The sequence below is a fragment of the Patagioenas fasciata genome, chromosome 3 (genome assembly GCF_037038585.1).
Source record: "Patagioenas fasciata isolate bPatFas1 chromosome 3, bPatFas1.hap1, whole genome shotgun sequence".
NCBI classification, from domain to species: domain Eukaryota; kingdom Metazoa; phylum Chordata; class Aves; order Columbiformes; family Columbidae; genus Patagioenas; species Patagioenas fasciata.
Genome location: NC_092522.1, coordinates 89,003,653 through 89,075,741, shown reverse-complemented (window position 1 = coordinate 89,075,741; position 72,089 = coordinate 89,003,653). Strand labels below are relative to the sequence as shown.

Here is a 72,089-nt window from a genome sequence, read left to right as displayed (position 1 = left end):
AACCATGAAGAGGCCCTTGTCCTTACCACCTTAAATAACTTACTATCATCAGTGTACCTTGTCACCTCATTATTCACTCCGTTTTCCATATCACTTATGAACATGGTGAACAGCACAGGCCAGAACACACATTCTGCAGGATTTCACTCACAACTTCCCTCCACCTTTCATTCCTAACATCTTCTTTCCAGCTTTTAATCAGTTATTTAGTCATGTCAGGGTTTTGGTTCTCATCCCATGGCAGTTCAGTTTCTCTAGCAGGCATTGGTGAGGAAACCTTGTTGAAAGCTTTCTGGATTTTCAAGAAGGACAAAACAGCTAATCCTTCCTGATTTGTGTGCTTCAAAGAAGTAATATGAAGGCTCATATCTGTAATAACATATTAAACAAAATGTAGAGATTTTTTTAAAATCGAGATCACTTCACACACAACTCTCCTCCCAGTGATCAGCTTTGCCATGTCTGCTGTGCCTGCTTAGCTGACAGAAGACAGTGTTACTTATTCAGCCTTGGCAGAACTCTTTCTGCTAATTCAAATGGTATCAGAAGCTTGACTGTTTTTTAAACTGTGACTTTTTTTGTATAAGGCAATTGATAGCACGATTGACCCAAGGCCAAGAAGTGTGTGGTTTGGTTGTTCGAATGATACATCCTGGCAAATAATCATCTCTTCTACTGGTTATTTTGAACATAAAACTCACCCTGCATAAAAATCCTCACTGAAGTCAGCTTTGAAAATACACATTCCGTGTTAAAAACATGTACTAGGCTAAAATATTTTTGACACGTATATCCGCTCAAAAAGTTATTAAGAAATATTCAGCTTGATATTATTTGAAATGAGGGAAACACTGAAGTATGAATATCAGGAGTTTTAATCAAAATTCCATTTGGATTTCAATTTGAGATTGAAGCTATACAAAATATTTGCATCTGAAGCAAAATCCACAAATATTTGGACTTTCATCAGTTCTGCTTGGATGCAAAACTGTCAGACACTGCAGTTTTGGCAGTCAAAAATTGCTTTTCCTAAATGTTAACTACGTTTCCCACCCATTGGAAAAATTACAGAAGACCCAGGGGGGCTTCTAACTCGTATAAAGCCAAGTGCCAAAGAAAAGAACTTCTCCAGGGGTTCCTTGTTTCTCCTCAGGGGTAGTCTGTCACCTCCAAACCTATGCTTCATTTTCGCTGAGGAATAATTCCTTATGACAACTTTCCACAATTCTGCCTTGGAACAGGGAAATTCCCAGCAGCCACGGATGCTGCAGTCATACAACTTTTTTTTTAAACATCTGCTTATATTAGCAAAATATTAGCACAATACTGGGGACAATGGTCTTTCCATAAAAGGACTTTAAAATGTTTCTGCGCACCAGGTGTTGTTTTCCCCAGTGCACAGGGGAGGGAACTGACGGCAGGTGTAAAATTTCAATGTTCCTATATATTTTCCCAAAATCCTTCTGAAAAAAATGTCACACACTTATGTGATAGGTTCCAAGATGCAAAAACCTAATTCCTGATGATGAATGTTTTGAAACCTTATTGCATGACAGAGACACTGACTCATTCTCCCTTCTCAACTTTTCTGACATATAAGATCTATCAGCGAAGTCATCCTACTTTTATGTGGTTTTATTAGCTCGAGAGATCTTTTTTTATAACAATAAATTATTTCACTAATACTGTTAAGCAATTAACAAGGGAAAACCCACCTGCTTTTCCTCTTTCTGTTTTACATCTTTCTAAGAACTACTTTGTTTATACCCACTTCATGGTTTTGGATATCTAGAAAGTACATTCCACTTACAAATAAAGTTAAGAAATAAATTTGTTATTTGTAGTTGATTCCTCCAGTAAAATATTGTGTAAATGTATGTTGGTTGTGAGATTTGCTCATGTTAACTGTGTGCTGAGACAATTATTGCAAGAACTACTTTTTCTTTTCATTGACAATTCGGGCTCTGCAGGTGACTAAAATAGGAAGCATCCCTGTGTCCTGCCTGAGGAGAGGACTCCTGAAACTGCAGAGTTATTAATATTTCCAAAACGATTATTCAGGTACTTGGTGCAACTGTGTGTGCACTAACACTCCTCCTTCTTTGAAAACCTTCTCATTGGCAAAAACACACATCGGAAAGGAGGGAGCATGCAGAATCGAGCCACACCAACACCTCTATCCAAAGAAGCACTCCTGGCTACTGCATGGATGAGCTGTTTCACACCCACGTTTCCCCTGCTATGTTATTAGAAGAATAAAGTAGTGATATTGTCCAGTGGAAGAAACAACATGAAGAAATAAACATATAGATCCTTCCTATATACACAGAAGATCAAGGCAAATCCAAAGTTGTTGCACTGACTTTAGTAAGGTTACATTCTCGCCAATAAACAGATTTTTTCTTTTTTTTTTTTTTTTTTTTTTTTTTTTTTTTGCCGGGGGGGTGTGGGCAGGGGGAACTACTCAGCAATGTGAAATATTTGTGTTGAAAATCAAACCTTACTCTCACTTGTAACTGTAAGATCATCCCTTCTGCTAAAAATAAATTGACCCTGGCCTGAGCAAAGTATTGGACTGAGTTTTGAGTTAGCAATGAAATCTTATAGCCAGTAAAGATTTAAGTTTCATTGTAAACCTTTCACTCTGTTCTAACTTCATTACTCCTTGAAAACCTAATGCTGAAATATTTTTCCTTATCAGTTTATGTGTTTGTGTATGTATGTGTAAATATGTATATGTACTCACATAAAATAATAACAAGTTATATATGTAAACATAATATATATAATGTGAAGGCAAGATTGTGTGGATATTGGTATGGACTAGAAAGGACTACATTACTCATGACTGATAAAACTATGAATGCTTTGCTCAAATGAGTGCAAATACAATGTTTCAGCCAAGCAAAGTTTGTACGAGATTAAGAACATTATAATTAGATATAAAAGTCAGAGTTGTAATGGAAAGTTTCACTTCAGTCGTAACTGTAACAGTCACAACTGCTGCAATGTGTTTATTTCAGCACAGATAAGTAAATATACAGGCCTGCTTTACTGCTGAGTTATATCAAGTGAAATAATGACTCTTCACTTGATGTTAATGACCATGATATTGATAACAACACAACTTGGTGTCAGTAGAGAGAGGGGAATAGCTCAATTTTTTTTGTAAAAAAAAAAAAAAAAAGGCAAGGGTGAAAGAGACCGGCCCACATGTAATTCTTCATTGTACTAGTGCTCTTTGAGGTCTTTGACAAAGAAAAAGGATTTTAACTTTGCTGAAATTAGGGACCTCATCTCCTCTCATGTCTGTAAAAAGGTAGTGAGTACCAGCAACAGTCAAGGACTGTTTTAAGAACAGAAATAGCTAAGTTGTGTTGTTAGCGTTATTTTTCAGTGACATGCCTGAACAATCAACCCTCAGCTGATGTGCAGAACACTAAAGTTTTCAATTTCTGAACAGGCTGTTGTGCACCTCCAGCACTTAAAGCAAGATGTTCCTGAGCATCACTTCAGGGAGAGAAACAGAAAGGGCTCATGTTCGGTCCAGCCAAGTGTAGGCGGTGTCAGTCTGAGCTGGAAGGAGCAAATCTTGTACAAATGACAAGCAGTTACAGTGCACAAGGACTCCTAGGTGTCTAACATGGTGGCTGTGCATACGCAAGGAGATCCAGGGGAGGTCAGAGCCATTAGTCCTGTGATTTTACATAAGATTCGCCCCACCTAATTACAGACATCTTGCTACTTACGAGCTGGGATCCCTAGGCAACCTTTGCAATTCTGGGAGAGTTAGCTGTGCTTGTAGAAAATAATTTATCTCACCTGATTTACGTGCCTTCTTCTGGGGAAAAAAAAAAAAAAAAAGAGGAGTGGAAACCTAGAAGTTCCAATGTTCTGCCATGGGCTACAACATAGTAACTAGACCACCACTTTATGCATTGTAGGTATCTATGAAGAATATGTGCGAAGCCTGTGTACACACACAGAACCCAGTCTTTGGCAAACAGTGGCTGCTCAGGTCATGGTTCCCAGACTGCCTTCTTGGTAGAGCTTCCACTGCACAAAATGACATGACTCAGGCATGTTCCAATCATGAATGCATGATACATTCACATTTCACTCTATTTCTGCATTATTCCATCCTCATTCCAGCACTCCCTCTGCTGAATTCTGCCCCTAGAGGTATCCTAGAAGGTTCAGGAAAGGCAATGGCAGTGAAGCAGCTGAGCCTCACCTTGGTTGGTCAGAGAATCACTTTTGTGTGTCTCTTTGATCTCCAGTTTAGGCACCTTGTTAACTAGAAAGGGCAGGAAGAGAAGCAAAGGTGGTTTCTGCTCAAGAATTTTGCATGAGAAAAATGTCTCCTTCTACTCCTGACTACTTTTCCATTCGTGCTTGCCTCTTATATTGATTCTTAGTTAAACACGGGATCCTGGATGAATGTTTTTATATTTTAAATCTGAAGTTTTGCAAGCATCATGATTGTCTGTCATATCCTTATGAAAAACACAGCATGGTTCTAATTACTTTTTTCAAACATCAATATCTCAAGTCTTTAAAATATTTTTCTTTAACAATGGTAATCACCAAAATTAAAAAAAGCAGCTCTGTGTTCACTGAAGCCTTATTGTCAGAAAAGATTGAAAATCACCACCAGTTAGAAATCTGTCTTTTAGTAGTTTTTTAAAAAGTTCTTTGTTTCCTTTTTTTGCCGCTTTTTATTTGTGGGAGAAGGTATATGGAAGTAATGAACAGCATGTTAAAGAAAAAAAAAGCAACAAGGTTGACAGTTTTTTGGGCAAGTTTCAGCTCAATAGGATTTCAAGTGGTAAAGATTTAGAAACCCTCCCAAATCATATCTGAAAAGGAGACACAAAGCAGTATCTGCTGAAATGCATTCACTTTCCCAAAACCTATGTGCCTGACATTGCAAAAGATTGCAAAGTTCAGTGTTACGCAAAAATTTTCTATTTTACCTCACTAGGATAAGACACCAGCTAATAATATACCACATCAAATATACTTCTTTAATATGAAACCCCTTTAGCATAATTTGGTCTTAACACCTGGTGCATAGAAAGAGCAAACCCAAGAGCAACAAGATCTTAAGAACATGTGGACAAAATCTGTTCATGTGCTGGCATTTTAATTATGTTTGCCCTGACCCTTTTCCCATGTTCTATAAAACAGACCAACAGTACAGAGGGGGGGAACCCACCTCAGTAGCACCACCTCAGCTAAACCAGATGAGTGCCTTGCTCAGGATATTATTACCAAATAAAACCAAACCAAAAGAAAAATATTCTGGAAATGAATAAGGAAGCTGAAACTGACACTTAATAGTGTAAAGAGCTGTCACTTAGTTCCTCTTAATAGCTTCAAGGACACCTTCCTCAGAGTTTAAAGAGGGGTCACAAACAGTGCTACATGTTTTTATGGAGTCACACCATTTCTCTTCTCATCCTCCATGCAAAAGGGGAGCGGGGTGAACTGGATTACAGGGATTACAGATGCTTGTGATCGAAAACATCACTGAATCGGGGGAAGCAGCCTCCAAGGTGATGAATTCCAGCCCCCAAATTGAAACCTGAAAACAACTGGGCTGGAATTATCTTATGTGGAACCGGAATGAAAGAGCCAAGATTTGGAGTAGAGACATGAGCACTATACAAGGAACCCGGCTAGAAATGTGCCAAGGAGGGGTTGGTATCATTTTTTTAATGGAGAGATTGTACTGCACACAAAATGATGCCACACTGCAAATTCTCCAGAGAACCAGCTGAAGTTGCCAAAATGAAGGTGTTTTTTCTTAATGTTCAAGTATTCAAGTATCATAGTTAAAGCTTAATCTTATGACTGAGAGCACTGCTGTCTTCTGTTTGCAATCCATTTCCAAAAACTAATTAAAAGAAGCTGGTAACAAGTCCATCCAGGCCACACTTTTCTCTCTTGAATCCTGTCATTTAGTGGCTGAATGAAGTTATACAGATTGCATCTAGGAATATGAAAATCAGTAACCAAAGAAACAGCACAGGGAAAGCTTATTTCCTCTGATGGTAACACTTAAACTGGTCACAATGAGGGACTGAGCAGATTCACTGCTCTGAGCCTCCAAACAGCAAGACAAGGAGGAAGTAAGCTGCACCCCAGTTACCCAGGACACAACTGTCCATAATGCTCTTCAGAGCAGTAGAGAAGAAAGGGCAAATGCTGGGAGATGGTCCGGGGTACCTCTAGGCTCCTCAGGGATGATCCAAGCCTCTTCCACAAGGACAGGCTACTGCAGACCATTGTAACCACAGTTTGCTCCCAGACTTACTGCAATATCCACACTCTCTCTGCTCCCTACCCTGTGTCAGCAGGAGCAAGGCAACACCTCACGCTCTGATAGTCAGAGAAAGTGGTTACCTGCCCTTACACCTCTCTTGCACCTCGCTCAGAGAGTGAATCCACAGCTGCTCTAGTATTAACATAAAACACATAAGCCTGAGCAGAGGAAGGAAGCTGAAGTGGCAGAGACTATGACAGATGTTGTGAAATGTCAACTTATTCATAACAGAAATTCAGGCAAATCTTTTGAAAGTTTTCTTTTTTTCTTTTTTTTTTTTTTTTATGTGCAGACTTCAAAGCAATGAATTGTGGTATCTGTAACAGCTACCAAACCATGCCAGTTGAAGCCAGTGGAGCACAGTCTACAGCGATAGAATGCAAGTCATGCAATTATTCAAGTTTGCAGTCCTGGCTTTTGAAACAACATATGGTCTGCAGCAAGGAAGCCAGGATATTTTAAAAGAGCTCCTACAGGGTTTCAAACTTTGATTTTACAGAGGTGTGGGAAAAGAAGCAGACTCCATTCAGGCTCTGATATTTAAATACATGTGTTGCCGTTTTGCTTATTGAAGAAAGTTGTGTTGTGCTTTTACATATACAGAGTATATTCTGGGTTTCTAAGGAGCAGGCAGTATCATACAGGTATTTCATACACTTCATCCTTTTTGTTGACAATTAGGGAAACAGTGCAGTATGGGACCCTTAGTGAATAGCAAGTGGCTTGAAGAGCTTTAAAAAAAACAGTCTAAAATATCAACATGAGAAAATTCCTGCTGATTGTCATAATGAAGCTGTCCATCAGAGTACTCTCAGTCACTGATTATTTTACACGGAAACACTGTTGTCAGTGCAAAGTGAGGATCTATGAGATCCCACCAAGACCTATGGGCATAAATCCCTATGACTAAATGGCATCAAACACTCTTGTTGCAACATGTGCCTACCAGGTCAAAACGCGTGATGAGGATCTGTGCAATGTCTTTAACTGTTCACTCAACAGTGAAGGCTGCCGGAGACAACAGGCAAGACTAGCACAGTTGTGATACCATGAGCTTTGATTTGTATGTATCAATGTTTTATATGCACAGATATCCCTTCAGTCTACTCATTCCCTCTCAAACATGAAGGCTTCTTAGCCCAAGCTCCACCTTTTAAAAGATGTGGAATTCCAAATCAAGCTTCTGTGTCCGTGCCTATCTCCAGAACATCGTCATTCTCAGTTTTGGTAGCTATGTTTGCTTTAATGAAATCTAGTAGCTGCTCTATATATTTATCTTATGGCTAGCTACCTTCAAAAGCTCTTATCACTGCTGGATGTTGAAAAGCTAATCCTGAACATAAAGCAAGCCTTACAGAAAGCATAAAAAACTCAACACTAGGCACCACCACAACCATGGTATAAGATGTTTCTGTTTATTAGATGAATTATAACTCACTTTCTAAAGTCACTTTTTTATTGTCTGCTTTTCAAATCTATTTTTTCAGTATACACTGCCCAAGACTAAGCTCCCAGGAAGTGTGGGACACCTTTCTTAGCTTTCAACACCAGAAAGTATCCTTGTCACATCTGGTTTGAGCCTATACCTGACACAAATCAGAGCTCTGTCTAGTAACTCCTGCAACAGGTCTGGATTATTTATCTGAGCTGCAGTTGCAGCAAAGCCCTTTGACCTTAAATACAACAGAATATATTAAACCTATTCTGAAAAGTTGAGTGGGTTAGCTTCGGAGTGTCAGACTTAAGGATGTAATTTTCAGGAAGAGGAAAGAAACATCAGTCAGCTCAGAAAACTGGATTTGTTCTCATCAGCAACCAGGTGGTGATGCTTTATTGGACTACCCAAACCCACTGCCCCATGGTTGAGTAGGCTTTCACCAAGCCTCCCTACTTGCCATGCTCCATCTCCACACAGTCAGTCTCCTATACGCATCATATTGGTCACTCAACTCCAATTTAGCAGGACTCATCTTTTATGAAACTTCAGCAATCTTCTACACCTTGCCCTTAGTCTGAGTAAGTCAGGAAAAGTCATGCCGTAGGAGAGGAGCAAGCAGAGCAGTTTGCTCCACAGCCCTTCTTTTGAGAGGCTGAGAGGGCCCAACCCCTCTGCTTTCTGTTGTATCCTCACTCAAATATTCAACATTTCTTCTGGTGTCCCTGACATATCACAAGGGAAGGCTGAAGGAATTAAATACATATGGCTTCACTAGAGGATCACTGAGGAAGGCTATGATAATGCTTTCTAATATCTGAAATGTATAAAAATCTATGAGCCATAGAATTGTTTTGGTTGGAAAAGACCTTTAAGGTCATCAAGTCCAACAGTTAATCTAGCACTGCCAAGTCCACACCTAAACCATGTTGCTAAGAACCTCATATGTACATCTTTTAAACACCTCCTGGGATGGTGACTCAACCACTTCCCCAGGCAGCCTGTTCCAATGCCTGACAACCCTTTCTGTGAAGAATTTTTTCCTAATATCCAACCTAAACCTCCCCTGACACAACTTGAGGCCATTTCCTCTCAAAATAGTGGAATTATTTAGACCCACAGAGGATGTACAGCTATCAAGAATAAGATGGTAATTATTGAAGTGTGCAATGCAGGAATGTTTCATAACAAGAAGATCTACAGCTTATAAATCAACCCTACAAGACACTTATCAGCAGCAAGGTCTCAATCAACTGTAAAGCAGAACATGCCCCCATTTTGCAGCCTCAAAGACTGGCAAAGGATTAATTTATGTTTGATTTGGTTTGATGCAGTTGACAGTGGTAAGTGTAGAACCTACTTCACCAGTCATTATATGCTTAAGAGAGATTTTAAACTCCTGGGACAATGATCCTAGTTGAATAAGATAGTTGAGTGCATCCTTTTTCTAAAGGCATATATGAAACGTGTAGTGTACAGATAGATTTGCAGGACAGAAATAAGCTATTTGCTCATGCGTGTGGACAATCTGCATGTAGCAGATCCTGTGCTTATACAAACTCTCAAGTAGCAAAACCCCCCAAAACTACAGCAACAAAAAACTACTAGAACACAGTCTTTCAATACGCAAATTTGGTGTGCAGAAGCACACATGTAGTAGTGGAAATCGACCCCTCATGGCTCTTTTTGAGTTTCTTTGAAGTCAGTAGCAAAATTCCCATTGAGTTCAATAAGAACAAGAGGCAGCCCTTGATCTAGTAAAAACTCCTTATGAGGTTTTATAAGCTCTTTATACAAAACTTTATTCCAGTCGTATATGAAATAAATGTTGACCATATATCCACCCGCAAGATTTTGTGGCTGGCTGAGAATGACACCTCCACTCCGCCCAGCCAGAGACTGTCACCCAAAGCCCTGGTTGTGCAGATGCAGGAGGGATTCCAGGATATCTAAGCAAGTTTTACTTTTCAGAGAAGAGCCATTAAAGAGAGGATGATAGCTCAAGTAACTTGTATCCAGCTATTCAGGAGCAGGTTAGGTCAAGGCCACTTCTGGTCACTGATCCAGCCACCCTCATGACAATAGACACATGACAAATGTCCCTGCTAATTCTGCTCAGCCTTGTGATAGTAGATGTAGTACATCTCATCACAGAGGATTAATACCAAGACTGGAGAACCTGACACACGAGGAGGTTTTAATTGTATTAGAGTAGTTTTGTTTCACTCCTTTCTGATCAAGTCCAGAGAGTGGTGATGGGTAGCTATTCCTTCTGCTTGAGAGCGTTCAGCTGTGAGTTCCCTGGAGGATCACTCATGTTGCTTCAGCTGTTCTACATTTATATGAAGTCTCTGGGAATTTGTGAGACAATTTGGGAAAACTATTATACTTGGTACTTTGTCTGCTTTCCAACTGACTCAGAAACCATGGTCACTGGGCTTAACCAGTACTGACAGGAGTCATGTTTTAGGCAAAACCAGCTGGCTGAAAGTCTACCCAGAAAATATGGAAAATATGGTGATCAGCAAATATAAACACTAGTGGACCTAACAACAGCAGGAACCTCAAGATGGCGATTTACCCCTTTGTTATCTTTCAGTTTTGTGGGCCAATTAGGACGAACTCCAGAGATTCTAGGTAGTTCCATAAAACTGCTGCTCACAACCAGGGTAGTCTGCTCTAGAAGAAGGAACCCACTGATGCATGAATGCCAGGGTCATGAATGTGCAATAGACAAGCAAGTCAACTCAGTCTAGACTGTGCAGCCCTGTACCTCAGCCCTAGGAAAAAAAAAAAAAAAAAAAAAGGAAAAGCTCAGACTCTGATCCATATTTCATGTTCTGGGCTTGAAAACACTAGCATTATCTACCCCATGGGAACTTCACTGCATAGTGTACAGTAGGATAGAGACCAGGAAGAAATGTCTGGTTTACGGTTGATTCATATACAAAAATATGGATATTTCATGGTTTAAAATATTTAAAAGAAAATATATTTTTCTCAGATCTTTAAAAACTTTCACATTAAATTGTACCCAAATACTGAACAACCTACTACAGGAAGACAGATATTATCATGTTAGACATTGAAGTCCTTTGACTATCTGGAACAAATGCAAACTTTTTGTGGAAAAGTACACATTAGTAGGCTGGATTCATTAAATGCTAGTAATTTTAGCTCAGGTTAAAACATCTGAGCCCTTAACGGGTTCAAGGGTACAGTATTAATCAACAAAGTTTCTAATTGAATTTGGCCTTGGGAAATTCTCTTACATATTCTTGCTGGGTGATGTTATTGTTTTTGGGCAGCTTATCTACTATCTTGCTGGGAACAACCATCCACTTTAATAAAGTGCCTAAAATATTGGAATAAACACACAGCTTATATCAATAGCATCATATTTCCTCATATAGTATTTGTGTGTGGTTTAATTAGATGGAAGGATTACAGGAAAAGTTTGTGTCATAGCGATTCTTTAAAGCGAAACCATAGATCAAAGTTCATAGCTGCCAAATATACAACTTTCAAAACAAGCTCAAGTGCTGCTATTAATCATGGCTGCTGGGGGATTTGATGACAAAGATTAAACTGCTGTAAAGGATACTGCTGTGCATCAGATTCTTGCAACTGTCATCAAATAGTCTGCCAACTATTAACAGGTCAGAAGAGTTGTCCAGCATTTACCATGGGTGGCTCTGTCATTGCAGTTGGTGAGGCTGTCTGTGCCATGGTGACAACCAGTGACATCCTCCCAGACAGACTTTTGTGGGTTGTTATTTTTTACAGTGTGGATGAAGACTGAAGGTCTGCCTGTAGATCAAACAAGAGGGAAATTGTGGGACCTCAGCTCCACAGCACTGTATCCTCATGGGAACATGGCTTGCGTGGCGTACTTTCTCTCTTATTTTCCACACGAAGTACCTTCCCTGTGTTTACTGTATGTTAAGAGTGCCCACCTGTGGAGCTGAGGTGTTGTAAACTCACCTCCTAGTTTACTTCTCAGCAACCACTCTGTATAGATAAGACCTCAGAGAGTGCCTGAAGGACCAGCTTTCATCCCATTTGCAATTACGCGAACCCTCTATCCTTCCACACAGGATCATGTAATATCCCTGTGGGAAGCTATAGCGTTCGCTTACACAGAAACTTAATATGAAGGAAGTATGTAAAGCATACTTTGCAGGGTGGGAGCCAACAACCTGTGACCCACCAGTCAGTGTTCTGTGGTGGGTCACTGATGGCCATTAGATGGCATGTAGAGAGTTGTTAACCTACAGACCTCCAATATGCTGCTGTCGCTCCCCATATGTAACTGCATGCTTGAGAAGTGGCCTTGCTGAGGTTCAGCTTTGCAGAGTCTGAAACTGGTATTGGATTTTTGCACTGAGCTGTGGGTGTAACAGGTGGGAATGACAAGTCTGATGCAACAAGCAACTGGAGATTCAAATCCAAAACCACAGATTTGACTACAGTCTTCAAAGTTTATGGGAGTTACAGATCTGAATCCAAATTTCACAGCTGTGGCTAACTATAAAATAAACTTATCTATATAATGAGTTGAATCCAACCTACATTTGAGTATCTTTAATCTCTGGGAAAGTTTGTAGATACATGTGGCTGGAAATTTTTAAGCATCATCTGAAGGAAGGAAGGAAGGAAGGAAGGAAGGAAGGAAGGAAGGAAGGAAGGAAGGAAGGAAGGAAGGAAGGAAGGAAGGAAGGAAGGAAGGAAGGAAGGAAGGAAGGAAGGAAGGAAGGAAGGAAGGAAGGAAGGAAGGAAGGAAGGAAGGAAGGTTAAAGACTTAAAATGGCAGACATTCAACCTTAGATTATTTTAAATAGTTCAATGTTTAACTTACAAAGGCCCTCATTCCACCCAGCATTTCATAAGTTAAAGGTATAACAGATCACTCCTTAATGTAACAGTTCTGTCCTCTGCTGAATGCAAGGATATGGCACCAGACACACCACTTTTAGATATTTGCAATGGGATATTTTGATGTCTAAAGGTTCTTTGCTCATAAACCAGCCTTCATTTGCCAATTTTGTTTTCCAAGGATCCCCTTTTTCCACAAAAAGAAATTCCTATGGGGTAGACATTCAGTCCCCTTCCTCTTCCAAAATCTTGAGGAAATGAATATATCCTTTTCATTTATAGCAAAGTAAAATAAATTACTGCTTAGATTAATTGCTTTTATATTCATTGTAAGATCCTATTTAATTACTACCATGAGGATAACTAGATTGCGTGGGCTTGGCATGTAGCTAGTTCTCCCCAAGAACTGGTCTCTTAACATAGCTTTGGGGTCTGTTTAACACTTGTGAAGCCACATTTCTGTGTAGGATTACTAGAACTGCACAAATGGCATTTGCTTGCACGCCTTTGTGTGGCACTGACAACGCCATGCTTGCATATGGGGCAGGTAGTCTGCAGTGCACACTGTGTCACCAACGCATTTGTCATGCACCAACAGCTGTCTACTTGGGGATACATCAAAGTGTCTTTGAGGATGTCTCTACTAGTGTCCATATTGCACTTCAAAGAATAAAAAGACTATACGGGAACATTTCCCTGAATTGGAACCCATTTTTCTGGTTTTCTGGTTTCTGCCATCTTACATTTAAATATGGCATCTGGTTTTCTTCTTACTGAGAACCATATACTGAGCATAGTAACCAGGAAAGGGTGGGGAAGTGTTTTCCTTTGGGTTAGTGAAAAATATTGCCTGAGGAATGGAAACACAGCTTTGATTGTGATACAGCCTCTATTTTTATTACTTTTCTCTGTAAAAATACAATAAAAACATTGTGGGAAGTATATAGTCAATTATCTGCAGTGGAAGGGAATACACTATCCGTTGGCAAGGTTTTTGGGGAAGGGAGTACTAAGTTCCAGCCTTGTCTTGACTTTCAGTGTGAGATAGACTATAGCTTAAAAAGAAGAAAAAGGATGGAAACAAAATATGAGTATGTGAAACACAAAAATACCCACCTGAAAAGCACCACGAAGGGCCAGAAAAATGGCAGACTATAGCTGCTGTGTGGCTGAAGCACTCAGCAACAGAAAGAGGGATGCTTTATAGTCTGAAAATGTGCTATCCATAAAGCTCAAGTCAATGGCAACATTACCACTGCTGACAGCTGAGTCCAGGTTTCCTCCAACGTGCTCTAAATTTACTCCTGGCTCTATGTTGTAGCATCCGAACAAAACCCAGTGGAGTGCAAACGAACATAAGGGCATGGCGTATTGTGCTGTGGCTACACTTCGCATTCACTGCCATAGCCCAGCTTTCATGTAACACAACTATTTTCTCATTGTGCTTTATCCTTCTTGACCAGACTTCAATGTCAGTCCTCATTTTAGGCTACAGGCTCCTTTGTCAGGTGCACAAAGATATATTTGGATGGAGCTATACATTATGGCTATACTATGTCCCATCAGAGTACCTGGAATATTTCAAAAGTGTATGGTGGGATTGCAGGGTCCATTTGTGCTATCTCCACTCCTCTTGCCATTCCCTGCCACAGAACTGAAGCCTAAGTGCTTGTCTGGAAACCTGGGCATTACCTCCAACCTTTAGAAAGGCCACAGAGGAAAAAATTGCGAATGTATCTAGCTCTTGAAGGTTTAACATTCATTCGGATGGAGTGGAAGATGTGAGATATTAACTATTTAATGGTCATAGACCTTTGAACAGAAGATCACGGGCAAATAAATTTCAGAAGACTGTTTCTGTTTGCCCACAGTTTTTGTATTTTCCCAGTAGCAGCACTGATCTTTTGATTTACTGGTGCTTCTTAAAAATTTTAAGTGCTTACTTTATGGACTCCAAATCCTAGAATTGAGACAAACATTATGGCTGATATTTAGTAGGGTTACTTACTTCATAATGGGTAATGAACCTTTGCTGTAAGTATACTTCAGTGTAATGACTGGGAGTGTAGCAGGTACTGACCTCTATCCCTACAAACCTGTCCGATGTGTTTGCAAGCACAGAGCCTAAAGGAGGGGAACAAATGGAACAATGATGGTATTTCAAGAAGGGACAGGCTTTCAGCAGATTATGTTTGGCAAGGAAAGACCTAGAAAAGCCCTGTACAAAGCTTCAGTTTTACCCTTCTCAGATGAAGATGCAAATTCAGTATAAACACTACATAAAATTGTCACTAATTCAGGCTTGTATTTTTCTTTCACCTGGAAGATTCAGATTCTCATTTGCTGGAACTGTTCTACCTGAGCTCGGGGCACCAAAGTGTCTGAGGCAGCTTTATGACCAATTTGTCATCATTGCTTTGCAGGAATAAGTGTTGACTGCGAAGGATTTTTTTTTTTTTTTGGGAAACAAACACCTTTTCAGCCCATGAACATAACAACACTGGCAAAAAGCGTTTAAAGCAAGTTGAATTCTCTAGGAATGTTTTTACTAGTCATTCAAGTCATCCCCTCTTAAAAGTGTGTGTCATTTTGGCATATCAGTATTTTGAACTAACTGGAATATGGTGGAAAATAAGGTGAAACATGAATCTTCCTGTAGTTTTGCATATACTGAATTACCATATCAACAAGTATGTGTTAAATACAAGGTGAAATATTGAATCTGAGGATCACACTAATGAAGAGGTCAACTGACAAGTCAATGTATTTTGTCAGCTGAAGTGCAGAGTCAGCCCACAAAGACAAACCATTACTTCATTATGACAAATTGCAGTTAGTAATGTTAAAACTTGGACTTCAAAGTAAACTCAAACATTAATGTCATGAAAGTTTGACAGCATATTCAGAAGAGAGCAAAACAATTGTAATTTCATACGTGAAGTTGGTAGACAAACCTCTAAAAGTAGCTACTCTTCAGCCTTTTTAAACACACTTCTATACAGACTAACTAGATATATTATCTTTACAGGAAAAATATACCCACAGAACCTGTGAGCTATTTCTCATATTATTTAAGTTCCTTCTGTTGAACTGCTCATGGTATAGACTTGCTAGCTCTAATACCAACACCGTCCGTGATTTTAAAGTTTCTCTTGTTGTCCTCTGTTGAAGTAGAAATGAACCCTCTCAGAGTCTGATTGTGATATTCAAAAAAAAAAAGGCTCTTCTCTTATTGAAAACAGCAGCTTTCATTCTTTCTCTCGAGGCCTGATATTTATGATCAAGCATTTCATGCCTGCTTCTCTTGCCCTAATTCTGGTCGTTTGCAACAATGCTGGTGTTAAGCGACTAGGAAACCCCAGTCTCTAAAGTAACCAGATTTTCAGGCCCGGTGCCCTCAGTCACATGGAATCATTTATTGCAGTACAATAGGAAATAAGGGCATTACACAGGACAGTATGTCTAGGGGGAGAAACATTGCTCACTGCTGAGTAACAGTATACCCAGCTAAATATAGGTTGTAAATCGTGCCTTAGGAATTGATGGATTGTTGCACTTAGAATAAGGAGAGCAGAGAGGGAATTACCCAAGCAAGAGCACAGAGAGAAAATATGTGGGGTACCCAGCCCTGGCTCAAGCACCTGGTCACGTGGAAGTGCTAACTTCCCAAATCTTGCTGATATGGGGCAGCTCACCTGGTCTTGGCAGTAGGGATGAGCTGAGCTATGAGGAACCAGCAATGCTCCATCACTCTCTGATGTGCTCTGCAAGCTGCTCAGTCCCTTCTTCCTGCGTAAAAACCTCACAGCTCTGCTATCAGCCTCAGCACCTCCTTGTAGCCAACAACTGTCGTGATTTTTGCATACAGATAACAGAGAGGTTCAACAGCAAATGATTAACACGAACCATGAAAGTATTGCGGACTAGTTGGATGGCTGCAGTTTGCTGTATTGAGTCTTTGAATTTCAGAGCTTACCTTAAAGTCTTTTCCTTTGGTCTTGCTAATGTTGTAGAGGTTAAAAAAAGGCCCAAGCCCCTCAATTTTCCAAATGTAGTAAAAAGTGTTTGAATACACACTTTAATATATTTTCTGTGGCATTTTTGTAAAATACAGATATAGAATTATAGATATAATGCATATATAGCATTTACTATATTGATAAAAAGCTAGTCTTTTCGCAATGACACACCAACAAGTATTTACAATATGATTCAAAATTTTAAGGAACAAATGTTTCAAACAATATTGTGTGGTTATATGATTAGAATAATTTGAGGAAAACCAAGAGACCAGTTCTAAAAAATTCCCAGACAATAAAGTACATACTCTTGCCAGGAGCACCTCCATGAACATCCGTACACAATCCTTTTCTTATTTTTTTCCCCCTTGTAGGAACTTGCATGATTTAGCTCTTTCACATTTCTACCTGGTCACAGCCCTTAAAATGACATGGATAATTATCTTTAACTTTTTTCAAGTACAGATTAATTGCATCATTCTTCCCATTTAAAGATTTCTCCAACTGCAACATTTCAAAGTTTTGACTAGAGCAGGAATTGCTATACGCAAGTTCCTTGCTAATTTAGACCAATAAATCTAGGACAATTTATGTAAGTGAAAATTTGCCCATCTGCATGTTAGAAGCATTTCACAAATACTTAGTGTGAGGTTTTGAACAGTGTCTTTCCTAGGAGGTCTGCCTCAAAGGACACTACAATGCCAAAACTAGTGACAGACCTGAAGTACACGAACGCTCTTTGTTATCCTTATATATGAACAGTATTTCGCCATCCATTTGTAAGGTACTGTCCATAGTACAGTATATATAAAGATGACCTTCATCTTCAGTGTGCTGTCACTGCTTACTGTGAGGCAGAGAAGTGCTATTATCACATTTTACAGAAGGAAAAAAAATACATATAGAAAGGGTGAGTGAATTGCCCAAGGTCACTTGGGAAGTTTGAGACAGCAAAGAAGCAAACCCACATCTCCTCAACTGCAGGCTCATCCTCTTGTCTTTGCAGCTTTGAATGAGAATTTTCAATGTGTGTTCTTTAACATAAACAAATATGTAACTAATAGAAAAAAAGCCTTCTCCAGGCACGGGCTTAAAGACTGCTGTGGTTTCCCTTCTATTCACAAATAATAAGAAAATATATTGGTAGGGCTGTTTCTGCATGAGTTATCTCCAACCCACTGAAGAAATACTAGCTACAGCAAGTCTTTCTTGAAGTAGGAGCAGTTAGGTCTACTGATTGCCAGAAAAGATGTAGGAACTCGAGAAACACAACAAACCACATTCACTTAAAAATCTAACAGAGAAAAACGTAAAATCTGAAAGGCCTTACTCTCCTTCAATGCTGACCAAGGAAGCATTTTCAGCTACATTTGTACCTACTTCGTAACGCCTTTACATCACCTGCGCAATATGAAAGAGGCTTAGCATACTGTTGAAGATGACCCATTCTCTCAAGCATTAAAATTCGTTCTACAGCTTCCCTGGTTCAGCTCTGACAGGCAGGCAGCTGAGAGGCAGCTTTTGCAGCAGGACTGATACACACCAGGGCTGCGCAGATGCAGATGAGGGCAGAAATTTCACCATGACAAGTGTCTCCCCATGTATTCGCCACCCTGGAGAAGTTGTGATCTGTGCTCTTGCAAGCTCCAGTTAAAACCAGAGCTGGGAAAGAAGGGAACCTCTCCAATTCCAAGGTAAAAACTGATTGAGAAAGAGAGCAGCAGTAACCTCGTGACAGAAAGGAATAAAAGGAAGACAGATGGCTCCCTGGAGGGAGGGACATAGGCTGTAGGTGTCATGCTGGAGTATTCAAAGTAAACTACTAAAGGAATTTTGCTTATTGTAATCCTGATCCCAGTTAGGCCATGTTACAGGGAGGCAGCTACAATAAAGTTCTGCTTCCCGCAACACTTGTGGGCAAACTAAGTCATCTGTCTAATTGCTACAGGCAATGTATTTATGAGAGACTGGGGATGGAGGACTTTTTGCCCTTATTTAAACAAAACCAAAAACAAACAAACCCCCCCCCCCACACACACACAAAAAAAACCCCCACAACCACAAAAGGGTAAAACCAATAATGGAATTTCTCATCCTGCTCACTTTTTTTTTTTCTCCTAAATCAAACCTGTATTTTCCTTTAAAAAGTAAAAATACAAAATCAAAGATACATTAGAATATCCTACTGTCCAGTAAATGTCTTACAGGCAATATTTATGGAGGAAAAAATGCATCAAGCCCCAAGGCACCCCGAAGTTCATTCTGTATCAAAGAATTCCATTTCTTCTGCTGTTGGCTTAAATTACTCCTATCACTGCAATTTTAATATGCATTTTTTGTATTCAAATACCTAAACATAAATCTAGACTAATGCTGACCAAAAAAAAAAAAAATCCTATTAAAAATACTGTGCTGTTGATAAGCTAAAACCAGCATATCATGAGAAGGCAAACTGATCTTTCCATTTACTCTGTACATAATCCGTTAGTTAAACTTCTAATTTTAGGCAGGATGCTTGATGCTTAACACTTAAAAGTCCAAATACCCTTCATATCCCTTATAACAGAGAAGAAACTTGTAAAATGCCTTTGGTGCATCAGCTTATCATTGTATGAATGTTTTAAAGAAACTCACTAGTACTATAGGAAATGTAAGCGGGCTTGTTTGTGTTGTTTAATACTCCAAGTGTCATTTCATTCTTTAAAGGGGTTAGAGCAGAGGAGGGGGAAAGGGGAGGAAGTCTTACTTAATTTGTTGCATATGTCCCAAAGTGTTATACAACTAAGTGTATTATACCAGAAAACTAAAGCAGTCTGCACTGCAGCAAACTCTCTGTAACACAAAATAGGAGAAAAATCTGGCCACAAACAAGTCAAAAATTCAGTCAAACTTCCTCTCATATTATATATATACACACACTTTACAAGCTACACCGAGTGTCCTTTCATATTCCAAAAGAAATACGTTGTAGACACCAAGCATACTGTACTTTTACTTAAAGGCTTCATCAAACCATATGTGCAGACACTTGAGAAGATGAGAGTGTTAAGCTTCCTAGGGTCCTGGAGTCAAAGAAATTCTGCTGCCCCCCACTGCTAAGTAAGTGCACTCCTTCCACAGGGGGCAACATCTGCCGATCCGTCATGGTTCCACTTGGCGAGGACCCCAAGAAACTTCCTTGGGAAGAAACAATTTTCTCAGGACTGGCAGCCAGTTTAGGGGATGTGGAAAAGTTATATCCATAGAGTGCACAGGGACTGTGCAGTCTAAACGTGTTGTAGGAGCCTTGGTGGGTTTGATTAGTGGTAAAAGCATTGGTGGATGGGGATGGCATGATGTACTGGAGCTGTGGAGACATCCCTGAAATCTGCATGGACAAGCCAGTCTGTGGGCAGCTGAACGCATCCCCGTCATTGCCACTCATAGACATATTCACAGTTGTGCTACTTGACACGCCAACATAGGAAGGAGTCCTTGGGGGTGCAAATGTCTCACCAGTTTGGTTTGTGAGCCTGTTGTAGGTTTCAGCCAAAGAAGTGCTGTATCTGTTTAGGGTCAAACCTGAGCGAGCACAAGCTGTGTAGTCAGCTGGAGCAAGGCTACAGAGCTGGCTAGTGTTGGGACTGAGGTGAAAGGCTGGAGATGAGCAAGGGGAACCCGGCAAAAGGTGAGGGTGGGTAGATGGCACTCCACTGCCAGATCCCTGGAGTAAAGTAGAGGAACCCGCATTTCCTGGAAAAGAATATTACAGTGTAAGAAGCATGTTGGGAAAGGTTCCCTTCCTAGGTGATAGATCAAGACCTTTGTCTTTTATAATAACCCTTGACATGAAACACAATCCAAATTCATTCAAAAAATGACATATATATATACACGTACGGGGGGTGTGTGGGCGACAGGTATTTTTGAAGAAACAACCTGTCTAAGACAGATAATGTAAGTTATGCTTTTGCAACCATCACTCAATACTCAGAGTTCCTGCCTGAAAGGTTAACTCATCTTTATTTGATGTGGGAAGCAAGCTGCACGGCATCTAAGATGTAGACAGGCAAGTGCTACATCACAGAAAGTCTTCTTCAAAGTTATGAATTTTGTATTGTCTGTGCTGTTGCTCTACCCCAGAGTGTCTTTCAAGCACTCTGCACCTGACTCACTGTCACAGCACCAGCTAAGGCACCAGCTCCTTAGCTCAAATGATAAAGGTTCCCACAGTTCAACAGTTTCAGGAAAGTTCGTTACTTCAGAACAAAACTTCGGAACAACTTTGGGAAAAGTGTAGGCTAAGTACCATGCATGGTTGCTTCATTTCTTGAATGGGTAGGTGGAGGTTTAGGTTTGTAGCAAAATGTTCACAAACTCTTCATTTGCCCATCTCACAACCTTTTACATGACCAATACCAGTGTGGAGTGCTCCTGAAAATGCACTGCTTTTCTCAGGACTGAAGGTTTCCCAGATGTAAGAAACACTTCTTTTTCTTAGAGATTAGATTTCCTCAAAAAGTGAGCATAGAAAAATTGATTAGGGCCTTTCACAGTCTCGCAGGCTGAAGGTACTTAACATGGAAGAATCTCCTATTTGAGAATCACATTAACTATCAAACAGCTTGATGCTGCAAAGGTATGCCTGCTGTCAATAAGTTAACTGCGTTTTTGTGATAGATGAGCTAGTGGAAAGAAAAATACATTATCAGTGAAGCCTGCCTGTTTCTTCTTGCTCTTTTGCCACAAAAGGCACAAAGCACTATGAGAAACTGCCACATTCAAGAAATCCTAGTGTAAGGCATACTTATTTTTCTTCCTCTGCTATCCAAAGGTGGGCACTTCCAGCACTAACAACGAGGACGAATTTCTAATGGGGTCTTTCAGCATGTCTCTAAACCACCCTATTGGCCAAGGTACAGTTGACTAAAGATTTTCCAAGGATCTCAGTTTCCATTCTGTGGACATCAACAGTTACTTCGACAAGCTCTTTAACCTACAACAACTGAAAAGGAAGCATGAAGTTCATGGCAGCAGTTTCTCTGTTCTCAAACAGTGTTGTTATATACAAACAGGGCAATACAGCCGTCCTGTCTCCTAGACATTTTAACTTCATAGCAGGTTACCTTTCAGTTTTACACAGTCTGACAAGGTATTTCAGGTCTGATAATGGCTTCTCATTATAGGTCTTTTTTAAGAGGATGTTCCCCCCGCCCCACCCTCCACTGAAAACTCTGCTGACCCTCATCCAACGTATCTGTGACTTAGCACAAAAACTCCATTTTATTTGCACACATCAGGCACAAATGCTCAAGATATCTCAAAGGAGTGGGTTAAGCAGAAGTTGACAAAAATGACTTTTGTGAATGTCTGTATTTTCTGTGTTTTTGCGCTGAAGACACTTAATGGTTTTACAATGCATTATCAAGAAAGAAGGAAGAATGTTTGTGAATTTGGTAGCAGGAAATCAAGAGTAATATGTCTGATTTAGTTGAAAAACCTCTGAAAGATTTTCTATATACATTGGAGTACTTTGGAAATAAAGGAACTCAAAAACGAGTACAGAGACTCCCCTCTCTGTCCAAACAGGTCATTTAAATAACCCTCCCTTCCACATAGCACTACGTCTATGATGGAGAAAGTGGCACCCAAGAGGTTATGGACTGGGGAGTGAGAAAAAACCAAATGGAGAGGACCGCTGCTGATTTCAAGGTCTAGGATGCAGATAAAGTTTGTTCACAGAGACCCTGTAGAGGGATCAGAGAGGTTCTGCAGTGGGATCCAGACAAAATGGAGAACTGGGCAATCACCAACCACATGAAGTTCAACAAGGGCAAGTGCCGGATTTTGCACCTGGGACATGGCAACCCTGGCTGTACATACAGACTGGGGGATGAGATGCTGGAGAGCAGCTCTGCAGAGAGGGATCTGGGGGTTCTGGTCGATGGCAAGTTGAACATGAGCCAACAGTGTCCCTGGCAGCCAAGACGGCAACCATGTCTTGGGTGCATCAAGCACAACATTGCCAGCCGAGTGAGGGAGGTGATTATCCTGCTCTGTTCTGTGGTCTCACCTGGAGCACTGGGTGCAGTCCTGGGAGCCACAAGATAAAAAAGATACTAAGCTACTGGGAAGTGTCCAGAAGAGGGCTGTGAAGTTGGTGAGGGGTTTGGAGGAGAAGCCATATGAGGAGTGGGTGAAGTCACTTGGTTTGTTCAGCTTGGAGGAGACCGAGGGGAGACATCATCACAGTCTACAACTTCCTCAAAAGGGGAGGGGGAAGGGTAGGAGCTGATCTCTTCTCTTTGGCAACCACTGACAGAACCCAATGGAATGGCAGGAAGATGTGCCGGGGTGGTTTCGGTTGGACATTAGGAAAAGGTTCTTCACCCAGAGGTGGTGTAACACTGGAACAGGCTCCCCAGGGAGGCAGTTGCAGCCTCAAGCCTGACAGTGTTCAAGAAGAGACTGAACAACACCCTCAGACACATGCTGTGAACTGTGGGGTTGTCATATGCAGGGACAGGAGTTGGACTTGATGATCCTTGTGGATCCTTCCAACTCAGGACATTCTATGATTCTACTAAACCATTTTTAGGTATCAAGAATCAAGGAGGCTTTCCAAGGAGGAAACCCAATTAAGCTTACTCCTATTTATTCTTTACTTAGAGGGCATTTCTTCTCCTATTCTTTTTTTTTTTTTTCTCTCTTAAATACATAAGTAGCTCCTATATTTGTCTCTGGATGTGTACAACAGAAGTCATCAAGCTAACTCTGTGTATCTAGCTGGAGCATAACACTAAAGAAGAGGTCATTGCATCCTGAAATAACTGTCATCTTCCAAATGTGATCTGATTTATCTTTACAATCTAATATTTTTACTGCCACCATGGTTATGCTAGCATTAGCTTTCTAACTTAAAATGGCTCTGATGAGAGGCAATGACCTGAACTGTGGTTGGTCAGTTGCTTTTTCTCCAAAAGTGACACACTCATCTAGATTTTTGTAAAGATTGATGGTCAAAGTTTTATCTTAATATATTTTTGTCTTGAAAGAACTCAAAGAAGACCAATACCTTGTTTGGGTATCCCAGGTATATCTTCAAATGTAAGTGTCCTCAGTGAAGGTCTCCAGAAGGCATAAGATTCTACCAGAGCTTCTAGTCCCATTCTATTTAGAACAAAAACATCAGTGTCATGAAAGCAAACTGTATTTTGTCACATTTCTCTGCATAGTTTACCTCAGAAATATATAAAAATTAGTGACATTTCAGGATTATTTTAAGTTTCATTTTGCTTTTAGAAAAGAGCCCTACATCCTAATCCATGAGATCGCTGTGATCTGAGGTCACTGACTGGGTTGGCAGCATGCAAAGAGTTTCCAGTTTTGACAGTCTAGCTCTCTATGTCAGTTTTGGCATTTGTTTTGTTTGTTTTGATTTTGTTTTGGTTTGTTTTGTTGGGGGGGGGTGGGGAGGGAGGGGAGGCACAACTTGGCTAAAATTATATGAAATGTTTTCCTAGTAAGACATTTCCTTAAAAGTAATGCTCCAGCTGACAGAGGGATGATCTCCTATTTCTGCCTAGAATAAGGTGATCCAGTGTCAACTTCTATTAAAACAGGATTCCTAATCATTACCAATGAATTGGAAAATCACATTTACAACATGAGCAATCCCTGAGTGTACACCTCTTCGGCTACTAAAATGTACAAAGGAATGTTGCGTCTTGGTTATTATGTGCTGAGCAAAATGAAGACTTCCAGTTCCTGAAGGCAATCATTTCTTTCAACAGTGTCACGACAAAACAGAAATAACCAGGTAGACAACCGTGGCAGACAATAACTAGAAGAATCTCTATTTCCTGCAGATAGAGGCTCCTTTTTTTTCTGACAGAATTCTGTGAATAATGTACCTCAGATGTATAATTTTGCTGTTATTTTTGGCTACTGGGGCCCAAAGGCCTGCTACATGTCAGCATCAGGCACATACCAAACACAAGCACTTGCCTTTGAGCAGCAGCACTCTGTAAATTCCAATTATGCAAATAGCCTAATTTGAAGCTACCAACATGTTCTTCTGATACTGCTTCTTCCCTATTGCATTTCCAGCAGGATCACAATGTATTTCAGGAAACAGTTATAAAGTATTTATTAGCTGAACCTGGACTAAAAAGATAGCCTTCATTTTCCACAGTAATGGTGACGTTTCATTTCTAGTTAAAGCGGAGATAAAAGCCACCTCCTGGAGGAATGTAGCTAAGGTGATAATTTATACAAGATGCCTTTGAACAATTTCCACATTTTATCACCACCCTAATTTGCGCTATCAAATGGCCAAGTTTATTTAACAAAACAGTTATGTTTTTCCTGAAGTATTTAAAGAGAGAAATTCTGGTCCTTTCCTGAGTAAAAGTTTTTATAGGGTCAAAATTAAAGCCGAGCTGAAGAATGAAACTATTCTCAGCACATAAATTCTGTTGCACTTTGCAAATGCACAGGGAATGCTTTTAAGAGGTGAAGCTACTGATTTCTGTAAAATAGCCTGTGAGACTCAACAGGAATGACCTGAAACGGAATATTTCTAATTAAACAGAATTATTGCATGCAGCAGTGCAGAGTAAGATAGCAGCAATAATTAAAACAATGTAGAAAAGTTGGGTATAAAGGTACCATAGTGGGCTTTTTACCCTTTTGTCACAGACTAAAATGCCTCTTTGATAATAACACCAGTTAGAGCAATGACGACAGCAGAATCTCAATATTTAGCAACTGAGTAAAGCAGTAATTTAAATTAAAAAATAAATTTTCCTTGACAATTAAAAATCTGAGCAGCATTCTCAAACATACCTTTTCAGTACCATAGAGTCTATCAAAGAAAACACCAATACTGACTTGAGTAAACCAACATTAATTTGCTTGTTACAGTAAAAGCATTCAGACCTCATCTAAAGCAAATCCTGAAACATTTATACAACGGCTGGTCCTTTCTACAGAGCTGGCCTCCTAATCCATTTCCATAAACTATAAATGTCTTTCAATGAAAAGATCTTGTTTAGGTTTTGCTTGTTTGTTTGTTCATTTTGTTTTGTTTTCCTAATGCCAAAACCAAACTTATTCCTAGCAGCCAAACAAAACAAAAAACCCTCTCTGAATAGCCCCAGTCCCACAACCGGATTCGCATGGTTGCAGATGCAGTACTCGTACTGCACCTGCGTCATCCTCGGGTAATAATAGGGCTGTCCAGCAAGTTAAATCCAGTAAAAGACTGGCTTCTGAATTATTCTTTCCTGTCTGTTTTCAAGGACATCTTCTCTTGTTTCATAGAACATTACGGAAAAATTTCTAACTCCACTTAAACTCAGAAATTTCAGAGAAGCCAGGGTTTCTCACTTCTTAAGAGGCTTCTTAATACTTATTTTACAGCTTTGCAAAAAGCATGCACAGCAGAGATGTTGCCTATGGAGAGCTGTATGGCAACATTTTTCTTCCCTGAGTACACACAGCATGTTTTACTTCTTCAGTCACCACATTTATCTGGAAGTCACTGTTCACTTGATTTCAAACTAGAAGGCTGCGAAAGAGGACAAAACTCTATTTATGCCGATGCCTGAGGCATCCCTTCCAGGCCCCAGGACAGAGCATGGCCAATTGCTTCTTGCTAGAAGATGAAAATCTTAGAGAGCAGCAAATGCAAACTAAAAGGATTTCTGTAAATGTTTACAACTAACCCATCCCTTCTATAACAATATTCTAAAAACTACTCTCACTTGCTGTCCAGTCTCAGCATTTATGTAACTCAGGTGAAAGCAGAAAACAGACTTTAATGCTGTAGCCTCTGCTAAAAGAGAAGCTCAGTAGAGCAGCTGCCAAAAGAAACTCTCTGAGTGTTCCTGCAAGCACAGCCTGCTCCCTTCTCTGCATGGCTTGATCATAAATATAGCAGCTGTAGACACCAAATGCAATGTGGTCACTGGAACTGGTGTATAAAATGTACCACAATTAAATGCTGCTTTTTTTAGCTGAAATGGTTTAACATACAATTCATAACTGGCTTAAGTATTTTGCATTAAACAGTCTTTGGATAAAATACCTCATCAGTCCTGGCAGCAGGGACTAGACCCAAGTCTCCACTTTGCACTACTCAGATTCCCCATTGCTATTTTGAAAGATTCATGGATCAAGACAGAACAAGCAATTAATCAGTTCAACCGCAACAGAGGAGTTGGAAACCAGGCTCGTTTCAAGGTCATCTATAGCCAATGGAAACAGTATTCACCTAGGAAGTCGATTTAAGACTCCTTAGGCTAAAGAGACACTTAAACACAGGTCTCCCACCTCTCAGTCAAGTGTACTAAACATAAGGTTACCACAAGAGGCAACTTAATTTCTCCCCCTTTAAGAGAAACAACGACACATTCATCCATACTAAATGACACTTACACACAAGAGAACCTGGGCTTATATCTTGACACTGGTATCTCCAATTTGTGTCTCCAGCCAGGAGAAAAAGGAGATTCCAGGAGCAGCCTGAAATCACAGACCTGAGTATGCATCAATTCCATCTGCAGCCTTCATGGTATGCCACTGTTTCCACCAAAAGAAAACCTGAGTACGTGAGTCAAGTTGTGTGCCAACCTGTTCTTGACCTAGATGGTCTGAGAAGCAGGAGCAGGAACCCACTACAGAGGATATTACTGGGAAACCTAAGTGGTCCCTTAGGAAGCCTGAGTCCTCAAACTAATTTGTCTGTAAATACAGGTATTTCCCCCTACCAGCCTTCACAAACTGATTCCGTCAGCAGTAGCAAGCCCACCTCCTCCCCCAACACCTACCTGTTACGTCCTGAATCTCTAAACCCTTTGGCAAATGGATTCCTATCGATCTTCAGGCGAGTTATCTGTGAAGATGATTTAAAAAGTTATTACTTTCAAATTCAGCCAAGTACCGCACAAAATTACTATCCTGACAGAATTAAGCTGACAGTGGAGTAGAAACATCTTCGCATTTGCATGGTTTAAGATGGTCGTCCTGAAACACAGCAAATTAAGGGCCAGCCTTCTTATCATTATTTTTGCAAATCCCCAGAGAAGCTAATAGGTATTTAATGCTACCAAATGGCAGGTTGGAATTCTTGTGAAAAATCTTCTGGCAAATGTCATTCTTCACCTAAGAGAGTACACCGCCTAACTGCAATAAAATTTAAATTAAATTTTATTCCTGTACAGCTCAAGAAGGAAATGTGAAAAAAGAGATTATCTCTAAGCTATTATCCTCCATAAAAAACCCAGCACCTTCCCCCCAAATACTCGTAATTAATTTAAATAAATAGGTACCAAATAATTTTATTTTGGTATTTACATGGCTTTCCAGCTCTTTTATTTGTAAAGATAGCAAGATATATATAAATTCACAAAATACAGCTACAACAATTGACATGGAATTAATAAAATGTGACAACGCTATGGTGCCAATATGTATGTTAATACTTAAAGAAGTGGTAATGAGAGCCAAACATTGGAGTCAAGCAACCTGCAGTTTACTTTTGACTTTTAATCTGTGTGGACCTAGATAAATTCCAGTTAATAAAAAGCACTGAATGCAGTTAATAAAAACAACTGCAACCTTCTTTAGACCTCAGTTTCTCTGTTAAGGTTCTGGGAGTTTTGGAATCACTGGAGTTAGGACCAAAAATGCTTTAAAAATCCTATCCAGATGTGCATCTACACTTAAAGGTACAAAAATACCTTTAAAAATTAGACTGCTCTTTGCCTTGTGCTTCAATGTTGTATCTATAATTAGGACACCATGAACTATGCTAATTAGATTGTGTCATCTCCGTAATAAGAAGGACTTTTTACATGCAGCATTTAGCCCACATGGCCCGAAGTCTCAGCTATAGCCTCCAGGTGCTGCTTCGATACTACTAGTGAAAGCTACTTGCAATCCAAAAAGGGTTTAGACAATGTTTTTTTTTTTAATGAGTGGTATAATAAAAGGATCCTCTTTTCTTCTACCTCTTACTTCCCTGGTCTAGTCTGAAAAGCTTGCGAAGTGCTAAGCAGAAAGCACAAGTTACCTGTTGATTTTGGTATGCTGTGACAGTGGTGAAAACTGTCTCTGGAAAGGAGAAGGCTTTCACCCCTTCTCCTGAAGGGATGGGCTTGATGGGGGACAGATCGTCTCCACAGTCTTTCCGGATGACATGGACACGAGGCTGATATTTATGCATGGAGTGAAGGATAATCTATGCGATCATGAAAGGAAAAAGATAACATTTATTAGAAAGGACACCCTGCTGTTTCAGGGCTAATAGGTTTTTGGAACAGATTATGGTATGTGTTTACCATGCCACTTACTGGAAATCAAATGTGTTCTCTAACCTCTGAAGGTTCTTATTACAGTAGTCTAATCCCTGTGCATTTATGTTATTACCAGCACTAAGCATTTAAAAATTACAACTCAGGAGCTCCAAATTCAGAGACTGACTCAATGGAGACTGGCTAGATAAATAAATAAATATATAAATAAATGGAGCAAGGTCCTGGTCTCACTGTAATTAGGGAAGTTTTGTCACTTTTTTTTCCCCACTGGAGCCTGGATTTGATCTAACAAGATTAACAGCAGCAGCATTTACCTTTTGTTTTCAGAACCTTCAGTATATGCTTGTAGCATTTTTTTTCTGATATCCCAAAGGCTGGAAACATCGCTTGTTCTGAACACAAGCTGAGACTCTCATGCTCAGAAAGAACAGAAACTTGGAGTAAAATAATACTAAAATCCAAAACGCTAAAGTGTTAATAACCCAAAAATTGTAATATGTATAAATAATATCAATAAACAAACCCCTCTCAGTATGCAGTAGCTCAACTAAGAAAAAAGGATAAACAAATACATGAATTTATAGTGCCTAAAATTAAATACAAAAATACCTCTTGGTATTGCTCTCAAATTTTAGAGGAGATTTAAAATACAGAATTTTCCCTCTATTTTACTCCACTTCAGCTAACTACTACTAAAATAGAAGATTTCGATTTAAAAAAAAAAAAAAAAGGAAGCTCAATTATTATTGTTGGAAGGCCTGAGAAATTAGTAACTTGATAAATAAATAGTCCTATGGCTATTGGCCTGTGGAACCCCTCATCAACGTTCAGGGAGAGCTTTTTAATTTCCTGCTCCTTGAGTAGCCTCAGTATGTGTATATGCACTCAACAGAGCCCCTGTGCCAGACATCATGGAAGTTCATTCATCCAAATGACATAGAGGACATTACACTCATTTGGATAGAGTTTGGCTAGTTTAATACACTTGGTCCTGGCCAGATGACACAACCCCCTTTTGGATAAGCCAAGTTTCTGGATAATAAGGAGTTTTATTAGCCTGTAAATAACGTTTTGACAATGATATCATAGGTTTCAATTAATTTGCTCATAGAGTGCCCTATGGATGTTCTCATATGAAGCCTTTCCCCAGTTTCTGGAATCTTGCACAGGGCAAGATTTTTATAACGCAAATGTGTATTCTTGTTTACAACACTCCTTTCAGTTCTCTGCTGGAAAAGATCTACAAAATGAAAATGCAAAGAAGACAGCACATTCCTGACCCTGTTTTCCTGTGAACACCCAGTAGATACCAGGGGAGATAATGGTGCAAGAGAAAAAAACATAACCAAGGAGAGGTCTGTTCCACTGTTCAAACCCATCACTACTCTGTGCTTTGCCATTTCCCTGGGTGTCACTGAACGTGCCGCATTCTGCTCCCACCCTGATTACTTCAACCCATCAGCTCTGCAGTGCAAACTACCACTTGCCTACACGTCAGACTTGACCGTAATTATAACCCAGGCAGCCATGAACAGCTCTGCTCATGTATCAGAGCAAGTGAAGTCACAGCAGCATGGAGGCAACCACCTCCCTATCTGGGTGGCTATTGCTGATTCTGGTCATCTCTTAAGAGCAACCTGACTCAGCTCCGTGCTATACTGAAATTTTCTGCACTGACATGCTGTTAGATGATTAGTGAATCCACAGCAGGAAATTTTTTCTTGATTTTGTATTGTGCCTTGCACAATTGGATCTTTGTTAACAATCAAGACTCTGAATTCTAAATATGTAGTACGTAACTGCAGAACCCTAGAAAGAGCGACACTATAAAGACAGGACATAAAAAGACAGGCAGATGCAATATCTACTTGAAAAATGGTTTAGCTCTATTATTCGAAGTATCACCTAAAGCTACTGTAAAGAAAAAGCTAAGGAAATGGATATTCCAGCTTTGCGTTTTCCATTGCTTGCACAGTTAATAGCAGAAACGGGATCTAATGCTTATCTGCAGAAGCAGCAACTTTACTTTTGTAGGCTTAAAAGCCAACAGTAAAAACTCCCAGCCAGAACAAACCCCACCAAACGTCAAACACAAATTGGCATTACTTTCAATTCACAGCTGAAGAGCCTGCCTCTCTCCACAAATCCCTCACAAGGCATCACCAAAACACTACGTGGGGTAATAAATCTCTCCCATCAAATGTAAAATTACACTTTGACCACTGCAGCTGTCAAGACATCATTATCAGATGGAAGACATGGCAGCAGGGAGCCCACAGGCAGGCAGCAGGGCAAGGCAACAGCCTGTCAGGACAAAGGCAACCAGTGCACCTGCAGACACACAAGGCTGGGATCACTTTCAGGATTACCTTTGCAATAAATTTTTTGAGCGATGCTGCTGTGATGAGGCCTCAGCGCTGACCCTGAGTTTGGGTACCACTGTGGCACCAGCGTCACAGCCAGCACAAGCAAGAGCCCAATTCTCTTTTGTGGGAGAGATGCCAATCCTCTGGCAGCTTGATGGGGCACAGATTAACCAGCCACCTCCCCACCAGTGGTATGGTCCTCACCTTGATGCTGTTTTCACCAAAAATCCACCTTCATCCCCTCTGCAAAGCTCAGGCTTTCAGCAGTCAGGGAAGTGTGTGAGACCGAGGAGCATGGATTCCCTCTTCACAAAGACAAAAACTGCAAGTGTAAATGCTGATGTTTCCCAGCTTTTCATTGTGACAAGAACATATAACTACCCATTGACTGTAAGCAGAGCTTGCTACTTGGAGCCAAGTCTGAGCACAGTAACAGTCTGCTTCCAGCCTCACCCCACTTTCAAATGGGGGGAAAAAAAATGTAACCACCAAGGACCAATTAACACGCTAACAGCCTCATTTTCACTAAAAGTTAAAAGATGTTCCTCTGCATCAAAAAATACTCAGTTGAAAAGCATAGAAAACAGCATAAAAAATATTGACTTTTCCCCTCTACCGAAATTCAGATTAAAAACTGCACAAAAAATAAAAATAAAAAAAATCAGCCTGCTCCAACCAGCCAGAGGGAGAGACTGCTTTTACAATACAGCACTTACTCCACAGCCGGGAGAGGGATGAGATTCATTAACAAAAAGCAGCCAGACCACGCACTTCTCAGTGTCAACTGCAAAATCCAGGTTTACTTTTCCCTACCATCGCGACATGGATGAAAGACACAAAGGCCACAAATGTGTCTTTAATGATGCCACTGGGCCTTAATGCCTCTGTAAGAACACAACCTTTCCAAAGTAGGGAATTCACCTTGGGACTTCTTTTTGATGTCAGAAATACACAAGGAAAACATATCATTACAAATTTCGCTTGATCTCCTCAGTTTGTAAGTAGAACCGATGTATCAGAGAGTGCCCTACATGCAGATGTACTTCAAAATCTCTCTGCAGAACCACACTACAAAATCACGTCGTTACAAACTCCCGCTCAAAACACCGATGAAAATAGAAGCAGGCAGCAAGGAGCCCGGAAAGCATTCGAGCAGTAGAGCAAGTTGTCTTAGAGGTAGTTGTTCTCCTCTCACAAGAAGTTAATCCCAGACCAACACAATGCAAGGGGAGCCATGAGGTAGGACCACAATATAAATACTACACAGGAATACTACCTTAGCATCTGTTTGCAAATTCCCATGGATGTGGGTCACTTCTCTCACTGATTCTGAGAACTAATACCCTGGAACAGGTAAACGGGCCTTGAGTTGATCTCAAGTGAGCTCCCTTCCTCAATGCCTGCAAGATCAAAACCTAGCCTAGATTTGAACACAAAAACTTTGCAAAAGCTGACACCTCTGAGGAGCAGGGGAAGAATAAAGGAACAACATCGACAAGGATTAAAGCCCCAGAAACAGACAGCATGGAAAGCATGCCCAAAGAACAGCCGCCAAAGCCTGACACTGCTTGAACTACTGGAGGACTGATGGTAAAGGTTAGAGACCCCACGGAGGTTTTTCTGAGCCATTCTGCCTAAGTAGGAGGGGGAAAAAAAACCCCAACTTTCTAATAATCTGACATATACCACAACTCCCATACAGGGGTGGGAGAGTCAGAACACTTGATGTAAAAACAAATATTTGAGGACAATACAGCCTTGACCCCTAGCTCTTCCAATCCCCTATCCCTCCCCTGGTGCCCTCTTGAGCAAAATGGTTCCTTCCTGCTTATGAGAAACAATTGTTTTTTATATTCATCACAAAATATGATTATTCGTTTTCCATTATTGCTGGAGGCATTCAGAGGCTACATAGCTTTTTCAATACAGCATTCCACACTACCATAGCTTTAAAAGCAAAAAATTACCCATTGGAAGAGACACTTTTCTGCTTTCTGCTTTTGCCTTTTCTGGTAATTATGAATGACATGTTTGCAATTTCCCAGATTTGAGAAATATGAAATTATTTTACAGTCATCCTTCTTTTGTCCTTTTATTTTAATACTTAAATTTCCATTTTGGGGAGGAGGGGCATTGCCATAGCTCCGAATCAGTTCAATGTGTCTTGAATCACAAAAGCTGAAGCTTTGCTTCACTAGTTTCCAAATCGAAACACTTAACTAAAGACCAGAAAATTTATATCCCCCTACATTCTGAATGATGGTGTGCTGTGTACACTACACAGATTTCAGTTCAGAACAAAAACAAAGCTAAGATCTAGGATGGAAAAATAAAGCAACACAATTCTCTACATAGCTGAGATTTTATCGCAGGGCAGTTTGCAACTCCAAGTGCACGTCTGGACCACGGTACCCACGTATCGCCCCTCTGAAATGACTGAATACAAATCCAGCCAGCCTGGCCTCTGTTAGAGAAGGGACGTTTTACCCATTCCCATGCACTTCACTTTTTAAAGCCCTCACCATAGACCCAGCACACAGACAAAGCAACTCCAACTCGAGAAGAGCCGCAAATGTACAAACACTGGGGAAACTAAGGGAACTATCTGCGCTAACCTTAACTCAAAAGTGCACTGCCAAATGAGACCCCATCACTGCGATTCTGAAAATCAACAATGTAAAATGTCTTTCTTATGATCCTAAACAAAAGCACTGATAGCTCAAGAGATGTCAATACCCCCACATACTTTTTAAAGAAGAGCATGATAAAATTATGAACAGTATTATACGAAAGGGAGGCTTTTAGTTCTCGATATCATATTCACTAGCTCAGTCCAGCCAGTCTCCTGTATTCTTGCCTCCATAACATAAAAGCTGTAGCTCCCACACAATTTGACCAGACTCTCATGTTATTCTCTTCTGCAAACACAAATGGGGAAAAAAAAATCTCAAACTTGAACTCTGTATTGTCAAAATGCCTGGCCTATTGTCACGGAGTTACAACTATACTAAAAGATGCATGTAGTATCTTTGTACTCTGTGCCAGGTACATTTTCTTTCTCTCCCTTCCGTGAAGGCAAAAGTATCCTGCTCTAATAAATCGAGCTATGCTAAGGACAATGGAATCCACACCCTGCCTCCAACATCTTGAAACTCTACCACTTGGAACTTAAGGCTCCTTCTGAAAGGAAGTCAACATTTGCCATTTATTATAGGATTTTGAAAAATTAAAGACTTCACCCTGACTAAAAACCATTCTCATATTTTAATTATTTTCCAAGGTGTCAAGTAAAACTATTTTAGGGATTGCTGGAAAGATACTGGCTTACATCTGCCATGTTTCAACAGTTTTGAATAGAAAAGGAAATATTAACATAACACATTTTGTCACATTAGATAATGTCATAACTAAACAATTTAGAACTTGCAAACAGAACACTCACACTGCATACGTCTTCGCCAGTTTTTTCAGAAGTAATGAGCCTCAGCTGTGAAAGGGTCTTACTTCATAAGGTATGTAATAAATCATTATCAGAGCAAACCCAGCTCCCATGTTGTTCGGTTTTGACTGCAATTATTAACACCTCATGGGATTTCACGCAAATGTTTAGGTTAAGAAAATAGTTAAGTGTATTTTTATTCACATGAAGTTATTACACAGTATTAATGTTTCTCCTAGCCACTTGTGAATTTAAGCGTCTCTTTTGATGGGAGCAGAATTTGCGAGTAACACACTTGGTGGGAAAACATGAGAGCAATTCTGCCCCTTCGTATTAGGCAATTTGGCCTTGTAAAGCCTTACTTTGCAGAAGGAGCTCTGTCTTCGAGGGGGGAGTAAAACAGCAGGCTCTAATAAGCAGTTAATTATCGAAGCAGAAAGCAAGCAGATTTTAGATCTGGACGGTAAAGTTCCAAAACAGCTTTGAAAAGTCAAGCCTATTTCTGGCACCCTGAAGCTGTACGTCAGAGCCTGTCAGGGCTGAGCAATGCGCCTACATGTAACACTGCAGAAGAGCAAGTACTCACATGCCCTTGGTCATCCAGCTCATTATTGGTAAGCTTCAGTTTGTCAAAGCTGATCACTTGTCTCATCCACGTCTCCCCGGAGGCGGGTGAATCGGGGTGAATATAAACACGAGGTGGTACCGGGGAGTCAGCGTTACCAGCCACCATCCACTTGGAGCTATGATAAACATACCTATAAAAAGAAAATAAATACCTATAACCACAAAACACAAATTAATTTATCAGACCCATTCAGTATTAATAAGTTCCATCAGGAACCCACCAATTAACAGAACATGAAAGGATGATTTTAAAACTCTGGTTTTTTGTTGCAAAACACAGGTCTGGTATCTGCAAAAGTAAGGCTAAAAGACACACTCTGATCTGACTTCAGTCTTCTGACAATCAGTAACAGTCTTAACACCATGCTCCACACTGAGCTTTAAGCTGGTGTCAGTTCATCAATTGTTACAGCTCTGCTCTGAATAGGCATCAGCAAACGGGAGAATCTGGTCCTTCATTTATCAAATCAAGTAGTAATTCTATATTTGGAAGATTCAGTATGTTGAGTCTAATATAAGAGTCTATAAATAAAGCTATTGAGGGGAAAGAACATTATGATTGGGAAAATAATGAAACTATGTCAAATTATACTCCTACTATTTCTGCAAGACCATATTAATTGTCTTGAATAGCATGCAGAAAGGCATAAAAGCGAAAAAAAAATCCGAAACACAGCCCATATTTCATTTGATAGGCCAATGATGACAAAGCCATTTTCTAATAAAAATCGTGCCTGCTTTGGTGGAAAAGTTATTTTGAAGGCAGATACTTTACAGGACAATTTAAAAAGCACTAATTGAAAATGTCAAAGTATTTTCTTCAAGTACAGTAAAATTCTAGTAATTCCACTCTATTTTTTCATAAAAACAAGAAAGACTTTATCAAGTCATATGTTTGTACAATTCAATTCCTTATTAGAAAAAGACAAACAACATAACAACAATAGAATTATCCAATACATGCATTACTCTGTTCAGTTTATATTAAGCTGTAAAACTAATATCTAGAATGGTGAATGAAATTCTCTCCTGGAGACAAATTCTCAGCCCTAGATCACACAGTCAACTGTTGTAATATTTTACAGTCAACTGGTATAATATTTTTAATTTATTTTATATTTTTTGTTTTCTACTAAATACATGCTTTCCCTACAAAAGTAAATAAGGTCATAAATACACAAAATGTTTTGAGCAACAACTTCAGCTTCCAAATATATACAAGGCCAAATTTTGCAAAAAATCTAGACCTAGATGTAATTTTCCTCATTTTCACTTAGTTTTGCTACTTACTATGACAGCTAAAAACTAGACTCCATGCAACTGCTGTAGTATCTTTCAGATCTAAAGATCCACAAGACAATTTGAAAAGCCACATGAACAGACAAAGTTAAAATAACAGCAATTAAAAAAAAAAATCATAGATCGTACAGCAAAGAATGAAAGCGAAATCAAGTAAAACATGTAGAACCCTAATATTTAGCAGGAAGGTTAACGGTGCGGTACTGATATGTGATTACAGAAATCTTAAGTTTGCCAACTGAGAAAATACTGCCCTTCCTGAAACTTTTGTTAAGTTACTTCTGTTTTATGGGCATCATGTATCACACTGGGCAGACAGTGCAGCTCAGTATGACTGTATTTTAAATGAAAGTAGGTTTAAACAGCTCATATTTAATATACCTGGGTTTAATTTTTAATACTAACATTTTTATTCATTTGGTAATAATTTCCTCGCTTTTTCTATGAATTAAGGAATTGCTCAGACCTTATAGGAATGAAGTGTTCAGAGTGCTAAGTAAATGCACACGTGCAACACAAAGCAAGAAAAGGGGTTTCATTTGAGCTGCACTGCACTGGTCCAAAATTAAAAAGTGTGTTTTCCTCTACTGTACTGTCAGAAAATCCTCCCCTAGCTGTATGTACTGGACATCCTCAGCACTGATATCTGCACCTTGTTGAAAAACACATAATCTAAAACAGTCCTAAGCAATGCCATATACCACACGAGTAAAGGATAAAATTGCAGTGAATGAAGCAAGGACACACAAGAAACATAAGGCAGTGTTTGCTTAGGACATGAGGTAGCATTCCGGAAGAACCAAACTTTTAGTCTCAGTCTGAAATATTCCTCATTCTACAATTAAATCTGCAGCGGTTTTCCCTACATTATACTAAGTATGGGGTTGAAACAATCCAACTAGTAATTGGTAAGGGCCTGATCCTGCCTCCACTGAACTACTTGCCCAGGCTTCTCCTGACCACTACGGAACAGGACATGGTATCCATAAAGCAAGACCTACAAAACGTCCACAACTCACAATCACAACTGCTGCGGGCCCAACCCTGCAAACATTTCTACAGGGCCAGTGGTTTCAGCGGAGTCCAACTAGCTCCCTCGAAACACACTGCCCTCACCACAGTGAGAGTTTCAGCACATAATCCCTACTCCTAAATGTCCGAAGAACAACCACTTTTGTTCCTCACATTAGTTGTCAGACAACAATGCCACCAATTCTGTAAAAAACAGTAATCAGAAACATTACGCTTTGTAAATCTACGTAAGCAAATATCTGAGGGAACAGATTTAAATTAAATTATATAATCAATTACAAGCACGACCAAGAAAGCTTATATGTCATTAAATCAGACACTGATGCTCGTAATGTTATTAATTAATGTTACTGTCATTTAGAACTAGAAAAATGCACATTTTCGTATTTATTTGTTAATAGAAAATAATTCCCACCGACATGATGAGGAATAAGATATTATAATATTTCCTGATCACACTAGAACTGCACTCTCTGAATGCCAAAACCTGAATGTCTACCCACAGTACATACACAATATAAGGCAAATGTATAAAGGGCTTCAACTGGAATTTTAGCTAGTTTTGCCTACTTGGCACAATCTTTTTTTTTTTTTTTTTTTTTTATGCACTGGGATGAAAATAGGAATTTGAAGGAGGGTTAAACACGACTTTCTGCTAATTGATACAGTGTTAATGTTTCCTCCTAGTCGCCAAGCTCCCTATGGCCCGCATTGTATGTTTTTTGCCTTAAAATCACCATACCTGTATCTTTTGTTATCCACTGGCACAATATCCATAGCAATATAATACTGCTGATGTGGGTCTAAACCTGAGATCTTCACTCTCATTGCGGGAAACATCCGCCTGAACATGGAAAGAGAGAGGTCATTTTTAATATGAAACAGACTCAGGAATGATTGTTTAGGAAAAGTAACCAGTTCGTGGGATTTTTCTCGTTCTTCCTTTTAACCTACAGAGTCCTTTTGGACGATTATAGTTACATAGCCATGAAATGGCCCATTCGATATGTCATAACAGATTTCTAAAGTGCATTTACTCGAACAATGCTTCGTATGTTTTGGGATACGCTTTGGGAGTACAGCTATTACCACATCATTTCAACTTTATTGTTAGACAGTAAATCATTTGGTTTTGAGACTTTACTTTAGCAGTACACGCATTTTAAAGCCGTTTGAGATATTAGCTAGAAATATTATTCTGGAGATGTGCAAACACCACCTCCACCCAGCAAGACCAGTACTTATAGAATCGCAAATTGCCACTGCAGTTCCAGCTTACAATAGCAAATGGTGTATCGGTTCTGTACTAGCAAATTAGAAAGCTAAAACCACGGTGATACAATTATCACACCGCAAGGATGCAGTTATAAAAGCCAGCGTGCCGTGCTGTAAATCAACAATATGGTCTTTATTGAGACGGGACTTCCTGTCTGCAGCTTACTAAAGGTGAAGTGCAAGAGCTACTCTGTCTTTGAAAGGTATAGTAAAACTTCTTTATTGAAAGCAGAAACGAATCTACGAGGTAATTTAAAAAAAAAATAGTTCACGGTGTACATCGTTCTGTGAAGAAAATGGAGTAATTAACTGATGCAGTGGTTTTAACATAAAAACGCATTTTGAAGCTCACGCTTGGTATGCCTTTTAAAAATAAAGTTCATTCTTGAAGCCAAAAAAAAAAAAAGTCCTAGTGACGATCTGACTGCAAGTTAATGAAAGGTACTTTTCGTATTTTATAAACCTGAAAGCCATTCCAGTTTATTCAGTATCTGCTGCTGTTGTAAAATATATATATATAAATCAATTAAAGTCGTTATTGGAAAGAAAAATCCTATCTCCGTTATTTCTGAATAAGCAGGAGGGTAAACCTGACTGCGGTTAACTAGTTTTTGCTGTTTTTTCAGTGCACCTGTAAGATAAAACAGAAATTCCCCGACTAGACTCTCGTAAGACAAATGTTGCTTTGTGCTGTTTAAGAGAGCTTTTCAATCATTAATAAAGCCTCTCTGAAAATGTAGAAGGTAGCATATGGATTCAATAAAATATGTTTTTGTAATTTCTAATAAGTTCAGATACTTTTATACTACGCAGGTTTTTACCATGTGTATCCACTGGAAAGGGGAAAAGTTTCCCCTCAGAAGGACACAGCGCTCCCAGATCTCACCCTAATGAACAGGAAACCCGAAACGCCACATGTGCCCGTGCCCACCTAAAATTATCGCCATCTACCTGCCTCGTAAATCTGGGGGGTTTCCCCCGGTTTTTTACCCGCTTTGATGTGCCCGCCCGCCCCGGGCTCTGCCCGCCGCCCCTCGACCCGCCGAGCCCGGGCCAGAGCCCCGGAGCGGCCCCGCGCGCGCCCATTACCTTCCCGCCTTGGTGATGATCATCTCGGTGCCGATTTCGTGGAAGCGCTTCCAGAGTTCGGCGCCCTGCAGGTCCACCCGCGGCGCCTGCGGCGTGGGCAGCGGCGAGCCGGGCCTCGAACCCTTGGGGGAGCCGCCGGGGGAAGCGATCGGGGAGGCCGCCAGGAAGGTCTCCTCGCAGCCGCCTGCGGAGAGAACGGAGGAAGCCAGGGCGGCCGGGGGAGCGCGGACCTCCCCACCGGGGGTTCTCCTTCAGCTCCAGCCGGGTCCCGGCGCCGGGCCTGGGTTTGGGCCGTGGCCTTGCGACGGGGCGACCCGTGTCCCCATCGGTCGCGCTGGGGCGTCCGGGCGGCGAGAGGGGCGCCGAGGAGTCGGGCTCGGCTCCCCGACGCGGAGCCCGGAGACGAGCAGCCCTCAACGCCGGGCCGGGCGGCAGCGTGTTTGCGCTGTGTGACCAGCGGCACATTTCGTTTGGAGACGTTTAGCGTGACCGGCGCCGGCCTCAGCGTGAAAATGCACTCGCGTCCATATACAGTAAATGTACAGACACATATATATGTATATGCTGTGTGTATATGCATATGTGCACACATAGTTACATATACACTTCCAGCATATACATATGTATTGTATAAGCGCTTTTTCCCCTTTTCGGAAACAAACACCCAGCTGTTGCCCCACCGAAAACGCCGCCGGCCGGGGCCCGGTCCGCCGTCCCGGGGAGCGCTGCCGGTTTTAGCCCGCAGTGCCGGCAGCGGGGGCTGCCCGTGCATTGTGGAAAGACAGAAGGAATAACGGAGAAATAGAATGCCGGCTGCGGCGGGGGAAAGGGGGAGCCGGAGCCCTGCCGGAGCAGCGGGCCTCCCGCCCGACAGTTAAGGCGCGGGCAGCGACGCGGCGGGTCGCGGGGCGGCACTCACCGGCCGGGGCGCGGGCGGCGCAGCCCAGCTCCATGTCGCCGCAGGTCCTGCCGGCGGTGGCGGCAGCAGGGGAGCTCTTGGCGCAACAGCCGTTGCCCGCTTCGTCCTCCGCCGCCTCGTCCTCGCCGCCCAGCTTCCGCCGCTTGGGTTGCCGCGGCGGCGGCGGCTGTTGCTGCTGCTGTTGCTGCTTCTCGGCCCCGATGAGCGCCTCCACGGAGAAGGCGTGAGCCTTGAGGCTCATGGTGGTGCCGGGCGAGGACCTCCGCTTGTCGGCCATGCCCGCCCCCCTACAGCCCGCGCATCCAGGCGCGCCGCGGCCGCCGGCACCGGCACCCACGCACGGCCCGCCGAGCCGACCGCCCTCCCGTCCTCCCGACCGCGCAGGCAAGGGGCTGGGGCTTTTCCTCGCCTTTCTTTTTAAATCCGAGTTATCAGCCAAGTTTTGGTTGGTTTTTTTTTTTTTTTTTGGTGGGGGGTGTTTGTTGGTTGTTTTTTTTTTTTTTAGGAGGAAAAAAAAAATCTATTCCTTTCTGCAGATGCGCTCCTTCTCTTCCCCTCCTCCTTCTCCTCCTCCACGTTCTGCCCCGTCTGATGGGCCAGGCAGGACTGACATGGGTAACAAACGCTCTGCGGACACAAATTAGGGCTTGTAATTGAAATTTGTTGCCTTGATCTGTCAGCACTTCCAGGCAGGAGACCGGTGGGAAGAACTTGCTCATTAGTGTCACTGCGGCGGCGGCGGCAGGGCGGAGCCTCGGGGCGGGGGCTGCCACGGCTCGGCCGCCCGCAGCCCAATCAGCACCGCTCCGGACCCACCGCCCCGGCCGCCGCCACGGCCCTGGCCCCGCCGCCCTACCAGGGGGCCCCCGCCGCGGCTGCCGGGATCGGGGAGACCCGCCCCGCCGTCCCGCGCCCGCCCCCGGCCCCTCCGCGCCTAGACCGAAACAGCGCCGCACCCCAGAGCCAGCGGCAGATGAACCCCGCAATAAACGTTAATGAGACTCCCACCCCCTTCGCATCTCCCCCCGCGGGGAGCAGGCTGGCCGAGAGCCCCAGTTCCCTCCGAAACGCAGGGGGGACGGGGGGGCCCTCCCGGGGCGCTGAGTTTCGCTCGGGAAAACCGTTCGGACTTCAAAACCATGACGTTGTGCTTTTTCTTGCTGTTAGGGATTAGTAATTATTAGTATTATTCGGCTGATGGACTCAGAGATTCATCGTGTTGTTATTCAAACACTGGCTGCAGAGAGGTTTCAGCATCCGTAGCCCCCTGTAAACCCGACCCATTAAGCACTGAAGCTGCAATAAAAAGAGAATTAAACTGAACCTTGTATGGACATGGATGCATCCAGCCGCAGCAACTTTAATAATAATCATGTTCAGGTGCATAAAATAGTTACGGGGTAAATCCTTTCGCATCTTGCCAGTGAGTAAAACTATTAAAAGTTACAGATTTGGAAGCAGATATCCTTTATTTGCATGCCCAGGGAAATGAAAAGCTATTGAGATTTTTGTTGTGTTTTCTTTCTTTTTTTACTCTTCTTGTTGGGAGATTTTTTTTTTCGCAGAACTAAATAGATTGATATGCTCCGTTGAGGGAAATGGAATAGAAACCCTCTTTCTGTAAATAATCATGGGGCAAATCTCACGGTTTCAGGGAATGGGATCTCGGCTTCATTTCTCTGTTTTGGGCAACAGAGAGAGACGAACTTGTAGTGTGATTCATCTCTGTCACAGTTTCGGAGGTCCTGTTCTGGTCGTCGAGTGGCACAGCTGAGATTTCTGATCGTAATCTAGAAAGGAAATAGCTGCCATTTAGGAGACGTAACCGTCTCTACTATAGCATTTTACTTATCCTTAAAATGCAAATTTATCCCGAATTTTTATGGCTACTTCGTCAGAAGGTCTGAGGAAGGACTGTATAATAAATATACCCTAGAGACAAATCATCCGTTCAAATAAGGTTATCAGCATTCAAATTGTAGTAGTGCTTTCCGGACGTGAAAATACAGGTATGTGACAGATAGATAATGCATTAAATTTAAAAAAAAAAAAAAGAAAAAAAGAAAAACAAACACGAAACCGTCTCACGAGCACTAGACTTTGCACATTGGGAAAAAAATCGCAATTTGTCTAAGAAAAATTCACCACTACAGGAAAAAAAAAAAATATTCCCCTGCAGTGGCTGTCGCTGTGAATCGATAGGAGAGCAGAAAATGCCTAATGCCTCTCACCGACGAACAGTGCTGTGGAGTTAGTTTATCTTTACATTAAATCTGGGACATATTAACTGTACCGTGGTCTAAAGTCTGTCTGCTCTGCCTATTCCAGTCGTGATTGAATCTGAAGGAAATCAGATGTGCGAGAGTGCTCGAAACGTGCTAAGCTGGAGGATCTTGCAAGAATTTAAACGCCATCGCGGTGGGGATGAGATCGATGGGGAGAGGAAGGAAGGAAGGAAATAGATGTTATCTGTCTGAGGGCGCTCCGGCAGCCTCTCCACCCGCCCATCTCCGACGGCACCTTCCGCGGCCTCGCTTCGCGCTCCCTTCGCCCGCGGCCGCCGGGCCACCCGCTCCACCGCCATCGGCGGGGCCCGGGGGAGCAGGTACTGAACCCCACCGCGGGTGCCCAGGGTTGAGGGCGCGGAGGAGGGCGGGAAGAGAAGAGTGCGCTCCGCGGCGGCGGGGCCCGGAGTGCGAGCGGCGGGGGGCGCGGGGGCTTTAGGCCGAGGCTGCGCTTCTGGCGGAGCGTGGCACGGGCGGGGAGAGCGGGGTTGGACCCGAGTGACCGCCGGGACCTGCCGGGGGGCGAACACCTCCCCCTCCGTCCCCGGGCTCTCCGCGGCGCAGCACCGGAGTAGCGCAGCTCCGGCGCACGGGCGAGGAGGGAGCCGGAGCGACGGGGTGCCGCGGGAGTCCCGGAGAAGCCTCTGAGCACAGGGTTGCTGGTCCTGCCCAATTTTTGTTCCTTTCCATCCCCCTAGAGCCAACCAACCCGCTTTTCCGCGGAGGAGCCCCTGACCCCTTGCTCTGCACCGCTCCGCACCGCGGGGTGCGCCCAGCTTGCCCGTCCTACGACAGATGGACGAATCGCTCGGATTATATTGTTCCGGGAGGGTGGGTGCTTCTTGTTGTTGTTGATTTTTTTTCTTTTTGCCTTGCCACATTTCTGTAGGTTGATATGTGGCATGTTGTTTTCATTCATTGCCTTTTTAAAATAAATGGGTGGAATTAAATTTATCGAACAACCTGTGATCCATATGTCTGTCCGATTAATTTTTTTATGGGATGATGAAAGAGAGAAGCAGCTCTCTATATAGTCATCTGCTAAAGGAATAACATGTATATTCAAAACACCTTTCTGGGGTTACTTTTATTTCCGGACGTTAAAATGCAGTCCGGGTTTTTAGGCAGTTGGGTGAGGCGCTACTTATTTGATGTAGGAGAATTGCATATTTACACTTCCTGAAAAAAAAAAATAGTAATTAAAAAAAAAAAAAAAGGCTTAAACTTTTTTCCACCAGAAAGGTATTTTCATTCGCTGCCTTCGAAAATCTCTAGTGACATTTAGGGGATGGTTATGACCGTATTTTGCCATCCACAGTGTGATTTCCGCAAATGTTTTCGAACGTTAAAGCCGAGTGCCATCAGAAAGTAAAATATCTACAGCGTCCTTTTCTCCTTAAAGACACGATTTTCTGTAACTTCCCAGCAGGGGACCATAGGAACGGTCACCAATGAAAACATCTTTATATCATTATACGCTTTTTCCCCCAGTGAGCCAAATCGCTTCACCCTAAAGAGGCACGGCGCATAAAACTGACAGCAGGTAGTTGACGGCGACTGGTCAGTGAAACATGACCAATTAAAGAAAAATTATAGACGCCGATGAGAAAATCGCATGCAAACTGTTTCTGTGCATCCCAATTGCACCTTCACCGCTGTCTCTCTTCCTTGCTCTCCTCCTTTGGGGCTGAGTGGGGGGACTGGGTGGTCTCGGGGACGAATTAGCACTTCCAATTTTCCTACAACAGGGTGCAAGCCCGGAGCGACTCTCCCCAAGAAGGAGATCACCTTCAAAACAGGCTTGAGAGAAGGTTAAACACGGCTTGAATTTAAAAGGCGCAGGGAAGTCCCACTCAGCCCCCCTGGCCACGGCGCGGTATTACAGTCTGCTAGTCCCGCTCTGCCGGGGACCCTCTGGCCAGGCTGTTCACTCCGCTTCCAAGCGGGCTTCAGCCCGGCGGAGAAGGTGGCATCAGGGAGCGGGCCAGAGCGGCAGGAGGGCTCTCCTTCCCTTTCCGATGAGAGAGATCCGGACCCTGCCCCCGCTTGCGTGCGTCGCCTTCCGCGAACGCGGACCGAGCGCAGTTCACAGCGAGGGGCGCGGGCCTGGCCGCGACTCGCCCCGCGCCTCGCCGGGCCCAGGCCCGCTGAGCCCCGACGAGGCCGGACTCGGTCCCCGGTACTCGTCCCGGGCCCTGTTCCGACCATACCGCCCCGTACATCCGCCCGACGGCTTAGTTCCAGGGCCGGGCTGAGCCGGGAGGAAGTGGGACCGGCTTCTCAGACACCTGAGACTCCTCGGGCTCGAACCTGACTGGTGGCTCCCCAAACAAGGGCACAGTGAAGCCGACCCGGCCCCAGCCTCCAGGAACAGGCTGCATGCAGCATCCCATTCGATGCTCTTAGCTCAGGAGCCGAGGAATGGGAAGCGGGCCGGGGAGGTGAGGGAAAACCTGGCGCCCTCACGGCTTACTGAGCTGGGTGTTGCCTGAGGTGACCCAGGACTAACACGAACCGCGGGGAGCTTCACTGCGGGTGTCACCAGTCGCCCGGAAGCAAGGTCTAACTTGTCAGGAGCGCGGCCGCGGCGGCACGACGGCGGCCCTCAAACAGACGCCGTTAGTGGTGTTAGAGGAGGGCTTATCGGTGCGACGTGGCACGTTTTGTTCCCGTTTCAGCACCGTGGCGCACTGCGCCGGGGCGACAGCTCACCGAGGAGGCGAACGGGTCGGGACCAGTCAACCGAGCCCACCGGTGGGGCGCCCGGGCCGCCCGCAGGCGCGCGTCTTCCCCCGCGCGGCGATCGCCGGACTTTCTGCGCTCACTCCACAGAGCCCCTCGACCCGGTCGTCCTTACCGACCGGTGCCCCCGCAGCCTCAGGTCTCGTTTTAAAACAGCGGGAAAAAGAATATTCGCTCCCCCGCGGGGGAATACGAATAAGATCAGCGTACAGAAGTCAGTGCGCTGCCAACCGACCGGCTTTTAGGCGGGTGAAAATGCTGAGGAATAGCACTAAAGAGTTGAAAACACAGTTTAAAAGACACTTTTGTAAAAATTATAAATATTCTGGTGATTGCGTTTTATAGTGCTTGAATTACTACCTTAATTTGGAATTACAGAGCCACGAGTATACATCGTTTTTAAGGAAATCTCCGGTCTTTAATATGACGCTCCCACTTACAGTTACTGTTCGTTTCAGACAAACGATTTTTAAAAATAGACTTTTCATTACTCCAGTCACAAAACAAACGTTTGCAAACGCTGAATGAGGGTTGAAGAAACCTCTGGCTTTATTTTTTTATTGCTTTCCTATAAATTTAACTCATATTTTCACTATTGTCTCATGAAGAATATGAAAACATGTATGGAATTAAATTAGGTAGCCCTAAATCACTATAGTTTAGGGTGGAATCACTAATTGGAAATATTTATGTTTGCAAGGCTAAGATTTCAGCAGCAAAAAGATACGGTATATCCCCGTTTTATAATAACGTCGATCTACGGGAACATTTATATCATACCATTGTAAGAAATGATGTGTAGTTCAACAACATTTTTTAAGCAAGACTTGTGTCTTTTTATGGTAACCCTCGCTCTTTCGTCAGGACTAGTTCTCATATTACATGAAATGTACTTTAAGAAGTACTACCTGCTCCAGCTGTCCAGGAAAAACTGAATTATGGAACTAGGAAACATATGGTAGTTGCATATTGCACGAGTAAGGTACATATGAAAGTTATAAATTTCTTTTTTAAGTAACCATTGTAAACGCATTTTTATAGGTTTCACAGTATGTATTACATTTGTAATTTTAATTTTTGCAATATACCTTTTTAAAGATACCTATGTTTTCTGTTCTCCAGAGAAGGAAATGCAAGGAGACGTTTATGCCAAAAAAAAAAAAAAAAAAAATTGCTGCCAGCAGAACAAACAAGCAAGGTAAATAAACGGGGAAGCGGAACTTCCTCACAATGGAAAGGACACTATGCCATCTATTGGCAAAGCAGTTATTTACAAAGCCAAGGGTACCCAAGCGAGTATTTTCCGTTCTTTGAATACTGCGTAGCAAAGTGTTGCAGTCATAGTTTTGGTATATTGCAAACAAATGAATAAAGAGGTTTTTCATGGAGGTCCGGGAAAAAAAAAAAAAAAAAAAGAAAAAAAAAGAAAAAAAAGGGGGCAAAGACAGTGAATTTATACCTCACAAATTAGGTCATTAACTCACAAGGGGATTTTGCAGCTAATTGCAAACTCCCTTCTTGGAGAGCCCGAGTGGGAGAGGTTTAGCGTTTTCGATTGTTTTATTACTGAACCGTGTCAAAAAAGGATTTCTTTTTCCTTTAAACGCAAGGTTACTTAAGGACTTTACGGTCACAAAACAACCCAACAGGCTGTTTTAGAAGCCGACCTTACAGTCTCTACTTAGTTAAGATTTCCTCTGGACATTACGCGAGTCTGACTGCAGGATCGCCCCCCACCCTTTCCCTTCTTTTTCCATGCCTCGCAGAGCTATCCCGAAACACGACTCTGATCTGCAAGGCGGTGTAAGGCTTCCCTGGAAAGGCAGCAGCGAGGGGGCCCGCAGGCCGGCTGCGGCGGGGCCGGCTGGGGCAGGGGGTGCGCGGCTCCGCAACCAGCCCCGACCGGCCGCCGCCGGGTCTCGCAAAAGGCGCTGGTTCTCAGCGGTGGAAAAAGTTCATCCCGCAGGAGAGAGCTGCTAATGCTTTTCCCCTTTCCAGAGAGGGGAAGGAAAAGATGATATTTCCCCATCAACTATAAATAAACCGAAATAATTGAACAGACGTGAAGGGAGTAGTCAGTTTTTCCCGTTGCAAGCGCAGATAGACGTGAAGGGAGTAGTCAGTTTTTCCCGTTGCAAGCGCAGATCGATTTCTGAACGAAAGTCCCTGCTTCTCCGCCTTGAACTGTTTTTTTTTTTTTTTTTCTTCCTGCGACTCTCACTTGCTGAGGGATTGGCTTTTTCCCTGCCATGACTAGCTCGGTGCTGCTCAGTGGGAAACACGAAAGCCTTTTGGTTTAGCTTTCAACGTTGTAATCTCCCTTTCGCTGTCCCGCGGAAGGCGACTCTGCGTTTCTTTCCTAGATGCGTGCGTTGGGGCGGGGGAGAAATTCCTGGGAGCACCTGTATTTCTCGGCTCGAAAGGTTAATCTTTACCCACACAGGAAAATTAAAGAAAAAAATAAATAAAATCCCTAAAGAGACCCCCAAACCAGTTCCCTCCGTCTAAAACCAGACCCCAGAGGACAGGAAAATATAAAATCCAGACCCTACATTCATACGCTTTTACTACTCTTCTCGGTGTGAACGTGTGAGTAGATGGTGTTTTACAAAGTTGTCTGAATTTCTTGAAAGGCCGTTCCCGTGTTTATATGCGAGGGGAATTGAAATGTCTCGCTGACTGAAATGTACCTTCGCCGATTGGTTTTTACCCCAGCAGCTGATGCGGGTCTGGGAGCCCGAAGGCTTCGCCTCGGAGCCTCACGCCTGGATTTTCGGATCAGCCCCGCACGTCCCTCTTTCGCGGAGAAGCCCAAACCCACGCACCTGGGATCACAGGCCCTGAATTTCGCCTTTTTTTTTTTTTTTTTTTCCTTTCTTTCTTTTTCCCCGCAGACACCCCTGAAGCCCGAGCGAGACGCTGGCTGGCGGCGGTGCCCCAAGCCGGCCGAGGTGATGAGGCTTCGCGCACCCCGGAATGTCGCCGGGACTCTTCGCAGTCCCGCGTCTGTGCCGGGGCATCAACATCACCCGCAGCCGCACTCCCTCTGCTCCACCTGCCCGCTTTGGGGGGAACTTGGTGTGGGAACGGGGCCGTCACGCCATGACGCCCGGTCAGGAGACCCCGGCGGCGGCGGACGAGTGGGTTTGCGAAGAGCCGTCAGAGAAAAAGGCAGGCAGGCAGGCTTTACGGGTAGAAAGGCATTTATCGAGGATAAAGCTGAACTCCATCTGGGCAGATATTTCTGAAGAAACCATCAGAGGCTTCTCTACCACGCAGCCCCCGCACACCGGCCCTGGCTGTCGCCCGCCGCAGCATGGGCGCCGGCCGAGCCTCTTAACATGGCCCGGTTCCCCCCATCACCTGAAAGAAGGGATTTAGTTCGTCAAAATTAAATTCCTCTGCAATCAGCCAGACCAAAATACTTTCAGACTAACATCCAGGAGATCATTTCCCCCGAGTTCCCTATCAAGTGTTGCGTACATAATATATCTTTTAAATATATTGCTTTTTCGATGTGCTGAAAGGGAAGCAGTTATTAAAAACTGTGCGAGCACTCTGCTTGTAATTACCCGGGAGCGGGGCGAGGGCGAGGCACTTGTGGAGACTCCAGCTACGTGTCGCAAAGCGGGGCTTCAAAGTCACTCTCCTCTAAGGTTTGCGTGTGTAAAGCCCGTCGGCGCCTGTTTAAAAATAAACAAATGCATGTGTGTGTGTACATAGACATATACATAATAATACAAATCTATATGTATGTATAAACATACATGCACGCACACACATATATCCATTAAAGTCTTCCCATTAACTATATAGGCACGCCCTGCGGTCAGGATTCTTTCACTCGTTGATTTCTGTAGATGAATGCAATCCTTTCCTTTGTTGTTATTGTTTGTTTGTTTTGTGTTTTTGTTTGTTTGTTTTGTTGTATTTCCCCCTCCCTTACTCTCCCCCTGTCCCTCCTTTTTTTTTTTTTTTTAAATAATTTTATTTCTCTCTCTTTCTCTTTTTTTAAGTGGAAAGTGCACAGTAAGTGTGAAGTATACATCATCACCCGAGGAATTTGTCTTGAAAAGTTCTCTCAGCCCCCTGGTGTCCAAAGACTGAAGGATGGTTATTGATTATTGCACTAGATCAGAGCCCGCATTAAACGCCAGGGAAAAGAAACAGACCGCCTGGGAGGGTCCGGCTCCCGCTCCCGGTTCCTCTCGGCTCCCCGCTGCCGCCGCTGTCGGGGCTCCGCAGGTCCGCACCACTCCCCGGCGCAGCGCTGTGCTGCGCACCCGCGGATGGCGGGACAAGCCGCCCGAAACCGTGCAGCGAAACGGCTTAGAGCCCGGCGGGTCGGCGCCGCGCCCGACTACGCTCCCGCGCAGCCGCCACGGTCCGGTGGGCAAGGTGGGGGGCTTTGTTGTCCCCAGCCCCTCTCCCACCGTTTTCTTTCGTCCTGGTCCGGCACCAAAGCGCCCGGTGCGTCCTGCCACAGTGCCTGCGTTGTACAGTCGGTGCACAGGTTGGGAATACCTGTGCGGGACAGACTGCAGAAACAGACCTTACACATATGTGTAAGTGCATACACACAAATACACACACAGGCGTACACAAGACTTCAGCTGGGCAGGAGGGGCCGTGTATTTAGACCGACGAGCTCTTGGGTAAGCTTACCAGTTCTCACCACGCTCATGCATCCCTAAATACATCACTTGATCCGTGAAAGACGTCACTAAAGGGGCAGCAGGGGTGGGATGGGGGCTGAGACACCCCTGTCAACAGGACAAAGCAGTAACCGCAGTGCCAGGACATGGTGCAGCACAAGGTGAATTCTTCGGTTAGCATCTGTCCCAAGTACCCCAGTCCCATGGATGGGGGGGGTACACGGCGTCCCTACCCCCCTGCCTGATCATGACTGTGTGACTACGGCTGCGGTTCTCCTGAGGGTGCACATACCCGTGGTCTTCACCACCAGAATCAGCGATGTTATAGGCACACGTTTCCCTACATGCCTTGGGAAGTGGGGGTGGGCATTAGCTAGTAACTGTCAGCTCTCTGGGTCCGTTGCTTCTTCGGCCAGTGTAAAACAGAGAGAGCATATTTTGCCCTTACAAACTTGACCAGCAGTGAGAGAAGACAATGCTGAGCTTGCTCCCTTCACCTGGGGAACGATAGTGCTGCTTAGGAAGGGGTGGAGGGCAAATAAAAGAGAGATTTTGGAAGGCTCTGTGATCTCAGGCTTTAATTTATAGCATTTTTTGTTTTGTATATAAAGAGAAGATAGAGCGTGGAAAACTTCAAAATGCATTTTAAATTTTATTATTTTTCCTTTGAGCTGCATACACTTGAACTCATGATAGCTGAGATGGTTTGCTTTATGAGTAAGAACATCAACTACCCTATTGTGTCCTGTCACAGTATCCTGGTATTCCTACATCCTCTCCAAGGTCCACTTTCAGACTTCGAGGAATGTGATCTGGGAATTAGGTTTTGGACCATTTGTTTCCATTTCGCAAATGCAAAGATGCTACAGTGAAACACACAGTGGTTTCTATTTCTTCCTCTCCATAGGCATGTTTAACTCCCATTGACACTGATGTGAGTTATGCACATGTCTAAAGAGGAGAAGGGAGTCTTAGATCTTTTTCTCATCGTTTACATGAGATCAAAGGAAATCAAATAGAGTTAATGAAGGACCAGATGGTGCTTTATTTGTGCTCTGGAAGACAGTACAAGAGAATGGGAAGGAATATTTGTAGTTTAACCTGGCAAAGAGGAGGAAAACCTAATATCTCATTTAGTGGGCACTGAAACAAGTATGCCATATCTTCAGAAGCGGGAAAGTTTTGATTGCTTTCTCTCCCTCAGTAGATTTTGGATGCAGAGCTAGAGTTGCTTTTGGAAGTTGTTGATTGAAGGGATTCCAGACTCTGAAATCATTCACATTTTGTCTTTTTTTGAAACACAAATTTATTTGGACCCAGTCAATTCTTTAGTTTTTTTCTTTTAAGCCGTAGGACATGGCCGCTCCTGTAGTCCATGGAAAATATGTAATCTAAGCTGCTACGGGGAGGCAGGGCTGTAGAGGCAGGAGAGCCTTTGATTTGGATCCTCACTGTGAGCGAGAGTTTGGCAAGAGAGGCACAGGATGCAGTAAACTTTACCAACTGTGCACACAGAGCGACTCATATCCCAAAGGATGCAGACAGGCTTGGGACCATCCTGTCCTGTGCCTCTGTGCCAGTTCTGAGCCCTTTTTCCCCCGACTGCCAGGCTTTGGCAGCTCCAGCTGCACCCAGGATATTCAGAGGGGAGACTGTAGCCCTGGGCATAGCTAATGACAAGTTACTTTTACCCTCACTTCTGGCAGGATTATCTGAAAAGAGGCAAAAATATTTGTTTCTCTGTAGACCTTACAGTGATCCTGCCAGGCTCTTTCTGTTATAGTGTACCTAAAAGCATCCTACTTGGGAATTAATAGGGCAAAATGGAGCAGTTTTTGTGGAGGATTATGCCTGCCCGTGCTGATCTTGCAGGGATGAGTCTGTGGGGGCAGTAGAGGACATCTTATTGCTGGTCCTGTGTGTATTCCATTAGTGTTTTAATGCATGACACGCTTATTTGAGGGTGACTTAGCACCAGGCCTTAGATTTCCCAATAGCTGGATGTCATGTGTTGGCCTTGTGTGATATGGTAATGCTAGTTGACAAAAAAGTCGCTTTAGGGGTGTTCCTCAAGGCTCCCTTTGTTGACAAAGTAGCTCTCTGGATTTGGGAGGCTTTGCAGTTGAGCTGAAGGCCTGGAGGCTTTCCTGTTTTAAAAGCAATGAGAAGAGATGCAACTAACATCTGTATGTTTGTTTAAAGATGCAATAAATTGTTTGTGTTTATGATTTCTTTTCAGAAAATTGTATCAGGAGTACTTTAATAGCCACATCTACTCTTTGCCCCCTGGTACAAACCTAACATTACAGCTCAGCTGACATTATTTCCACCTGCTTTAAATGTGTTCATGTGCCTCTAATCCTGTGTGCAGCTTCACATTTGTACCCATTTCCTGTATTTTATAGGCACATGTGGTATGTCGAGGTTTGGAAATGTAAGCGCTCATTTTGTTCTGCTTGTTTTTTACCATTCATTTTCCCTGGCTGTACTCCTTGTTAAAAAATAAAACCAAAACCAACAAAACAAACAAGCAAACAAAAAAGCAACCAAACCAAACCAACAACAACAACAAAAAAACCCCAAAAAACCAAACTTTTTTTTCCCCCTGGTTAGGTTTAAGAAAAACCTTGAGAACTTTCTTGCTCTTTTATATATCTAGCGCTTTTATTGAGTGAGTGTGCAGTAATTTGGTGGGTTTACTAAGTAACTTGACAGTTAATGGGATACATCTGCAGTAGATTCCAAAATAACAGGCTGCTTAGAAATACAGAAAATATAGCATTCTCACTCCTTTCTGTTCTTTTGAAAAATTTCTATCTGTTTTAGCTCAACTTCCGTTGAGCTTCCATTAAAGATTCATATAATAAAACTCATTGGAGCCAACCCTTCCAAAACTGCTATTATGTTAGAAAAGTATTATGGATTTTAATCTAAAGGATTTAAGAAACTACATAAAAAACACACAAAACCATACATACACCTGGAACTACACAGTGGCGTTACGAGATTTGAGAACATAAAAGAAACCTCAACCACAGAAGAAAGAGCCCAGACTTCATTTTCCACAGATAAATTGGCTGCCTTGCATGAGTGACCCATAGTCATGTTACTCCTATGAGAAGGAAAATAATAGCAACATCAACAATCTTTTGGCTGATGTACCATGACCCAGAAGGGTTGGGAACCCTTTGGTGTTAGGGGATGGAAATCTCTAAGAGGAAAACCCAAATCAGCAGTCCTGTATCCCTGAAGAAATTTCTTAGTTTCTTAAACTGACTTCTTTACAGCACAACAGCCAAGAGCTACTCCACTCTTTACATTAAGGTTGATTTTTTGGGCTAGCCCCCACTAGAGGGAAACCCATGGTAGTGTGAATCCATGGGAATGCACAAGATGGGGAAGGAAAAACAACATTCGTGCTGCAGATGCAGAGCCTGAGTGGATGTATCTAGTGGCCTGCAGTTCCTGAGTGAAAAAAAATAAAGAAAAAGTCAGTTGATCTAATAACTCCACTGCAGCCCAATTCACTTTCTTTTACCAAATTTTAAATGGCCTCAGATAGGTATTTCATGGTGACCAAGACAAATGTTTTCAGCAAGCAGATGACATGTCACAATGCCCTTTGTGACACCATTGTGTTTAGCCTTGCAACATATGGGTCACTTTTCACTGATTGGGGTCAGAAAGTTGGTATTGGGAAGACCTTCATCAGATCCTTTCTCCAATTTGTGAACAAACTCCTTGTACTTCCTTGCCAAATATAGTTTAAAGCCCTAACATGCATCTGTTTATTCATTAGAATGAACGGAAGGGTAGATACATGGTGTTAATGTTCATGTTTCAATTTAGAAATTCATTTATGTTGTCTCACTTAAAAATATTCTCCTCAGAGAAAAAATGAGCCCAAAGCTGATTTATCAGGTTTAAATTTAAGAAAACTATATTGTCAGAATAACCACACATTCCTTTTTGCACCACTTTTGAAATCTGTTTCCTATTACCATCTCTGCATCAGACAAATACAACCAAGTTATTTACAGGCTGTGAAAGATACTAAATCTTTTCAGAGTAATATTACATTGGATCACAAATTCTCACTTTTAATAATAATTGACAACAAACTAAAGCAAAGGATATTCACAATTAGTAACAACAACAACACATAACGCTCTCCCAGTGCCTTGTATCTTCAAGAGCCTGCGCAGGCATAAGCTGTTGAAGTCTTATTAACATTTACTTTGGAAGGATGTTAAATATTGTTATCTCCTTTTTAAAGATGGTGAAAGAGGCTCAGTAGGATTGTGACTTGCCTAAAAGCCTCAGAACAGTTTAATTGCAGAAGCAAGACCAGAACTTGCAAGCTTTTGGCTCCTTTTTGTGTGCGAGAGTGAAACATATTTTTAAAAGCATCCTGTGACTTGGGAATCCCAGTTCCAGTCCACATCAGGGCTTGAGCGGCACTGGGACAGTACAGCTCCTCAGAGGCACTTTGGGCTCCCAGCTCCCATTAACTTTGAGTGATTTTGGAGCTCTTGAAAACTCCTTTCAGTCCTTTGAGGGAAATGCACAACACCTGTGATTCATAGAAGTAGCACACGGAGGGGTAGAGCAAAGGCTAGGAGCGATGGCCAACTCCACGTGCAGCTCAGCTGCGATTCAGAAGCTGTAGGCCTGAGCACTGAGCAGGTCTTCCAGGGCTGAGGAGCGGGGGGAGCCAGCAGTGCTGCCAGCTCTTCTTGCTGACATGATTTTCTCAGGAGCGGAGCCAGGAAAGTTCTGAAGGCAGAGCTCCAGCCCTCTTATAAATTTCGGCTCTGCCTTCGGGAAGAAGACATCTTTGTCTGGCCCCTTGCACCTGGCCCTCTATCTCAAGGAAAAAGGAGCAGGTCAGGTGGATACACATCCCTGGGCTCTCTGCACCTCTCTTCCCAGCCAGCCCCAGTTGCCAGGCTGGGAACAGGGGAACGGGGAGGAGGAGGGCAGGCAGAGACCTGCCGAATCTGGTGTGGGTGGAAAGGGTCTGGCAGCAGCATTAGTTGCTGTCAGATGGAGGGATGCACCAATGCAAGGCATGCAGGTCCTCAAATAAAGCAAAGGCCATCAGGAGCCATCCACACCCTAATGTTCAAAGAGCTGCAACAGCTCTCTGTGTTGGGGCTGGGACTGGAGCAAACTGGTGAAGAATTTGTAGGGGAAGCCATATGAGGAGCAGATAAAGTCACTTGGTTTATTCAGCCTGGAGGAGACTGAGAGGAGACCTCATCACAGTCTACAACTTCCTCACAAGGGGAGGAGGAGGGGCAGGTGCCAAACTCTTCTCTCTGGTGACAAATGACAGAACATGAGAGAATGGCAGGAAGATGTGCCAGGGCAGGCTGGACATTAGGAAAAGGTCCTCCACTCAGAAGGTGATGAAGCACTGGAACAGGCTCCCCGGGAAGTTAATCACGGCCCCAAGCCCAACAGTGTGCAAGAAGCAATTGGACAATACCCTCAGACACATGGTGTGAATTTCTGAGTTGTCCTATGCAGGGACAGGAGTTGGACTTGATGATCTCTGTGGGTCCCTTCCAACTCATGACATTCTCTGATTCTGTGATTCAAACTGGGCAGCACTTACCCACCCCCATGCAGCCTTGCACCACCATGCCCACCACAACCTTTGGAGACAAGGAAGCAAAGGAGTTCAAGCTCAAAGGAGGGATCAAAGACATTCTACATACATGTAAATGTCTGGTGGTCTCTGTGTCGTGCTGTTGCCCAAATCGCTCTTTTTACTTTAGCAATACCAGGGTGCAACTAACCGTGAGCCTGGAATAAGAGTGATTAGAGTCACACAGGCAAATTTCTTCATCAGCAAGAAAGAGACTGGATGTTGCACAGACTAGGACTGGCTTCTCCAAAATACTGCTGAGAAGGGAATGAAAACCTTGGATGGGAGAGAGGATGCTGAGGCATGTACAGAGAACTGGGCAAGAGGCAGCTCTGGAGAAGGCAAAGCATCACTGCAGCCTCAGCAGAGGTGCAGCCTTCCTTTGTGGATGAGATGTCAAGCCCTGATTTTGATGTCAAGGTTTTAAACTTGATTCCTTTGCTGTCAGTTTTGGCCTTAGACAATGCTCAAAGGGATGTAGAAACCTCTTACAGTACAGTCATAAATATTTGCATCCATATTCAGAAATGTTCAGTGGCTTCCTCACATTAAAATATTTTGAGGATGTGTATGGTTAACTGAGTGCTTACTGCTGAGAAGACCTCAAGGTAATTCTGAATATGAAGGAAGAAAAAGGCCTTCCTTATGTGGGAAAAACTATCAAACCAAAGGACCAGCTCTCTAGGCCAAAACACATTAAATTCAAGGGAAACCCAACTTTCAGATGGCCTTGTGCCTATACTTGAAAATTTTATTGAATTTGGAGTAAGATTTCTCGGATGAGGGACTCACAGCATGAGATTAATTATTCATTGCAGTGATGGCAAACACAAGTAGTAAACTGGCCAGTTGGTTCTATCGGGGGTATAAAAAAATCTAGTGGAAGTGTTCAGGATAAGTAAGGTAACATCTCAGGATGGTGGAATGTGACCCCAGGGGCAGGATGGGGAAAGATTAAGGGTCTCTGAGAAAAAAAAAAAGCTTTTAAATATTCTTTTTGCTTGAATGTGCTAATGTCCCAAAGGCCTGTTCTTTACATAATTCTGTTTGCACAGGATGAAGGGGGTACCAGAGCTTTGCCAGCTTCATGTTACTCATTGCAAAATCCTTGAAAATACTGTTTAAAAATATTTATGCAGCAAAAAAAAGTTATTTCACACATTTTTAGTCAGCAGCCAGATTTTAAAATAAACCAATCTGTCCTCAGAAATAAAAAGAAGAAAAAGAAATAAAGATCCAAATTCGCAGTTGGTGTAAATTACCAGGCTTCCACTGAAGTCAATGCAGGGTTGCCAATCTAAACTAACAGAGAATCCAGTCCAGAAACCATGGACATAATTTTAAAAATCTTTGAAACAGGGTCTGTGAAACATTATGTGCCTGTAGAGTACCTTGCAGAATGGTGAAGTGTAGGGACAGCCTCCAGGTACCCCAGGACAGCCAGCAAACAGCAGCAGTAGGGCTGAAATTTTGCTTGAGGAATGTTACATACATTGACACGTAGTGTTTAGAGAGTACTGATGAACAGCATGTGTCAATGGATAATTGCTTCTCTAGCAAACTGACCGACAGTTTTCTCATGCTGACATAGTTAAATATTTAACTAAATATATTAGAGCTAATGAAATATGTATTTTTTTAATTCTTGACATAAACAAACAAACAAAGAATGAACTCCCATGTTTCTCCAGCAGATCATGTATCTAAACCATGGAAAATTTCCTTCAGACAGAATTTGTTTGGTGGGATCCCACCTGTCACCCTCTTGCTTGCCAGGCACTGTACAAATTTTGAAGGCATGTCCAAGAGCCAGAAGCTGTGAACCTGTACCTTCTCTCTCCCTTTTTGATGTGAGAGGGTGATCCCAGAACCCTAGGAGGCAGTGTAAGTTGATTATTGGCTACCCTCAGCCATCAAAAGTGTTTCTGGAAGCGCCAGAGACAGTTCGTGACTGGAATATTTCTCTTGAAAAAAGTCAATTAAGCCTGTGGTGGTGCACAGATCAGATATTCTCTTATTTCTTCTGTGAGAGTCGTGATGACCTCCCTACCTTACTCACTGTCTTATGTTGCATCATGTAAGTTTCCTTTCTGGAAGGTTTCTTGAGGCTGTGAAAAGGAGGGTGAAAACCCACCCTCAGGGCATGGAGGGGTGCGTATTTGGAGACAGACACTGCTGGTGTGCACCCACCTGGCAACCACTGGAGTCTCCTCCTGCTCAGTACCTCCAGCTCCTCCATGGGCATGCAGTGGCGATTGCTGCCATGACAGAGCTGATGCCTTGGCCAAGACCTGTGGCCATGTTTGTTCAGTGTATAATGTGATGAGATCTTGTTCCAGGCCTCTGAGTACAACTATAATACTAGTGTTTCTGTCCCATTATAATAACAAGAGTATACGTTTTTATGAGAACTCTGCTCTCAGTGCTGGAAAAAGCAGCCACTATTGGAAATGGAATGTGAAGTTTCTTGGCTGAAAATCTCCGGGTGAACTTCAAGACAGGCTCCTGAGACCATGAACCAGATCCTCAGGTGACATAACCTGGCTTCACTGTGTTGCCCTGGCTCCTGCCAGCTGGAGCCTGGCCTCCTGACACATAAGGATAAAACAAGAATCAACCATGTCAAATTTTCTCTTTGTTTATTGCCGTGGTCACCACCAGGCAGCCAAGTGAGGCTTTGCAAAATCTGAGGGCATGGGAAAATCGATGCCTTTAGCTTTCCTGCACTGAGGTTAGCCTCACAACATTGAAGGTGGGCACGGAAACCTACCCCTGGCTTCTTCCAGAGATACATTTAAAACCCTGATGGCTTAAACAAGTTCTGTGGGGACAAAGCGACAGTTTGCAAGTGAATGAGAAAAAACAAACCAAACGAACACAAAAACCCCAAAACAAACACTGCCCCCTGCCATAAAAACCCAAAACCCAAAGAAAACCAAAACAAACCAAAAAAATCCCAAAAATCAAACTTGAAACCAAAACAGGGAGAAACAGCTATAGAGCTTTGACATGGCAAAAATGGAGAAAACAAGACCTATTTGTGAGTAGCAGTTAAGAATACAGTCTAGAGGGGAATCTCCTTGCTCCCAGCTGGGACACACCTGCTCATCTTTGGTGAGAAGCTTGCAATGGTCACCACTGGCTGGCTGAGGAGAAAATTAATTTCGTGAGACTGTGAACAGTTCAGGGCAGGAACAATTTTGCTCTTACGTGTCTGTGAAGCATCTGGAAGAGCCTGGTCCTGATCATTAATAGAGATCCCTACATGCCAGCACTTCAGCTGATGCTGAAGACCCTTTTCCAAATGTCAAGGTCTAACTTGGCCAGTTGTGCCAGTCAACAGCAAGTGAGTCCTGTCCTTTTTCTGCAGTGAGAGCGCTGAGTGACATAAGCTTTGCCGCTATACGTTGTAGGAAAACATCCACAGGGAAAGTTTTACATATTTGACACGAGAAAAAAGAAACATCTTTTATATCAGATGAACTTTGGGATATTAAATGGTCGAATGCTCCACATTACAGAAGTAGATGCTTCAGCCATGGAAGAAAAGGGCAAATGTTTGCATTATTTATATGTCATCCAAATACCTGGCTGCATACGTGTGGTATATTTAACGCATGCTTTGCAGTGATACACTTGTTGCATGCTGCTGGATAAGATCACCTATAGAAAAGAGATTTTATAGGTACACAGTGTAAAACTTAGACTTCTAATTTGCCATAATAATTTTATCCTAAGATACACCTAACAATTATATGAAACATCTGTGTCCCAACTACTCTCGAAGGAGTTTATTAAACAGATTTTCACATTTCAAAACTCTGTACTGATAGCCTGCTTGTTTCATGGGAGAAAGAAAAAAAAAAAATTAAAAGGAGAAAAACGACAGCTCTCCTGCCAAAATAAATCAATTAGCTCATGGATTAAATGTGTCTTCAGAAACCCATAAAGATGTGGAGTAATGTTCTCCCTTTTCTTGGAATAAGTTTTAGGACACAAATTCTGTTTCTTGAAGCATAGATATTATTTGTTCTTTGGTTGCAGTTCTTTAAAAAGAGTTCCTGGCATGATTTGAGTGGGGACAGTAGATTCAGGCTTTAACAGCACCTAGGAACTATAATGTGTTATTTCCTATTTTCACAAATGAAAAGTACCTACAGTATTACAGAAGATGGGACTAAAAATAGATATTTTTTCTATCTTTTTCTTTCACTGACCCATTACTTTTCTTTTACTGTTATCTCTTACCTCCTAGGATCAAATAACACAAGAGAAATGACAAATAAAAAGCCAATTGTGAAGAGCATTCCCAGGAATCTTTGCCTAAACATTGAAAACAAGATGCAAGATATAATACTGAAAAAAAAAAATGAATAATTTGGTAGGATACTTAAAATTTTCTTGCTACATCTATTTTAGTAATATTTTAAATTATAAAATACCTGAATAGTAAGCTTTTAATTGAAAGTTTACTTTCTGGTTTGATTTAATTACTCATTTTCTTACCATTATTATTGTCAGATAGATGCAATACTTTTCTTAGAATTTGTCTGTTATTATTAGTGTTATTTGCATGATTCTGTGTCTTATTATGGTGACTGAATTGCTCTAAGGCTCATTAAGTTTATTGTAACGTTGAAGACAATTTTATTGTGTTACATCCATTTCAGGATTCAAATGCTATTAATTTGGAAGGGGATTTCTATGCAGTCATCCCAACCCCCTCATGAAATCAGCAGTCTTGAGTGGCTCCAGAATTTTTTTTCTGATAATTCTTTACAGTCACTGGTCTGAGTAACAAAAAGTCTTTGATAAGGTACAATGAGATGAATCTTGCAAAGCAAAAGGAATGAGTTTTGCTGATTTTGGTGGAGATATCACACATGTCATCATGATTGAATGAATCTTCTAACGGGAACCAGCTGATTTTATAGACAAAAGTCCTGATCCTCACTTTGATAAATATCATCTTATTTGAATGAAGATTGCAGATTAGACCCACATGGAACTTGGTCGGAGGCCAACAATGGGAAAGAGAACAGAATATATTTTCACCCTCCAATGTGCTGAGAAGGGAGACATTAGTTTATGATTAGAAATCTGACTATTGTTGTGTAGATTTACTCTAACTATTGTCCTATAAGAGTGAAAAAGGGCAAGTGAGGTAAAATCCCTTTCCCCTTAATGAGAATTACTTTTCACCCATGCCTACAAGACCCTCACGTGCCTTTTTACTCCAGCGTCCTGTCGTACATGAGTGTCTGTACGCCTGCATTTGCGCAAAGATGGTAGCAATAGAAACACATCTGAAAGTGCACATCACACTCCTGTAAAGTCCTCTGGGAGGCTGGGAATCTGGCTTGGATGCTGTCATCAAAATATGCTTGTGTATGGCAGTTTGTGGTAGGTATGCCAAAAGCACCCTGGTGATCTCTGCAAGGAGGAGAATGCTCAGCTGGAGGATGGTGGAACTTCCACTCCTGCACCTCAAAAGGTTGCTCTCAGCCACGGAGTGACTTTCTTCCGTTTTAGCAGGATTCTGGGTCAAAGTTAAAGAAGACAAAATGCCATTAGCTGTTCTTCTGAGATTTATGTGCCAAGCATTAAATATTGTGCAAGACTGTCAGCCCACAAGCATTCTCTGCTATATGGAGATCTAGGAGAAACAGCTCAACTCATGACATTTCTGAGGAAATGCGAATTTTTCAATTCTTTGTCTCCCTTGGAACCAAAACTAGAAGCAGATTCAATGCTGTATCTATTCCCAAAACTTAGCTTTCTGAATTAAGTGAGCTCTTGATCTGTGTTGCAACAATTTTCATTGACGAAGAATGATCAGACATGTCTACTCCACAACCTTACAGGAATTGCAGTCGTTACTCATCTTGGACCATGAATCATATAGAAGTCATATACATGTGGAAATACCACCAGCTATATTTACTGAGTATACTGTACCATCAAGATTGCAAATAGGTATTTTGGTAGTTCGTCAAAGCCTATCAGTATGGTGGGATTATCATTGAATTCCATCCAAATCACTAGTTTTGGACTTTGGAAAGCATGTTGCACTCATTAACAGGCAGTTAATTAATAGCAGGGGTGAGTTTGTGGAAAAGCTACTGATGTTTAATAAGTATTTTTTTTCTCTGTCTTCTATAATGCTATGTATTAGCAGAATTGCGATACATCAGATTTAGGTAGCCATGCATTACATGTGTTTCTTACTAAATGGCTATTGTTGAAATGAAACCTACCTTTATCAAGTAAGAACACATTTGTGCTTCAAAAGACATCGTGAGATTAGCATTTATCACTGTGTTTTTAGATGTGTGCTGTGAAGAAACGTATGCCTTGGTACATACAAGATCCAAGAGGGAAAAATAAGCTGTGTTATGTGGAGCCCCTAGAGTGAAGGCTGCATTTGGTGGCATCCCAAAGAAAAGTCAATTGGGTCAAACTACTCTCTGGCTTATTCTCAAGCAGTTGAGTAACGACTTGTATTTCACTCATGTCCCTTCTCCCTCCCTATTCCCAAACTTCATTACAGCCAGACTGTTAAGAGCACTTCACTGTCCCACTCAAAAGAACACGGATGCACCTGCATGAGGGAACAGGTTTAGCTTTCTGTGGGCATTGAATGTGAATTCTGAGCTATCCTCCAGGAAGGACAGGTGCAAAGTACACACATGAAAACACCCTGGGAAGCAGAAAGGAAAACTTTCCATCATTATTCCTTATTTCCCTACTACCTGGACTCATGGGAAGTTGACTTACGGGACCTCAGCTCTTACAATTTTAAGTATTTATTTCTGCTACTCATGTACAGTCTAAATTTTGGTTGTCCTTTTAAGCATATTTACTTCCTACAGAAGCTTTTGGAAGTTATATTATTGCTATCATTTAATTGTTCTCCAGGATGAATAAAGTTGGAATATGGAACAAAACTTCTGGACCAGGAATGTTAACAAATTATGGAGTTGTTGGCTGGTTCAACTATTTTTCAAGCTGCCTTCCTAAAACTGCTTGACTCCAGACACGTTTATATACATTTTCATGCAAGATGACAGCGGCTTCTAGCTTTCTGTAGGTCAACACAATGCCAGGAAGATTATTTTGCCTTCCATATGTGGTGCTGATCTTTCTTCCTCTTCAATTTACACTCTGCTTAATATTACAAGAGCTAAAACTTTTCCTGATAGTACTGTTCAACTAAAGAATAGTTGTACTTCCAAGAAAATTATTATGGGCAGATAAAAGAGGGGAAAGGTGGCAGTTGTGAAGAGCAATAAAGGCCTGCTAAAAAGTCTTTGTACCAAAAGGTGATCTACATTATCAAAATCCCTGGCAACTCTGCTTTATGGTTTAATATATTCAACAAAATTTTTATATATATATAAATATTTATATTTCAAGCTTTTGTTAGTCTCCTTGCAACCTTAACTGTAATAGAGTTTTATGTTTTAATTTCCTTAAACGAAAGTCTTCTTTGGAAGCTATGAATGTTTCAGTGTTCTGGAAAGATCTAAATATCTGTTAAATATCTATTGAGACCTATGATTTTTTTTCATCCACTCAGTGATTGTTTCATGTGTTATTTTGAGAAACAGGACTATATGTACTGTAAATAATACAGAAAAAATACACATCTATGTATTATCTGATAAGCTGAAATAGCTCTGTCTGTGGGTTAATTATCCAAATACTAAAGAAAAGTTAGGCTAATGATTTCCAGACAGTTGTTATGCCATATCATGTTATAGCAGCTGTTAACCATATGCACTACTGTAGTTCTGCTTATATTAACTATTATGAAATTTTCCTTAGGGAAAAATGTTCACGTGCTAGCAGAGAACCTCTCTGCCCTCTTTTTAAATGAAATAAGTTGGTTATTCTTAGAGCATGGTGAATAATTTGTAACAAATCACTTGGTGATTTTCTCCTGCATGTGCATAGAGATTGTGTTTTTCCAAAGCCACCACGCACCCAAGGAGCTGAAGTCTCACCAGCAGTCTGGGACATGTCTGTATGTAACAACCGAGCAGGGGGAGCACTGAAAGAGCCCTCCAAAAGTGGCACCGATGTAGCTGTACCGGTGCAGTGCTGAGCTCTGCTGGCCACATGGTTTGGGATGCAAGATCACGTTTCTCCATGGCTCTGCACTGCAGCACTGACCCGTCAGCTTGCCTGAGGTTAATGTCGCAACGCCTGACACCGCTGTTTTGCACAGGAATACAGCCCTGCAGCAGGACAGGGTTTCTCTGCCCTTTTTCTTTTTGTCTTTTTGAGAGAGGGAAACAGAGAGAAAGCTGTGAATTCCTAGGGGTTTATGGCAGCAAATATTATAGTGATAACCACCAGAGAAACATGATTTATGGACAGAAGCTGTCTCTTTTATTAGGCTGACTAATATAGTTGGAGAAATGAGACAAGAATTTGGATCAAAACCCCCTTCTTCAGGTCCAAGATGCAGGCATGTCTTGAGGACAGCTTGTGTGGATGAGAGTTTGTTTGTTTGTTTGTTTGTTTGTTTTGATTTGTTTTGTTTTTCCACAGAGCATAAAAAATACTATGTTTTCTTTATAAGCGTCGCCTTATTTTTCTTAAATCATTAAAACTACAACATGATGTACAACTATTACCAGCTAAATGAGTATCCAACATTATTCTCATCAAGCTTGCAGAATAATTTATCATCTTGGTTTGTCGTAAGGAAGGGTATCTTTGTTAGCTCAGAATGAGACTACTCTTACTCTTATTTTAGGAAGAGTTGTCTGAATTTGTTACAGCTGCCTTTGTGCCCTCAGTAACATTCACCTTCTCTGAGTATTCAAACAAATGGTAATGAAAATTAATGAACTTTGAGATTAAAGTTATTTTAGTGGATAATGGTCACAGAAATATTTTGTCTTAAAATATGAATACCTACAGTGGTCATAGTGTGAAAGATACCCATTTCTTCTCTCTGCCTCCCAATCTCAGAGCTCAGGAGAAGGTAGTTGTACAGGGATATCACTGGTAAGTCTAAAGACGTGTTCCATTCTATTCAGCATGAGTAAACCCTGGGTGTTGCACACCAAAAAGACATGGTTGATGGAGACCAGAGGAGGGCATCAACAGTGGTCAAAGGTCTAAAACTACATCTTATAATAATGGCTGAAGGAATTTAGATTGTTTAGTCTGCAGAAGAATAAAAAGTAATTGTGATAACAGCCTTCAGATACATGAGGGTAGTGGCAAGAAGAATGAAAAAAAATTTCCTCTGACTTTTTTTTTTGCATAAAAAGGTCATTTAAACAAGGAAAAAATATATTAGGTATCAGAATATTGTCTCTTTTGCAATAAATAAAGAAGCGTTGAAACAGATTGTCTAGGGCAACCAGTCCAATTAACAAGTCCAATCATCACAGGTACCCAAGAACAGGTTAGAAAAGCAAATGGTAGGAGTGGTGTACATATAGTTAAACACCCTACCATGGTGAAGAAGAATTAGCTGGATAACTCAGTGTCCCTTAGAGATCTCTTTTCTCTGATCTTATGATTGAAAATTATATGATGATGTCAAAAAATTGCACAGAAAAAATGCCTTCCAAAATCCTTTCACTCTCTTCAGCCTGAATTCTTGACAGTGAATCAAGAAAGGACTTTTTCCCTACAAAATTTTCCAGTGGTTTTCATCCTACACCTGACTGTCATAATAAAGTGAAGTTGTACTAGCACAATGATCTGTAACTTTATTTCATGAGTGTGTTATTAGGTTATAATATTATTGCTGAACAAAACAAGCCCACTGACTAGGTGCAGAGAAACACCCAGATGACACGAGCTTGCACTGTGTCCTAGTAGACATTTTTGAGCCCAAAAATCTCCCCTCAGCAATCCAACCACTTGCTCAAAAGCCTGTCGCTGCTTGTGACCGATCTGAAAAATCACATTTTGCAAAGAGGGCAAACCTGCTTAGACAATGACGAACAATTTGAAAATAACTGGTCTGACCGGGTGTCCGAATTGTTGACAGAAAGGAAATATTCATGTGTGCAACGAGCATGAAAGATGAAAGCCTTTCCCTGGTGCTCTTCTTCTGCTGAAGCCCTTTCTCCGACCTGTGGCCTCACCAGATGACCCGTGAGCAGAGAACAGGGGGAGTTTAAAAACAGTTCCTACTAAAGCTTATTTTCTGAAGGAAAGTCTACCACTGATGCTGCAGTTGTATCTTTCATATTGCCTGCTATCTGCCTGTAAAGAGTTAGGAAAGTAGTCTGGAAAATCAAGGAATTTTGCTTTTTGGACACAGTAAAATTCTGCATTAATACTTATACTGCATATTTATAAACTTTTCTTGTTATACATTCAGATCCATCCAGGACAGAAGCTGCAGGGCTGAGACAGCTGTGGCGCAACTCTCTGTCTTCCCTCTGGTGCCCCTTTTCTCAGTGCCCCATGGATTCCTGTGGCTCTAAAGCCAAGGATTTTGCTTCTACCTCCTCACCTTTTGTTGCTAGGTGGGAACTCTGGGCAGCCTGAGTCTCACCTACAGCAGCTCCTGGCATAGATATCACCTGGCATGTGAAGTATTTTCTACTTATGAAGGTCTGATATTATACTGGGACAGTGACCACTTCTCTCTATGAGCATCTAGTGTTAAAGACCATGATACTATTGACTCGACCCAGAGCTACACCCCAGTAAAAATAGCTTCCAGAACTGTATCCACACGTCTGTTGCTCCATTAGTCTTGTTTGTCTCAAAAACTAAGCAGAGGGGTTTTTTCAGATGTTTCCCATAGGGAAAGAGCTTTGCATGGTCAGATTATTTGACGATACTGCTTTAAATGACCTTGGTCCTGCAAAACTTTTTTTTTTCTTTTAAATCCATTATGATACCTTTCTCATATTTTAATGCAAAAGAAAGTGCATTCCAACACTCTCATCCTGTCCTCCAAACTCTTTACCAGTGCAATGGCCTGCTAGGGCTGCAGCACACTTCTGGCTGGAATAAGTCTTAATTAGCTGCCAGTGATGTCATGTCCATGTCTGTGTTAAAAGCACAGACCTAAGTGTTCCTCCTTATTTAATGTACTGCAGAAATACCATTTTGGGACAGCATTAAGATGCTTTAGAGCCAGTCTTGTATTCCTCCCGTAGTTGAGACACTTGGCCTTCAGCCTTCTGACTTCTGACACTACCCCAGTTGTGCTGTAATGGTCCAGAAACACACTGCCTGTTGTGTTTTACTGCTTATGTGAAAACTGTCCAATTCCTTGTCAGTTGACAAGGGAGGAGTGTCGCATTGAAGGATTGCACAGCAGTGTGTCTGGGAGCTACGTTATTTCACACCAGCAGCAACCTTCCAGCTTTTGCACGGCAGCCCAGTCGAGCCTTGGTGCTCTTGCCATACAACAGAGAGCAAACCCCATTGTAGTCACTCTCCCTGCCAGAAAGACTAGCACATGTTGCCAAATATCTCCCCTCAACACATTTATTGAACATTAAAACAGCAGAATAGCATTGAATGAAGTCCAGTAATTTTATAGGATATATTTTAGTCACTAGACTTTGAAGACTAGTCCAATGTTAATTATAAAGTTTCTGTGTCTGGATAACATATTGTTAACAGTTATTTTGTAAGTGCTAATGGCAAGATGGAAGATTTCCAATAGTTTTATTGAGGAAGTGGCAATTAAAATGTTGAGCACTGCAACATACACACAAAATAAAAATAATCCTGCATACACAGCACTTTGTGTCTTAAAAAAAAAAAAAGAAAACACAAAAAACAGGGATTACTATTTTTCTTTGAAATAAATGCAACCGTTTTATTTCTAAAAAGTTTCGCCTTTGAAAAAAAAATAAACATTGATTTACTTGCCAACTTCAAATGTCACAAGTCTTGAACAAGTTTGACATTGTTTAAAAGCACATCATGAAACTATTAGAAAGCTAAGACAAGTTGCTATGTTATGTTTTTCCACACACAAAGAGCAACAATGTGTTCTCAGTTTGAGTAACTTCTTTTAGATTAAGGGAAACAAAACAAGAAAGAACAAAAGCAAAGTGTTCACAAGATTGTCTGAAAGTGTCTACACCGGTGAACTTTGAGCGTGTGGGTGGGAAGAGGTTCTCTGCAAGCACCACCACAGGGTCAGCTGGGCGCAATGGTACTGCTGTGTGCGATCAGAAAAAAAAGAAAAAGACTAGCTGCAGATCTGTATTATCCATCAATTATAATAGCAGGTTCTACACAGACCTTGCTCTGCAGTGCGAATGGCTACCACCTGCTAAAAGGAGCCCTGCTGGCACCTATAATGGAGACGTGAGTCCAGCAGCACCCAGGTTGGTTGTTAGCATGAAGTTGGTCAGTGCAAAGCACATAATCCCTGCAAGATGAGTGAGAGCTGGGGGCTCCAGCTGTTTGAGTGGGTTTGGGTTTGCCTGCAACATACCTGTTTTAATCTAAACCTGCTGCAGTGGACAGGTTTTAAGGCCCTCCCTTAATGCTTTTCCAGACAGCTCTGTTCCCAGACAGCTTGGTGAGGCTGGATTTCACATCCTCTTCTGGCCAAGTGGATGTAAGTTCGTGGCCTGGGGGACCCGAAAGCCTCTCTGGGCTGCTGTGGCATGTCCCCAGCTCTCTTGGCAGCGTCAGAGCAGATAACAGCCTTGGCAGCTGCAGGTATCTGGGGAGAGTTTTTCAGGCCCTCCAGACACCTCAACATTGATCAGCCACAGAAGAGTTACCCTGGATTTCCCCCTCCTTCTCTTCTTCCTGCTCCTCCTTTCTCTCTGCTCAGTGGTCCTGACATCAGCTTGGTAGGTAGCTGGCACTGACTTTCTGCTTGGGAGTTTTCTCCCTATTCCTGATGAAAACCACTGGGGGCACAAGTGCCAGCTTTGGACACCTGACTGAAGTGTATTATTCTGCTATTCTCTGTGTAGCCTCAGGAAATCAAGTGAGGTGTTTCCAGGAGTCAAGCCAGCCCACCTGTGACCTGGATCACCTCTGGAGACATCTTTCACTCTCCATTGCCTAGAGGGAAGCATGTTCCTAACCCAGGTGCAACTCACAGTTCAGTGGGGCAAACCTGAACCATCAGTCCTGAAGAATGCTCGCTTGCTCAGACAAAGCAACCAACCTATGATGTGAAGGAGCATTAGCACAACAAGAGGTGTTTTGTTGAAGCAAATAGTAATATTAAAAATGAATGAAGTGAATAATAATCAAGACAACGTTCTCTGTCTGTTGTTCCTACATTTCCTCTTATTTTTCCACAGAAGGAAAAAAAAAATAAAGTTAGCAGGGAAGTATTGTTACTTGACGTCCTTTTATGTGTTGCTTTGCCTCTGTTTTCCCCTTTTTGCATGGTAATAAAAGACAGCAAGGGGATTGTGACCAGTAAGAACACAGTGTGTAGTTGTCCAGTGTGACCCCATACCTGTATGGCAGAGCACAAGGACTAGGTTTTCGGGTTTCTTGCAGTCCCTGGGCGAGCTCTAGCAGAGGGCGTTCAGATTCCCCTGAAGTTGACCGCTATGATGCATCAGTGATGTCTGCCTGGACACAGGGGAAAGATGTTAATGTAGACCTAAATGAGCCAAATCCCTCTGACCTGCGATATCCTAATTACTTTTCAAGTTCAAAGCTGTCTGAGTGCAGCTTATAGAACAGTGTTTGAGGCCTGAGCACCTCTGAGCATTGGGGAAATTTGGCTTCACACCTTGCATGATGACTCAGGTGTACCTTTCACCAAACAGTAGACAACTCTTTTCAGCCCACAGCCCACTTTCTACTTTTTCAAGGAATGTGCCCTTCATCACAAACAGAAGCCTCCTGGCAGCAGGAGATTGCCTGTCTCAATCACAATTTCCTGGCACTTTCAGAGTAGTATGTAACATTCAGCAGATCCGTGGGCTGAGACTCACCACACATTTGAATGGCACTTCAGCTCTTTGCCTTGAAAATACTAACTTGACTGATTTTAGACACCAAACTTTGCCTAAGAGGAATGCCTTGGGCTCTCTCAGAGCAGAGCAGGCTGCTCCATAGGGAGGAGGTCCTGTGTCTCCTGCCAGCTCTCATGACCACCTCCTGCAGGGAAAGGTGGCCAGCTTTTGTTTTGAATGCCCCTCAGCCCAACCTGAGCTACATGGACACACAGCTCCCACCTCTGCTGCTGTTGTTGTGGGGAGCTGCAGAAGCATCACCCATCGAACAAATGTTTCCTGAAGAACAGCCTTTAGCATCAGTTTCAACATCAAGTTTTGTGAGCACCATTTCAGCTGCTGAGTCCTGAACTGGGCAAAGAGTGGCTATACTGGGAGAAGCAGTTGGGGTGCCCTCACGGAGCATGGTTCAAATAGCTGCTGGGCTGCAGAAAGGGATCAACAGGTATTGGCAGTTATATGGAAAATCCTGTAGTGATAAAACAGCACTTTTGAGATGTTCAGCTGTAAAACCTGCCACAGACATTTTTCTAAATCAATCCAAACTTTATGTTTAACTTGATAGAAGATTTATTAGGTGAGGGATAATCAATATGTAGAAAAGAAAGGTATGGAAAATAAAAGTAATATACCTGCAAATGGCCTGCTATACCAAGCTGAAGTAAATGAGAGCTTGTCTGGGACAAGTTGCTCCACATGAGTTACTTATTAAAAAAGAAAGAAAACAACAACAACAAAAGAACCAGGGTATGATGATCCCATGTAAGGTCTATGAGAGGGCAGCAGTTTCTGACCACTGATGCTCTACTTCTCCAGCTGTTTCTCCACGGTGCCTGTTAGTTTGAGTGTGCTTCGAGGTGTTAGGTGTCCATGCTTGTGCTGTTGTCCACAAGAAGTCACAACCAAACCGCAGCCTGAGATCAAGAGGCACAAGGCAGCAGATTCTGTTCAGGAAACACAGATCTCTGAGATGAATACTTAATGCTTTCTGTGAATGGTTAAATGATTCATCCAGTAACTAGTGGACCTTGACACTGTGAATTACTGTTATTAAGAAAGTTAGCAACACCTGGAGAGAACACTGAAAACTTTCCAGGAAATGGTTATACTGGTACTTTAGGTGTGGCCTCAGTAGTGATTTAAAGGCAATGTGGTTGCAAGAATCCTTGCAGTACACTCTGAAATCCTTGCAGTACACACCATGACCGAACTGGTGCACGAAGAGAGACTCCAAAAGCAAAACTCCCTATTCACAGATAGACTTCTCTGCTAATGATGTCACCATTTTTCACTGAGAATGGTGTTGTCAGTAGAGAATCTTCTTCAAAAACAGCCAGCAGTAATGAACATTTATTTTTGTTATTCCATCACCTAAAAATGTCAACAGTAGTTTCTATGCCATTTCTCTTTGTCAAGACATATCTGTTCTGTAGGGAGAACAGTGAAAACACTTAACAGCAAGTAAATATTAATGTGTGTGACCATTCATGTTATTATGCTTTATTATAATGATTTTCTTCAAAGGTAGCATATAGTATCAAATAGGCTGGTTAGAAAACAATATGTCATTCCTGATTTGCCTATGCTTATGGACAAAAGGTTGGGGGTTTTTTTGTTGTATTTTTTTCTATTGGACCCCAGCCTAAAATGAAACAGCACTAGAAGAGAGGTCAAGAACTTGGAAGAATTCATTCAAGGAGAACCAGGTACAGCTTGATTCAATATCAATATTTCATATGTCTGAGATTGTGGTTCAAACTACAAGATAGCAGAGCACCATTTTTATAGCTTTCCATCTGTGAGAAGTTATTT

The 72,089-nt window shown here is 42.2% G+C and overlaps 1 protein-coding gene and 1 long non-coding RNA gene across 4 annotated transcripts; one reads left to right on the top strand and one right to left on the bottom strand.

The window, feature by feature from the left end:
• Window positions 1–16,700: 16,700 nt before the first annotated feature.
• TBX18 (T-box transcription factor 18) lies at window positions 16,701–41,729 on the bottom strand. The gene is made up of 8 exons (XM_065835852.2): window positions 41,003–41,729; window positions 40,084–40,267; window positions 38,462–38,563; window positions 35,348–35,519; window positions 28,713–28,880; window positions 27,469–27,533; window positions 23,712–23,806; window positions 16,701–20,389 (listed from the first exon to the last, which is right to left on the bottom strand). The coding sequence occupies exons 1-8, from the start codon at window positions 41,277–41,279 to the stop codon at window positions 19,665–19,667; spliced, it is 1,788 nt and encodes a 595-aa protein (XP_065691924.1). The 5' UTR covers window positions 41,280–41,729; the 3' UTR covers window positions 16,701–19,664.
• A 254-nt stretch (window positions 41,730–41,983) lies between these two features.
• LOC139827753 (uncharacterized) lies at window positions 41,984–44,249 on the top strand. Of its 3 annotated transcripts, none has more exons than XR_011738677.1 (3): window positions 41,984–42,382; window positions 43,331–43,607; window positions 43,986–44,249. It is a non-coding gene; the product is annotated as an uncharacterized lncRNA (long non-coding RNA). The 3 variants fall into 3 exon arrangements; XR_011738676.1 differs by having other exon boundaries at window positions 41,984–42,425; XR_011738678.1 differs by lacking the exon at window positions 41,984–42,382 and adding an exon at window positions 42,764–43,011.
• Window positions 44,250–72,089: the final 27,840 nt, after the last annotated feature.

Excerpts from the sequence above, each read along its gene's own strand:
- TBX18 (XM_065835852.2), bottom strand. The coding sequence starts at position 41,279 with ATGGCCGACAAGCGGAGGTCCTCGCCCGGCACCACCATGAGCCTCAAG. Across the intron at positions 40,268-41,002 it reads CGCCGCCCGCGCCCCGGCCG|GCGGCTGCGAGGAGACCTTC; the intron begins GTGAGTGCCGCC and ends TTCTCTCCGCAG. Across the intron at positions 23,807-27,468 it reads AGAGATTCAGGACGTAACAG|AATGGGACTAGAAGCTCTGG; the intron begins GTAGGTGTTGGG and ends TGTTCTAAATAG.